At 36.9% G+C, this 72,089-nt stretch overlaps 1 protein-coding gene across 2 annotated transcripts; it reads right to left on the reverse strand.

Annotated features, from left to right (window-relative positions):
- Positions 1-5,084: 5,084 nt before the first annotated feature.
- LOC132111587 (5-hydroxytryptamine receptor 1D-like) lies at positions 5,085-42,696 on the reverse strand. 2 transcript variants are annotated; one of them, XM_059519024.1, is made up of 3 exons: positions 42,348-42,696; positions 17,556-17,621; positions 5,085-7,240 (listed from the first exon to the last, which is right to left on the reverse strand). In XM_059519024.1, exon 3 carries the CDS (start codon positions 6,609-6,611, stop codon positions 5,469-5,471), a length of 1,143 nt encoding a protein of 380 aa, XP_059375007.1. In that variant the 5' UTR covers positions 6,612-7,240; positions 17,556-17,621; positions 42,348-42,696; the 3' UTR covers positions 5,085-5,468. The 2 variants fall into 2 exon arrangements, with proteins under 2 accessions (XP_059375007.1, XP_059375005.1); XM_059519022.1 differs by lacking the exon at positions 17,556-17,621.
- Between the last annotated feature and the right edge of the window lie 29,393 nt (positions 42,697-72,089).

Here is a 72,089-nt window from a genome sequence, read left to right on the forward strand (position 1 = left end):
ACCATTTTAACCAATAGTAAATTTGTTTTATAGCATGTAAAAGCAGCAAAAATTTTGCCACAATTTCATGGAAGAAAGTCATGCAAGTTTGAAACAACATGAGAATGAGTTTTGATTGAACTATTCTTTTACAGAACATCCATTCTCACAATGGATGCTCTTTAAAGGAATAATAAAAGCAGGGGAAATGAAAGCGAATAAAGAATATTGAATAAGCACCAGCCGTATCCACATGAATCACGTCAAACTTTTTTCCTTATGGTAATAACTAATAACCTCCTCTTCCCAAGAGTGAATTGCCCTTTTCATGATGCAACAATGTGATAGTGATAGAAGCCTTTGTTAATATCAGACTTTCGTAACCTTTTGTTCTAAAATTATCATTATCTCTGAATCAGTGGCTACTGATCTTCATCAGGTTCTCCCACTCAATTCTGTGTGCTGGCGCAATATTTCTGCTCTCTTTTGAAACTCCTCTTTTATCTTTAACAGATTTGCTTTCTAGTCCAGTCATTTGTCAAGACAACACCACCCGGCTCATGTGGTGTCCCTTGATTGTTTGTAATAACTGGGAATGAGAGGGAGTCTTATTAGAAACAGCCCCAACTGAGAGCCTCCTGTCTGTTAGCAAACCTTCTTCAGCCAGATCACTCTGTGCTGTGATGGATTTCAGGCAATACCATCAACACTGATCATATCTGCTGTCATGCTTTATAATTAGCTGTTGTTTTTAGGAATGCTTTTTGGGAAAGGCTTTTCTTGTCTCAGTCAAAATCTTTTTCCACAAGTTGAATGAAAACAACGGGACTAGTAATCGTAATAAAGCTATGAATTTTTATATTATATTATATTATATTATATTATATTATATTATATTATATTATATTATATTATATTATATTATATTATATTATATTATATTATATACTGTTTAAAGCTTTAAAAAAAACTATTAGTTTTACATTTAAAATAAAAATTTAATTTCAAATATTTAATTAATGTTAAATATTATTTAGTAAGGATACATTCAATTGATCAGAAGTGATGGTAAAGTATTTATAATGTTATGAATTTATATATTGAAGAAATATTGTTAACAAATACAACAGTTTAAAATAAGTGTTTTCTGTTATCTTATTTGAAATTTGAAAATGTATTTCTCTTCTTCTGGTGTTCAGTTATTATTGGTGCTCAGTTATTAATAATGGCTATTATTATAAATATTTTTGTGGAAACTGTGAGTTTTTTTTCAGGATACTTTAATACAAAGTTCAAAGAACAGTATTTATATTTTAATTGCATTTTTCATTGAATAAATGCAACCTTGGTGAATTGTGAGCACAAGAGACTTCTTTCAAAAAGAAAAAAAAATTGTAGTAATTCAAAACTTTTGACCAGTAATGATATGCAGCATAATGCACACTTATTTAAATGTTACTGTATTTTTAAAACGTGCTTTTGCCAAGGTAAAAACGACTCCAAACAGAAGCAAAGTTTGCCAAAGTCTGTCAAATGGCAAAATTAAATAATAGGTTAATTAGAAAAATCTTCAATCACTGGGGACTTAGACACCAAAACCAATAAAATCAGTTCGAAAAAAGAAAAAGCGGGAACTCTTCTTTATTCATGTTCACGTCGTTCTCCAGCTGTAGTGCTTGTGTCTCAGATGTCTCATCTGTGCACTCAAAGGGCAAACTGTTTATTTTCTTGGCTGTCCTTTTTCCTTCTGTCTGTCTGTGTGTTTGTGTTCGATGCTCTCTGTGCAAAAAAGTGTTTGATAATGTTCAATGTTGTCCTCATTTAAACCTCATATCTCTATTCTGTGATTGTGTGCATTTTGTTTGTCCCTTATCTCTATCTCTCTCCATCTCTCTGTTTCCTCTAAGTGTGAACAGATAGACACCAGCCAGCAAGGTTAAATGCATGCTGACCCTCTCCATCCTGTTTCAGTGTAAACTTAAAGTTATCTAAAGCTCCTTACTTATTTTCCTTTTTAAAGTGAGGTGGCAGGCCATCTCTCCCCCCAACCATAATGCCTGTTTGTAATTTCCATTTCCATTTGTTTTAAATTGATTCAGTGATGCTGTCGATTTAAACGCTTCCTGAGGCTGAAATCAGGAGATATCTAGCTAATTTTTGTCTCTGTGCCACCTGTGATTACCTGTCACTTATCAAGTGCCCTCTCACGACACCCTGCTTCAGCTGAGAGAGAAAAGAAAAACCTGCTGAAAGCATGAAATAAAGAAAAGCTTTACACATGGTTTTTCATCTGCTCCCACTAGTAAACATTGTTTAGCAAATCAATAAACTCATTTGTTGTTGTGTCTAATAGGCTCTGTTTACTGATGCGGTTTTAAAATGCATCTTTCTTAATTTGTGCTGTCAATTACCTAATTAATCACACATTTTTTCCTTAAATTAATCATGATTAATCCTACCTAACATTAAAGTGTTTACCTGTACCCTTCAGTGAGTAGGAAATATACAGAAATTGATATAGATAAATCCTTAAAGCTACAAAATATAGATGAATCCTCAAAGCTACAAAAGTTATTGATTTCCTCTTTTTTTTTCTTTTGTTATTTGCTTAACAGATATCACAGCAGCTGGGTTTTTTTTTAGATATTTTTGGCTGCTATTACTTTAAGAGCTTCTGCTACAGCAGAACATGACGTGGATCTGACACGCTGACACAACTCTTTACCTTTTCTGACCCTCTTCAGCTCTAAAAGTCTCTATAAAGACCTGACGAGTTGAAGTTGACAGTACTGGGCTGCTCCAGGACAGTTTTGAAAACCTCTGCATTTCAGAGAAACGTTCTTAAATCTTACTCATATATAACAAATACTTCCATGCATGCACAGTTTTAAGGCAGCTTTAATCACCGTTTTGTTAACTTCATGAATTAACTGACGACATTACTACGACACTGCATAATGATTTAAGTACAAAAAACAGACGAATCCCTTTAAATATATCATCTGATCGATGTCTTGAGGTGTGGTAACCGTAGTATAAGCAGAATAATTGACCCCGGGCCGTTGAATTATTAGAAAATAAGACGCGAAGCGGAGCCAATTATTCCATATATATATATATATATATATATATATATAATTATTAAAAAAAAAATTTCAGGCTATACCTCTTCTACATCCCTCAAATCTATCCGTTTGATCTTCTAGCCATTCTCATGATGACCATATTCTGATAAACAGCCACACATCCCACATCGTACCTTCATGTACCAAACACATAATGGAATGCTGGTGAACGAGTGCATTCGTATTTAGATTTACTGATGGTTGTGAATGATAATGAGTCTCTAAAGGTCTATTTTATGGGGTGACCTCATCCTTGCTGTTAGGATGAGTGAGAGGGTGCTTTTTTCTGTTGATATACTGACTGTGAATAAACAGATCATCTATCTTGACCGAACAGCCAGCACAGCTTTACCCTGCACTCCTTAAATACTGTTTGAAAGCCTGCGGGTAGTACGTTCAGGGGATATGCCTCATTATTCCTGTGTGACTCAGGCCTACAGTCTCTTATTGCTGTGTTTTCTTATCAAAAAACCTTTTGAACCAACACAGCTGACCTTCATCATAAGAAAGAGTGATGGGAGGGCAAAGTTTGCCAATTTTCTGGATGCCATTATTCATACATGTACGACTGCAGTCAGAGGTGCTTCTCTTTCCACAAGCTGCGTTATTGGGATATTTGATGAAATAATGACCTTCACATCATAAAACTTTTTCAGCAGCACTATTGTTTTTCTAAAATGAGCTAAAGCTGCACCTTGTGTCAAAGCACATCATTCTCTCTCACCAGGTACCTCCATTTGAACTTTTGATCATTTTGATCACTTTTCTTCTGCTGCATCATGTCCTGAAATGAGCCATGCAGCCCAAAGCTTGTTTTTCATCCTCATGATCATAAAACTGCTCAAACTCTGACATCAAAATAAAAGAGGAAACTGATAACAAACTTCTTTCGCACAAAAATGCAAACCCACAAAACATAAAGCTTTGTTTAATCTTATATAATGAACGTTTTTATTTAGGGATTCTATATTAAAGTTTATGAACTTCAGCACTTTTCTCAGACGAGCCTGTCTGTGTTCCTATGGGAACAGCAACCTTAATGTTTTTGTGTTATTTTTAAATAAAGTGTCTTTCATATTAATATCAGTCCATTTCTGATAAAGGGGTGGTTGACTTTTTTTTCTAGACTTGATTGTGTTTAAGGGGTGCAGTCTAACATGTGTTCTTAGTTTAAAAAAAACGCATAATTTTTTTTACATAATTTACCTTTATTCCACACCGATCTGTCCCTTCTCTGACAGATGCCTCGATTATTTTCTGTTATATATACGTGATGGGCTGAGATTGGTCAGCTAGCTCAGTGTGTTGTGATTCGCTAAACCACCTCGAGCGCGTCTGAACATCCTACCCCTCAAGCTCAGAATGTGCTCTGGTTGTATTGTAAACAATGACATCCTCTATGTTGCTTATCAATTTGAGATGCAGAGAATATTAATGAAGAGGATCGCGCAGAACCTGTGCAAGCATGGCTCTTAATGGTATGCTTGTTTGTTGTTGTCTCATACTTTTAGATATGCTGTTGTTTGTAAATGCTACTGCTCCAGCTTTTAATATACGGTTTTATTCTGATTAAAGCTTAAATACAGCACAGCAACCATATGCACGTCCATGTATAACACTTCTCATTGCTATGTGAAAATAAGTGTATAAATGGAACAGTTTGTTGGAGCTGATCTGATGATCTGAATGAGAGAGGGAGAGATGCAGAGCAGGGCGACATGAGGGATAGGATTGAGAACTGCTGCTTTAGAACATTGGTTTTGAAACTTATGAAACCATTAGAATCGTTAGAAGACAGAATCGTGATTCATATAGTTCATACGAGTTCCTGCGGCTCAGTGGTAGAACATTGCGTTAGCAGCGCAAAAGGTTGTGGGTTTGATTCCCAGGGAACACACATACCGGTAAAAATATATATATGTGTAGCCTGAATTCACTGTTAAATATATGAATAGAGATTTACATGCACCCCTAGTTTATGTTCAAACAGCAACATTACACACTAACGTTAAAAAAGTGAAATTGCAATCAACCACCCCTTTAAATAAGGCAGTTTATAGACAGCTATTGATTACAGAGACAGTAAAACGTCACTCTCTAGTGAAGGATTCATAATCTTTGCATGCATTTGTAAACTACGAGGAAGCATCAACAATATTTTACAAGCTGTCTCATGAGAACAGTAATATTATACATCGACCAGACACTGTGTGCGCGTTTAGGAGCTCGCTAAAAAACAAACGGCAGGATACATTGTGTACTCCAAGCATATGAACAATGAATGTTCACATGGTTCAGATATTTTCCACAGATATCCACTAGTTATGTCATGAACATGTCGAAACACATGAGAGGCATGTAACATCAGTAGCATCTTTTAAACTTGATGAGTTTGTGGAAGGCTTGTTTGAAGTCATCATTGAAGACAGTGTAGATGACTGGATTGATGAGCGAGTTGAGATACCCCAGCCAGGTGAACACATCAAAGAGCACAGGATGAAACCAGCAGTTTTTACAGACCCCCATAACCAGCGTGAACACGAAGAATGGGAGCCAGCACACTATAAACGCACCCAGGATAATCCCAAGAGTTTTGGTGGCCTTCTTCTCGCGAGCAGCACAAATACGCTTTCTTTCCAACACGCTATCAGCAAGCTTCACTTTCACGCTGTTTGTGAAAAGAGGAGACCCTCCTCCCCCACCTCCTCCTCCTCCAGGATGAAGATGTCCCTCCTGATTAGAGGTGGAGTTCAGTGAGCAGAGCGAAGATCCCGCTGAGTTCTGAATGAGCTGAGCAGCGGTGAACCGTTTTCCGCTTGTCGCTGGTGTTTTGAAGATCCTGGAACGAGCCGCCACGTAGATACGCCCGTAGAGAATTATCAAGAGAACAGTGGGAACATAAAATGCACCAAATGTGGAATACAGCGTGTAGGAGATCTGGTCAGTGTTGACCATGCACTCTGTGAGCTCCTCGTGGGCCTTAGCCTGCCGCCAGAACAGAGGAGGCAAGGAGATGGAGATGGAGATCACCCACACTACACCAATCATCAGTGCCGCTCGCCGCATGGTTCGTCGCTTTGAGTATTCCAAGGCATCGGTAATGGCCCAGTATCTGTCGAGCGCGATCACGCACAGGTGCAGAATGGAAGCCGTGCAAAACGTTATGTCAGATGATAGCCAGATATCACACACGATCTGACCTAGAGTCCAAGTCTTACTGACTGTGTACACAATGCTGATGGGCATGACTAAAATGGACACCAGGAGGTCTGTTGCTGCGAGAGAGCCAATCAGGAAGTTGGCGGGGGTGTGAAGCTTGCGTGTGAGGAAAATGGTGGCGATCACGAAAGCGTTGGACAGAGCGGTGGCCAAAGTGACGATGGCTAACATGGCGGAGATGGAGATCTGAAGGCTGAGGAGTGTAGTGTCGTCCCAGGACTCCAGGGTTTTGGGACTGACTGTGGCATTGATGACGAAGAACTCATCTGAGCTGTTCACCAGATCCATGTTGCATGGTTCACTAGTGCTTCATATCATCTTTGCATGATTCTTAACATATAAAATCAATTAATCCATGAAAATATCTTGTGGTGAAAAAGTCATTTAGTTTGGTAGTTGCAGATATTGGTGATGCTTTGCCTTTGTGAAGGTCATGGCTGATAAATGTGAGCAGTAATTCATGGCTGAAGATTTTTTGTTTGTTTGTTTGTTTTTTGTGCAGTATATTGACGTGCACAGAAAGTTAAATGACACAGAATAAACAAGGAACAGGTATTAACCTTCACACCTGACTGAGTTCTAAAAATATTTCTTTAGCCCTTAAATCACTGCTCATTATTTTCTTTATGGTCACTTATTCTACCATGAGAACTGAAGATCCTTTAATTTTGGCTCTTTTGAACTGTTGGAAGACTTTTTAATTTATTCTCCTGTTGGTCTGCAAAAGCATTGCTGTTTCAGACTAATGGGAAAGAATATTACTCCATTCTGTGTAGATCCTCTGATGGCTGTAAATGGTTTATGGAAAGGTGATATTGCAGTTTCCCAGAACACCACAAGATGTACAAGTTCTCGTTTTGGGTATTGTCTTTGTGAAGGCGTTAGTCCAGATGACAGAACTAAATCCATGTGAAGATCTGGAAGAATGAAAAAGAAAGAGAATGAAAAATGAGAACTTCAGATTCAGATAAGAAAAAAAATCCTTGCAAAAGTGTCTCTTAATGTGAATTTATTTTTGTCTCAGAGTTTCATGTATAATTAAACTGACTGTATAATTTTTTTAATAAAAACTGCAAAAATGATATTTATATGTAAAATGTATAATACACAGTAATATATAAAAACATAGTAATACACATAAAAATTATATATTTAAAATTAGAAAAAGACCTTACTAGGAAAGCAGAAAGAACCCTCAGAATTAGAAATATATAGATTAGACAGTGTTGAACATTGTACTATTTATTTACTTTATTTAGTTATGTATTTGAATTAGTGAATTAGTTAGCTAGCAGCTGGGAACAGCTTTTTTTTTATCTGAATCTTTTTACACACTATTTTGCTGGATTACATGAGAAAGCCTGAAGTGCTTGAAAATATTAAAAAGTAATATTGAGATTTTTATTCTTGCACAAACCAACCCACCATGTTGTTTGCATGCACAAATCAAGATACTTGCTCGCAAATGGAATTCATTTTTTTCTGATGTCTTTATTAAAAACTTGTACATTTCTATAGTACATTTTGCCTCCATTGACATATTTCTTTACCCTTGGCTCTGCTTTCCAGACTCAAGCTTTGATTGATGAGTATCTAGAGTACAGTGCCTCGAGGGGAAACCTGTCACCATGGAGCTTCCAGAGCTTGTGTGTCTGACTAACAATGTGCCATGACACCTGCAAGCATTCTGGTTCTGGGCCGGTGGGAAAAAGATGCCAAACCGTGGAGCTCACTTTCCTGCCGTCAGGTCTCACACGTCATTCACATCACCTGCCAACATCTACACTTAAACATGCAGTTCCCAGTGTGCCTGCAGAGCACACTCACGTTTCCTTTTCTTTATAGTTAGATACATGTGCGTAGGGATATACATATCTGAATATTTATAGAAAAGCCTTTTGCAAATCATATCATGTCATGCCTCCGTACATGTCAAACTAAGTGAAAAAAAAATAATTGTAGTGCAAATTATATTCTATGTGATGCATTTTAATGCCAAGCATTCATATTTGAAATTGAAATTCTGCGAAGAAAACATGTCCACTGCCCTTCATGTATAAAACATGCAATCTCCGTACTTGTAATTGAAATCATAAAGGTCAAACATCCGAACAGGACCTGACACCTTTTCTGGTAGATGGTGCTGGGGCACCTAGAAGCCAGGATTAACACATAGAATCTCAACAACGGCACTGCAGGTTATCCCAATAAATAGCACAAAAAAATATGCATAAAGTGGCTATTCCAGGTTCAGCACAAATTAAGCTCAAATGACACAATATGTGGCATAACGTTGACTTCCACAGAAATTGATTTCCACTTGACTCTCACAATCTTTGAAAAAAAAATACAATAAAAGTTTTGTAAAAACAAAAAAAAAAAGTTTGGGATCTATAATACAACCCGAATTCCGGAAAAGTTGGGACGTTTTTTAAATTTTAATAAAATGAAAACTAAAGGAATTTCAAATCACATGAGCCAATATTTTATTCACAATAGAACATAGATAACGTAGCAAATGTTTAAACTGAGAAATTTTACACGTTTATCCACTTAATTAGCTCATTTAAAATTTAATGCCTGCTACAGGTCTCAAAAAAGTTGGCACGGGGGCAACAAATGGCTAAAAAAGCAAGCAGTTTTGAAAAGATTCAGCTGGGAGAACATCTAGTGATTAATTAAGTTAATTGATATCAGGTCTGTAACATGATTAGCTATAAAAGCTTTGTCTTAGAGAAGCAGAGTCTCTCAGAAGTAAAGATGGGCAGAGGCTCTCCAATCTGTGAAAGACTGCGTAAAAAAATTGTGGAAAACTTTAAAAACAATGTTCCTCAACGTCAAATTGCAAAGGCTTTGCAAATCTCATCATCTACAGTGCATAACATCATCAAAAGATTCAGAGAAACTGGAGAAATCTCTGTGCGTAAGGGACAAGGCCGGAGACCTTTATTGGATGCCCGTGGTCTTCGGGCTCTCAGACGACACTGCATCACTCATCGGCATGATTGTGTCAATGACATTACTAAATGGGCCCAGGAATACTTTCAGAAACCACTGTCGGTAAACACAATCCGCCGTGCCATCAGCAGATGCCAACTAAAGCTCTATCATGCAAAAAGGAAGCCATATGTGAACATGGTCCAGAAGCGCCGTCGTGTCCTGTGGGCCAAGGATCATTTAAAACGGACTAGTTCAAAGTGGAATAGTGTTTTATGGTCAGACGAGTCCAAATTTGACATTCTTGTTGGAAATCACGGACGCCGTGTCCTCCGGGCTAAAGAGGAGGGAGACCTTCCAGCATGTTATCAGCGTTCAGTTCAAAAGCCAGCATCTCTGATGGTATGGGGGTGCATAAGTGCATACGGTATGGGCAGCTTGCATGTTTTGGAAGGCTCTGTGAATGCTGAAAGGTATATAAAGGTTTTAGAGCAACATATGCTTCCCTCCAAACAACGTCTATTTCAGGGAAGGCCTTGTTTATCTCAGCAGGACAATGCAAAACCACATACTGCAGCTATAACAACAGCATGGCTTCGTCGTAGAAGAGTCCGGGTGCTAACCTGGCCTGCCTGCAGTCCAGATCTTTCACCTATAGAGAACATTTGGCGCATCATTAAACGAAAACTACGTCAAAGACGACCACGAACTCTTCAGCAGCTGGAAATCTATATAAGGCAAGAATGGGACCAAATTCCAACAGCAAAACTCCAGCAACTCATAGCCTCAATGCCCAGACGTCTTCAAACTGTTTTGAAAAGAAAAGGAGATGCTACACCATGGTAAACATGCCCCGTCCCAACTATTTTGAGACCTGTAGCAGAAATCAAAATTGAAATGAGCTCATTTTGTGCATAAAATTGTAAACTTTCTCAGTTTAAACATTTGCTATGTTATCTATGTTCTATTGTGAATAAAATATTGGCTCATGTGATTTGAAAGTCTTTTAGTTTTCATTTTATTAAAATTTAAAAAACGTCCCAACTTTTCCGGAATTCGGGTTGTATTATAGATCCATAATCGGGTTGTAGTATTTTTAAAATGTTACTGAAAGAAGTATCTTATGTTCACCAAGGATGCATTTATTTAATCAATATACAGTAAAAATCTATATAATGAACGATTATTAATCTTAAATGTAAAAATATAAAATGTTCTTTTGTAATATATATATATATATATATATATATATATATATATATATATATATATATATATATATGATCCTTCAGAAATTATTCTAATATGCCGATTTGGTGCTTAAGAGACATTTCTTATTATTATTCATTTTAAAACGTTGCTTGGTATTTTTGTGAAAATTATGAAACATTTTCCAGATTCTTCGAAATTCCAAAAGAACAGCATTTATTTGAAATAGAAAACTTTTGTAATCAATTTAATGCATCTTTGCTGAATAAAAGTATTATATATATATATATATATATACGTATGTATATATATGTATATATACGTATATATATATATGTGTGTGTGTGTGTGTGTGTGTGTGTGTGTTTGTATGTATGTATTGGGATCTTATAGATCCAAAGCTTTTAAAATAGTGTATACTAGTATAAAACTATATGAAATGCATGCAAGTGAGAACTGGGCAAAGACCTCTAAATTTGAGTTTTAGATGTACTTGTAAAAGGGGATTTAAAATCTACAAACTAAGGAATAGAACGTAGTGCTTTTGCTGTAGCTTGTATCTCTGTAAAAACAGTGTCATCATTAGCATATACTTCATGTGAGACGGCAGGACACAACAGCGGATTATCTCCAGACCAGCAGATCCAATGGCCTGCACGCTAATGAGGCCAACCCGGGGGTATTACCATGCTCCAAAAGTTGGCCCAACGTTTCCTCTACTTTTGTTTGGTTTTGTGTAATTGGTGAAAGTCAAAACAACAAAATTAAAAACCAGGGTCAATATATCAGTAAGGAAGGAGACTTTGAGACTGTTATGTTAATTTAACAAATGCTCAGACAGCACAAAATGTCTTTCCACCTATTATCGCCAGTACTGTCCAAATCCTCACTCACACTCAAATGCACATAACATTTTTAAAATGTTTTTGTACTTTGTAACTTTCAACTTGTTTTTGTCAATTTTCCATTTGGAGTTTTGTGCGTTTGACTTGACAGCACAAAAAAAAAGAAGAAGAAGAAGAAGAAAAAAAGAAATAGCTTAGTGCCAAACAGAATAAAAAGGTAAACACACATTCAGGTGCACATAGATCCATAAGCAAGTCAAAATAGAATGAAGATCTGCACACACAGGCCAAAAGCTCTTCTAAACTTAAATTTATTATATAAAGGCCACAAAAAAAAAAACCTAATGTGCGAAAGCTTAAAGTGCAGAAAAAAACTTTTTTGGGTTCAGCCCACTGTTTTACAGAACTAAACTTTGCACTTTTTGCACTTTCTGTGTTCGGATGTTAGTTCTTTAAAAAAAAAAAAAGATTTTGGCTGAACTGTCCCTTTAACAGTAAAAATAAAGAAAGCAGAGCTGATACTTCTGCACTGCAAGCATGTACAATGACAAGTCAAATAAAAGTTACATATTAAAGGAACACTCCACTATTTTTGAAAATAGGCTAATTTTTAAACAGTTGAGTTTTACCATTTTCAAATCCATTCAGCCGATCTTAACTTAGCATAGATAATTGAATCTGTTTAGATCGTTAGTATCTCACTCAAAAATAACCAAAGAGTTTCAATATTTTTCCTATTTAAAACTTGACTCTTCTGTAGTTACATCGTGTACTAAGACTGATGGAAAATGAAAAGTTGCGATTTTCAAGGCCCATATGGCTAGGAACTATACTCTCGTTCCGGCGTAATAATCAAGAAACTTTGCTGCCATACCACGGGTACAGCAGGCGCAATGATATTATGCAGTGCATGAAAATAGTCCCCAGCAACTCCACTATTGCTGCAACTACACAAATTAGCCCGGGACTATTTTCAGGTGCTGCATAATATCACTGCACCTGCTGTACCCGTGGTACGGCAGCAAAGTTTCTTGATTATTATGCCAGAATGAGAGTATAGTTCCTAGCCATAACGGCCTTGAAAATCGCAACTTTTCATTTTCTGTTGGTCTTAGTACACAGTGTAAATAGGAAAAATATCAAAACTTTTTGGTCATTTTTGAGTGGGATGCTTACAGCCTATTTTCAAAAATAGTGGAGTGTTGCTTTAAAAAAAAAAAACAGAACAAATACAGTTATAGCTCTACTTAATGGAGTAAGATAATTGTTTGTTCTGTGAGTGGAAAATGGTCAGGGATTTTGCCAGTGCTGCCAGTGGTTATAAAATGAAACAGACTGCTGCCATGGTAACAGAGCAGATCTGGATGTTATTAAAATGATGTCAGTCTTGTGTGTTTTTGAGATGCACGTCAGTGTTTGAGTGGCATATCCTTGTAATTCTGTGTCAGTAATTTGTGTAACAAATAACTCCACCCTGAACTCAAGCTCTGTTGATGGGTTACAATCTCTCACACAAAGTTTTCATATCCTCACTCAAATCTGAGTCTGGTTGGATTACAAGTCTTGCTTCCTAACTCCATCCGTAATAAGTTAAATCTAAGTCTTCCGATAATTTTTTTGTTGTGACAGACAGATGGACCCTTTAGTTAGCGTGACATATTGCTTCTAACAACTTTTTGTTTAGAAGGTTAAGGAGTGAAAGCTCTTTTCCACCCTTTTCAATTACAGCTGCAGATAGCAAGCCAACATGACTCAAACAACAGATCATCTATTGAAAAAGAGCAAATCCATCCACCAATCTGCTGAAAAAGGTTTAACAAGTAAAAAAAAAGTTGGAAATACATTTATAAAACAACATTTTTAGTAACATTTTCTGATCCTTCATAACACATCTCCAATTTGAATGACTTAATAAGACCCATGACCTCTGTATCAGCTTTCATATGCGAGCAGAACTGAGGTCTTGAAATCTCCTCAAAATGCATTTATATGGGGCATGATTTAGTGGAGGCAATGCGACTCTATAATGTATACATTACAAATGTTTTCTATTTTCTTAGCTCAGCTCAGATGTGTAGGAGGAACCCTTGTCCAGAGTTAACAAAAACCACTGTGCCTCTTCCACCACTGTAGATGATTCACCAGGTAAGTACCACAATTTCACACATTTTCTATTAAGAAGCACCTTTTGGGGCATGTGATAACAGAACTACTAGGTACCGTAGGAGGTTGTGATGTACTGGAAGGAAAATGCATTTAAAGTTGCTCTAAAGCTTTTGAATTTGGTGTTTGGTGTTTCTGTACCTTCTGTAGAGACACAGGTGATCTGATGGGATCAGAGGTGTCAAGTAACGAAGTACAAATACTTCGTTACATTACTTAAGTAGAAATTTGGGGTATCTATACTTTACTTGAGTAATTATTTTTTAGCCGACTTTTTACTTCTACTCCTTACATTTTCACGCAAGTATCTGTACTTTCTACTCCTTACATTTAAAAAATAGCTTCGTTACTGCTATTTCATTTCGGCTTGTTTTCATTCCGGCTTGTCATCATTCAAAAAAAAAAAAAAAACTATCCAGACAAATCGCGCCATCCGGATGGAGTGAATTTGATTGTGGTTGGATGAGAAGTATAAACAGATACCATTCCGACACTCTATTGGTTTGTACGCGATCCATCGCACCTGCACAAGACAAAAATCACATCACACTCCAGCCAGGACATAGCCAGTTTTAGGTTCGTTTATCAAAAAATATATTTCTTAAAAGTAAGGTTGGGTATGGAACCGGTATGCACCTAACTGAATAAGAGGAAGCAGATTTCGGTGCCTTTTAAATGCCTGAGTGATCGATTGAAATGTTTGTCCTGGTTCTCCGAAATGTACACAAGAAGCACGGGCATCGCTAGGCTTTTTTAGCGGGGCTGTAGCATTTAGTTCCATAAACCGTACACAAATTTGTGATCGCCTCAGAGTCATTCCCCTTAAGTTTCATATGAAACCGGCGTCAGACCGGTCTCCTCTCCGTCTTTCAGCGCGCTCTTCAATCCGCAGACCGCGGCGGAGCAGCGCGAGCGGAAACAAACACAGAGGACACAAGGTATGTGTTTCTCGAAATATTGTTAGAATATCCGTATCTGTGCAGTTCTTTGTCATAAATGCAGTTTACAAAAGGTCACGAGGGAGCAGTCGGTTTCTCATCTTCTGTAAAGTTTTCGCTGCGTTCCCCGCTCATCACTAAACAGCTGTTTCCTCCAGCAAAAATCTAGCCCTTAACACATATGAACAAACACTTAACACTTATTTAAATATAATTAATTTAATCATACGTACTTCATACATACACCAGCTACTGTGCAAAAGTCTTGGGCACGTTAGTATTTTCACTAAAGAATGGTGTTCGGCCAGTTATTTATATACTTTGCTGTTTCAGTATAAAATATCAGTTTACATTTCCAAACATTCATTTCGCCGTTATCAGACTGCTTGTGCATTCAAAATCTCACTAGATTATTAATAAAATTAATGGCAAACTGATATTTCCTTCTGACACACTACAGCAAAAGATATAAATAACTGGCTTAAAACCCTTTTTTGGGGGTGAAAATACTAATGTGCCTTAGACTTTTGCACAGTAGGCCTACCCTACTTTACAAACGACTGTTGCTACTTTATAAAGAATGAGCATACAGTCATTCACAGAATGGATTAAAGACAGTGACAGACAGCACTCTTCTTAACTAAATATCAGAGTGAGTGACAGAGATACAGTCGAAACATTATGTGTGGTTTTTGTATTAAGTAATGACCCAGATTATGAAATACATTTATTAGCCTTAGGCCTTAGATTGAGCACAACTTGGGAAATTAGAGCATCCAAGGTGAAAGCTATGTATTTATTTTAAATATTTGTAATGTCCTTTAATGTTATCCATAGTTTTTTTGTGGGTCTTTTTTTTAAAGTATCGGTTCAGGCACCGTTTAGGCGCCGGTACCGTTTTAAAAGTATCGAAATGGCACTGGATTATTTCTCTCTGGCTCATTTACCAAATGGGTGCTTTCTCTTCGTCCTCCACAAATTAAGCTACTGAAGGTAGTTCGGTAGCGAGACGTTTTAATAAATTATCGTTTGCGATTGACGACGCGATTGACAATGTTGTGATAAGTAGGCTATACCAACTTTGTAACTCGTTACCCCCCCCCCCCCCCCCCCCACACACACACACACTGGACATAGCAAATACAGGAAGCTATCAATCAAGAAGGTATCAGGATTATGAGTTATTTTTCATTTTTAGTTTTTGATTAATCAATTGGATTAATCATTAATTTTGACAGCACTATAATCTTTATTGTATATAGACAACCATACAAGGCTAATTGTTTTTTAGCCTCCACCAATGTTCTTGTCCATTGCCCTTGCAGATTCCTGCAGCTAAACTTGGATGTACATTTACATTCCATTAAAGGTTATTGATGACATGCCTCTGAAGTTTGACTTTTTGCACCATAACAATACTTATAGGCAACTATAGGGTGACCATATGAGCCATTTTCCCAGGACACGTCCTTACCAGGATTTTTATATTTCCTAAAATATCCAGATTTTGGCTGTTTGTGCTTTGCAGATCGATCATTGTATGGCATTCATAAGAGCTATAGAGAGCAGAGCAGACGGCTCCTTATGCATTAAAACCACTCTCTTGGTACTTTGGTGTCATACAATGATTGGTGCGCAGCGATGCTTCAAGTTGAATGAACGAACAAACACCTAACATGTACATGTATTTGCGTTACTCTGATCGTTCTCTGTAGATCTCACCTTATCACACGCCACGATTGGTTGATTATGTAACATACCTGCATGTTATTGGTCACTACTTTGGATGTTTTAGGCAATATAGAAATTCTTGCAAGGATGCGTCCTGGGAAAATGGCTCATATGGTCACCCTAGGCAACTAATCATCATATCTCTAGTTCTTTAATGTATTTGCATTGTACTAAAGTACATTCATTTTCAATGGGCATATATGCGGCTGAAACAGGTAGCCTAGTGCATCCCAAATTTTTCAACATGAACATTTTAATATAACATTATAGTCATTATGGCCTATGGCTTTTAGAATAATGTTTTTTTGAGGAGGTGGGGTAGTGCACAATAGGCCCCGTGGCACGGCCTAAGCTTTTGTTCTTAATGGCATTTTTTTCCCTTACATTACTTTTACTTTTATACTTTAAGTAGTTTTTTAAACCAGTACTTTTACACTTTTACTTGAGTAAAAAGCTTGAGTTGATACTTCAACTTCTACAAAAGTCTTTTTAAACCCTAGTATCTATACTTCTACTCAAGTAATGAATGTCAATACTTTTGACACCACTGGATGGGATTTTGTAATGTACATTATTGAGTTAATACATTCAGACACTTTCTAAACTTAAAAAAAAGTGTGTTCTTTTTGAAGATCACGTTGTTGTGGGCACAACTGAGGCCTGAGGGCGGAGGGACTGTCATTGTCAGTTTAATGAGGTAAGTTTGGAACATAGTGCAAAGGCTGCATAAAGAGTAATATCTCAGCAAGATTCCACTTCACAGGGTTCTGAACTGAACCTTCATGATTATATTAGCTATAAACTAGTCTCACGTAGCCAGACCTTCAGACTGATGGATGAAGGTTTGGAATACTTGGCAGCTTCCTTTGGCCAAGGCCCATCAATGAGGACATTTGACCAACATGTCAAACAACCAATCACAGTTCGTTTTGTTCAGCATCACGAACAAACGGGGCGTGGAAATGTTGCCACAATAACAGACCGGTGTGTAAAACTCTCGGACATATTATAAAGATTCTATGCCACAAATGTAAAATATTTTACATATACATTTGAAAATCCAGGGTTTAACGGATCCTGATAAGCGCTCATCATCACAGTAGTAATCACGATAGCTTTCTTTTGTGAGGGGGTTTGGCACCATGGTATCTTTGTTTCCAGGCAAAACTTTAAAGGTGTCATATCATGCGATTTCAAATTTTCCCTTTCTCTTTGTAGTGTTACAAGCTCTTGGTGAATAAAGAAGATCTGTAAAGTTGCAAAGACTAAAGTCTCAAATCCAAAGAGATATTCTTTATAAAAGTTAAGACTCACCCACACCCCCCTAAAATGGCTCGTTCTAACACGCCCCCACATCTCTATGTCACTATGTGGGAAGATTTGCATAATGCCAAAAAAAGAAGGCATACCTTTTATTCTCGTTGTAGTATTGTTGTTGCCGCCGTTGCCATGTCGTATAGACACTGTTTGTTTTACTGTGAAAGCAAAACTACTTTGTTTGGCCTTCCAAAAGAGGATAATATCCGCTTTGTCATGCCTGGAGCTGATCCATGCTGGTCGCTGAGAAAAATACATCAACTTAGCACTGTGGATCGATGGATTAGCTTTCACTGTGGATGAAGCGGAGTCCAGCCCGGGGACATCACATGTGGTTGCCACAAGCCCAATGGACGCTCCTTCGTAGAATCTGCTGGCTGCGCCGTTCTCAAGGCTGCGGTGTGTGATGCTGTTTTATTAAGAAAATGAAACCACTTTGTTTGGCCTTCCAAAAGAGGACATGACTAGAAAGATGTTTGACTAGATGTTTATATCATGTTTAGAATGGGTTTTATGTTTATGTCTCGTCGCTCGAGTGGGACAGGGCATCACATTTCTGTCACACGCTTGAGGTATTTGGCCAAACACAATGCACTGGATAGCTGGCCAATCAGAGCACACCTCGCTTCTCAGACCGATGAGCCTTGCAAAACAAATTTCATTACACCAAATAATGTTATTTTTAGCAGCATCATATGACCCCTTTAAAGAACGCCCCACAAACACATCTCCGGGAAATCCTGTATAATTCAACCAATCCGACGACTTCTTTGAAACTCCTGAAGTGCTTCCACTTTTGTGTGCCATATGCATCAAACATTCAGCCAACGGTCCGTGGCTGAGACTACCAATGAACTGACAAAACATTATAAAAAAAGAACTTGAGAGTCTTTTTTATGTTTCTGAAAGAAGTATCTTATGCTCACCAAAGCTTAATAAAAAAAATAAAAAGTAAATAAAAAAAAAATAATATTATTACAATTTAAAATGACTCTTTTCTATTTGATTTTTTTTAATGCAATTTATTCCTGTGATGGCAAAGCTGGATTTTCAGCAGCCATAACTATAGTCTTCTGTGTGAATAGCATTTCTTTTAAATATAATTAATTTCTGACTACAAACAAAGGGTATACTTAAAAAAATTAAATTTCACAAATAAAATAATTACAAACAAACAGAAGGCAACACATTGAATTAAATATGAAAAGTAAAAAGAGTTTTTTTTTGTTTTATAATCTTTTTTACAACTTAGTGTATATATAATATTGTATTGTTGAATGTAAACATTCCAATCATTCAAAGTTTTGTTACACAGATGTTGAAGGGTGTCTATATTCATTTAATGCAAAAGCAAATGTGTGGTCTGAATGTGGCACATTGGAAAATGGTTGCTCAAAGTGACTTTGTCCTGTATCCCCAAGATGACTAAACACATCAGTAGGTATTTCTGTGCTATACTTTTTCATTTCTTACAAGAAGTTATAATCAGGTCAGATCTTTACACTTCTGCAGGGACACGTGTCTTTTCTTCCTTTCTTGCACTTCTTTATTTATTATTGTATGTGTTTGTGTGTGTGTGTGTGTGTGTAAGAAACTACTTTAATAGTAGTTGCTTTTGAAAGCCTTGGCCTAGGACATAATTGTAAATTTTAAATGTAAATGTCTGTGTCCAACAAGTAGGTCAAAAAATGTAATATAAATCTACCCAGAGCACAACTGAGAGATTCTCTGACCTTTCTCCTCCCCTGTCAAGTCTGATAAGTGTCACATTTGCACCAAAAAATACTGAAAAAAAAAAAACTTGGTGCAAAGTATGCCGGCAGGCTTCACATGTCTCTTTGATACCGTTTGACCTCCTCCATTTCTGCCTTTCAACATCTCCTCCCACTCTTGACATTTGTTTTTTGTCTTTGGCTCTGAACTCGATGAAGCTCTGAACAGTGATGAGTGGACAATTGTTATTATTCAGGGTGCTGATGTGTGTAAAAGCCTACCAATGTAGAAATGTAGACTTGAATTAAACAGCTTCCTGTAAGTTACTATTAGACTCAACTCAAGTTAGTTTTTTATAATTTATGTGGTGTCATGATTTACTTTAATAAAACAAAGGTTTATTATTGTATGTTCGTTTGGCATTTCATTTATTGTATACACTTTAAATTCGCTGATTGAAAGAACAGCAGCAGCAGCAGCATGGAGTAACATTTATTTGAAACACATGTACAGTATTTGGTACTTGCAACCTTATATCTTTACTCTTTCCTTTCATTCTTTTCATGGCTTTGGAAAACTTGTCTCGGATGTTTCTCTGCATCCCCTTTTGCATAACTCCGGGTCATTGACACCAAGCTTTGTTGCTATTTCTTTCTAGGAAGTAATGCTTTCTCTGAATCTTTAAAGTCTCTCCACGAACAATCGTACAGGTGCGGATATATGTGCAGCTCAGCTATTCGACACTCCAGTGTATACATGTTGCTAGTGACTAGGCCGGAGACACAAAAAATAAATTAATCCCATGTCAAAGAAGGTGGAGTTTCAGAACACACCCACCGATTGCGTAACCACAACGGATCAATAGAAACTCAAAGGTGTTTAGGAGCCGAAACAAACTCCACCAAGTTTGCTTTGGTCAGCTGTTTCGAACTGCTGAAACAAACTCAAAACAAACTTCGTTTCAGCCAGATTTTCTTCGAAGTGATATCATATCAGTTTGTTCTTCGATTTCGTTTGAAGTATATCGGGGCCTTCAAAGTTACAAGGACAATGAGGTGGACCTCTACACAGTAAGATAATTATGGTTATTATATTGCACCAGTGTCACTAACAACTAGACTTTAAATATTTGTAGAAAATTGTTTGTACTATTTTGATACTGACTTAAAAAATGTAAAGGGATAAATTTTTTAAATCACAAATATAAAATTTTCTCATTATTTACTTCATATTCATAACACTTTGTAAATTGTACACATAAACAAAAATAAACAAACACACAAGCAAGGTTTTTTTTCTTTTTTTTCTTTGTGTTAATGTAAGGGTACATGAGTAAATGTTTCTCATGAAGAAATCTTAATTGTTTTCTTATCAAAGGTTAAATACAAAGATTTATTCTTTATTATATAAAATGATTTATTTATTTTCTGGGACACACAAATTGTTAACAAATAGTATTTCTGATTTAAAAATGCTAATTAAAAATATAAGGTAAGTGCAAATCTGAACCACCAAAAATATATATATTTTTTTCTGACACAATCGTTGCCTAAAATAAAGTCATTTCTAAATCAATAATATTATACTTTATAATATTATAACTTATACCTGAAAATATTGGCAGGGCAAGTGCAAATCTGCAGAAAGCATTATTGTTGATCCCTGTAAGGTAATGAATATGGGGAAAACACAAATCAAAAACAGCAGCAATCAAGTAGCGGTCTGGTATTGTAATTGACACAAGCACAGAGACTACACTGTCAAACAGCTCAGTGCATATCTGCATTTGTGTATGGAGCCAGTCAAATTGATTTTTCAGTTCTAGTTGTCTTCACTGAAGGATTACGATTCTAGCAAGCTCCAAAGACCAGTTCAATATTGGTGATCTTAATTTGTAGAGCTCTATGCAGTAATATTGATTTTCCAATGTCCAGGGTAAACTTCCATTCAGAAGTAAGGTATATGGTCACACAATTATATTCAAATAGAGTTTTAGAGAAGAGCCAAAAAAATACATGATGTAATATAATGAGTTATTTGATTAGTTTCTCTTCTCTTTTACATAGTGCAGAGGTTTTATGTCTGATAATGCAGGTCATGAACCTAGTTTGCTCCAGGGGACTGGCGCTATAATTACTGCACCATGAGTCAGATTGGGTTGAAAAGCATCTGGTAGATAACAACCGATTGAACTGATATAGAACTCTTTCCTAAGAAAACAACACTTCGACTATTACTGCAGTGTCATCACGTCCCTGTGGTCTTTCCGATCAAATAAGTGCTCAGCCCTGCAAACATATTTTCTTTCCCCTTCGACCTTTTCACTCTTGGTGTGACTGTCCTGTAGATACAATTCATCAGAGCTTTATGAACCCTGCCATTAACGGAGGACAAGAATGATAAGTGTGAAGGTGTTTTGTTGAGGCTGTTTGCTTTTCTGAATTAAATATTGAAGGCCAGGTGAAGTTTGTGGCTTGAGTTTGAAACCTGGGATTCAGTCCAAGCACCACAGACTCCGGGCAACGTGCACTGCATTTGAATTATAGATTCAAGAGCTTTATGATCACAGGTCAAATATCGTCAAAGTGACATGCAGAGTCTATGAATATCAATAAACAGAAGAGTTTAAACATACTTGCTCATTTGTGCTGATCAATGTATCTGGGATCAATCAATGTCAACTGATTTAGCTCTGTAACTTCACTCATTGAGTGGCTGCAATTGAATGGTTGTCCTATGAGTGATAGGAGCTTGCAGAAGAACAACCTTGCAATTACCTACATGAAAAGCAAATCAGATTTTACAAACGGAATGATCATGCGCAGTACAGAGTCTGTTCATCAAAAATATGCAAATAATGAAAGACATTTTCTTTTATAGTTAGAATGAATGTGTCAGATAAAATTAATGTACTCTGCTTTGATCTGTTCATGGAAACGACCTCAAAGCTGGAAACTTGCTGTGCTGAACAGAAGATGCTTGTCAACTATCTTTCTCTACGACTCCATAGAATCCAGAAAGGAATGAAGATCGACAAACATAAGGAAAAAAAGCGAAATTGAAAATATTTTAGTGCTGCAATGTTTTAAAATGTAGTTTGGCATCTAAGTTAATCCAGCTAAACCTGCAAAAGAGCCCAAGCCTCACAACGTTCGTCTGATTTTCATCTGTTGCCTTCTTAAACCTTCACTAATCATGTAAATCTCTGGTTGATTTACACTGCAGAACTCAGAATCCCAGGCTAAACAATTAGCACTCTTAAATAGCTCTAGCAGCTAAACCTTCAATGTTTCAATCATAAAATGACTTTTGGTTGTTTGAGGATAGCTTTGTAGAGAAGAAGTTTTGAAGTAGAGTTAAAAAACTTAAAGAAACAGTTCACCTGTCATCATTTAATCACCTTCATGTTGTTCCAAACCTCCATGACTTAATTACAGGCTTTAAGTTTTTCTCAAGCCATGCAATATATTTGTGTGAGGAATACACTGAAATTGAGGTCAATATTTACAATAATCAGCTGTGTCAGGTTTGATTGGTATTGTCAATAAGTCAATGACAACTTATATTTTGGTTTGTTTCTCCCACAAAGATATTGAATGGCTTTAAAAGATTTGGAATAATGCACAATTCAAATGGATTACCTTCTTAACACTAAGGGCTAAATAAATAAATAAAAATAATTAAATACTTTTAAATGCTAGCACCACATAGTGTCCAATCAGCTGTCCAATCCAATGTGGCTGGTCTATTGTTTGAAAAATTGGTATTCATATATTCAGATATTCATATATATATATATATATAAGAACAACTGTTGTTGTTCTTCTCCCAAGCACCAAAACTCTGGGTGAATCATGAAACTGCAGACCATAGGAACATAAGGTGAAGAGGTAATCTGTACCATCTCCGGTAAGAAAATTCAGAACAGAGATCATAACAAGGTAAGACTGACTGTACTTGTCAGATGAACTCATAGCATTTGTTTCTTTGAAGCATGTTTCAATGCCATGTTACAGTCTTCAAAGCACATGTGTGGGGAAGAGTCAACATTAAAAAAAAAAGGAAAACATGTTTTAGCCAAGGAGCTTTGACACACAGAGACAGCTCTGAATGCATTATGAACATGTTGAGTTCCTCCTTCACATCAGGCTCCACAGTCAGAACACATAGACTGCAGTGACATGATGAATTTTTAATAGTTCAGAAGAACAGCATTCAATTATCTCTGCTGAAAGCTTGGCCACCACTGAACCTCCTGAATCAGATAACAAGATCACCTGTCTTTTTTTTTTAAATGAATTCAACTGGACTTGACTTGAGTTTAAATTAAGCCACCTATGAAGGTCAAGACTTGTTCCAAACCGGAAGAGCTCAGATTGGTGAAGATACAGCGCTGTTGGATTGTCTCCTTAAAACTAACTCTTTCTGTATATAACAATCTGGGCCTTAGTGAGAAAAACCTTTTAGCTATTACTCATCCAAGATGTCCTATTATTGCTACCCTGCGAGGGAATGATGGACAGAAACTTTTAAATGTTAATAATTTTTTTTTTTAATCTTTTTTTATATATCACACACACACACACACACACACACACACACACACACACACACACACACACACACACACACGCAGATACATATTCAAATATCTCCTCAAAGAAATCCTTGTTATGCAAAGCATCTTGAAGTTACATCAGATGTGTTGAAAGAGGGCTAGAATTAAAAAAGACCTTGCGACAGCAGAAGTGTTATATATTTATGTAAGTGAACAGTAAAGTGGGACGATCGTTGATGCTCAACACTATGCACATGCCATCATGTATGTACTGTAAGTGAACATAAGATAGTAGTTCTTAGAAACAAATGACTGTGTTAAAAGCTCAGTGGAAGACTGAGAAAAGCCCTCAGAAGTCACCTGGCATGCTAGCCTCAGCATTGTACACATTATTCATTATTCACAGACTGTCCTTTATAAGCAACTTTGTGTATTATTGTGAATTTGAGCCCCCCACAGTGAAAAGAGTGGAATACACTCTTGTTAAGTATGAATGGCTGTTTGTGTGCATTTGTTGCCCTTTTATCTGCCATTTGCACAGAATTTCATACCACTCACCAAACTTACATATTCCTTGAACAGGAGGAATGTGAGAAAAAAAATAGAAGTCAATCATCTTATTAAAAGTCAGTGAATAACTCATACATACATACTGTAATACATACATCTAAAAATAAACTCACTATCACATACATTTACTAACAGTCAAAAGTCTGGACAGTCTGACTTCTTTATTAGTAGTATTTTCCACATTTATAATAATAAAGCCATCAAATCCATGGATAACAAAAATGGAAATCCAGCTTTGTACACTTGGCATTCTCTCATTAAATTCATCAGGTGCCACCTGGGCACTTGTTGGCTGCTTTTACTTCACTCTCTGGTCCAACTCATTCAATTTTCTTTCCAACACTAATTTCTCTAGTGCTTTTTAAGAAACCCTTCACAATGCACTCAAAACTAATTTCAGCAGAACACATCAAATAAACAGAGCTGTCAAGGCAGACTTTTAAAAAACTTTTTTTTTATGGCATATTTGCCTCATGGGTAGAAACTGACTGTTATGACTGGACAGAAATAGAACAGAGAGACAGTAAATGATGATGATCTGGAGGTAGTTATAGATATTATGTAATCATCCACTACAGAGTAATGAACTCAAGGACTGAGAAAAAAAAAAACAATAAAATAATATAGCTGACACAGAGAGAACACACCACATATGAGTTCTGAAGAGCAGAGGGTGAAAAATCTAAATGAGAGGACTTTAAAGTTGATAAAAAAATAAATAAAAAAATCAGCTGTAAGGCAACAGTGAAATATAAACTATTCAGAGGTTTGGTGTCAAACTAAAGAGCTTCAACTGACAAATATTATGAGCGAATATTGTATATGCCTCGCCAGTACATTGTTGCTTCACAAAATCCCAGATGAAGATGGTCTAAAAAATTTTTTTATTGTTTAATATGTAGAACTCCAGAATTACTTCAACTAATACACAAAAGCTTTGAGTTACACTGTTGATGAAATAATAATAATAAAGTTTAATTTGTCCAACATACACAAAATAAAGATGCATGAAATATAGTTGTTATTCCCTGCTCTATATGTGTCACGGCTTACGCTGCTGGAAGGAACACGGAGCCGAGGGATAAACGAAACAAGGATTTATTAACTCAAACATAGGCAAGGTAAGTAGCAAAATAACAGGTGGCAAATGGCAAGTGGCAAGTGGCAAGTGGCAAGTAACAGGTAACAGGTAACAAGTAACAAGTAGACAAGTTGACGAGTGACTAGTAACGAGTAGACTAGTAGACCCGACAAAACAGAACTGAAAGGACAAGGCTTTTATACAAAGGATAATTGGGAAAACACAGGTGGATGGCATGACTAAATTAACCGGGACATGGAACACATGGGGAAATAGAATAGACACACCTGGGAACTAATCAAACTGAACACGGAAGACAGAAACTGGGTCACAGGGGCAAAAACACACAAAATGAGTCCAGGTATGTGACAATATGTAGAGGATATTACATATCTATTAAAGTCAATATTTTAATATATGCAAATAAAATTCATCATACACACATAGACAGTTTATTCAGAGGTTTGGTAGCAAATATGCAAATCTCACATGCAAAATATATATATATATATATATATTTGCATGTAAAATGCATACATTTGCTGACTAAACATAACCTTGGTTATCAGATGTTCTCTGCGAACATCGTGCTAAGCTTTGACCTGCTGAAAGGGTGTGGTGCAAATCCAAAAATACTACTGACCTTAATGTGTATCATTCACTCCTCTCTTCCTTCTCTGCTAATGTCTCCACTGCTAAAAGGACATACTGCCATAACAAAATTAACAATTTAATTAACAATGTCTTTAAAACATATTCCTCGCTCCATTGTCCTCCGCCTCCCCCACTGCATCAACTCTAATAGCTGATGACTTTGCAGCGTTTTTCATTAATAAAATTAATAAAGTTAATACAATTAGTGCACAATTTTCCACACCACAATCTGTCAAGCACATCTTACCAGCAAACATACACTCATTCACATCCTTCTCTTCACTCCCTGAGGCAGAAGTCTTCATACTCTTCTTTTCTAATCATCCTACTACTTGTCCGCTTGATCCTATTCCATCTCATCTCCTTCAAGGCATTTCTCCTGCAGTTGTACACCTCCAATATCCCTCCACACTGGTGTTTTTCCATCAACATTAAGACAGGCTGGTATAACCGCACTACTAAAGAAACCCACCCTCACCCCATCCACTTTCCCTCTTTTTTTCACTGCAAAAATACTTGAACAAACTGTGTTCAGCCAACTCTCTGCCTTTCTCACACAGAACAACCTCCTTGACAGCAACCAATCTGGCTTCAAAAGTGGACATTCACCCAAAACTGCCTTACTCTCAATTGTTGAAGCCCTCAGACTGGCAAGAGCGGATTTCAAGTCATCAATACTTATCTTGCTTGATCTGTGCGCTGCTTTTGACATGGTTAACCACCAGATCTTCTTGTCAACCCTATTGGCAAAGGGCATCTCAAGAACCACACTCCAGTGGTTTGAGTCTTACCTATCAGATAGGTCCTTCAAAGTATCTTGGAGATGTGAGGTGTCCAAGTCACAACATCTAACTTCTGGGGTGCCTCAGGGCTCAGTTCTTGGACAACTTCTCTTCTCTGTCTACAATTCATCATTAGATTCTGTCATTCAGAAACATGGCTTTTCATACCACTGCTACTCGACCTCATTCCATCCTGATGATCTGACAGTAGCTGCTCGCATCTCAGCTTGTCTAACAGTCATTTCTTGCTGGATGATGGACCATCACCTTCAACTCAACCTTGCCAAGACAAAACTGCTTGTGATTCCAGCAAACCCATCGTTTCATCACAATTTCACCATCAAGTAAGGCACATCAACCATAACTCCTTCAAAAACAGCCAGAAGCCTTGGAGTTATGATTGATGATCAGCTGACTTTATCAGAAAACATTGCTAAAACTGTCTGGTCCTGCAGATTTGCTTTATTCAACATCAAGAAGATCAGGCCCTTTCTTTCGGAACATGCTGCACAACTCCTGGTCCAAGCTTTTGTTCTGTCTAGGCTGGAGTCCTGTCAAACCTTTACAATTAATCCAGAACGCAGCAGCAAGATTCATTTTTAGTGAGACAAAAATAATGCACGCCACCCCTCTGTTTATCAGTTTACACTGGCTACCAATAGCTGCTCACATAAAATTCAAGGCATTGATGTTTGCCTACAAAACCACCACTGGCTCTGCACCCTTTTACCTAAATTCATTACTTCAGACTTATATGCCCTCTAGAAGCTTGCTTTCTGCAAGTGAATGTCACTTGATGTGCCATCCCAAAGAAGCACAAAGTCACTTTCACAGACTATTCAATTAAATGTTCCCTCCTGACCTGCCCAACTCAATCCGAGCAGCTGAGTCCTTAGCCATCTTCAAGAATTGGCTAAAAACACATATCTTCCATATTTATTTGACTTTCTAACTCTAGCACTCTCTATTCTAATTCTAGTCTAGAAAAAAACACTTGTCCCTTTTAGACTTGCACTCTATTAATTTGCTGCTTGTTTTCTTAAAAAACAACAACAACTAGCTTTCTAATACATATTTTTTATTGAATTTTACAGCACATTTAACAAACAAATATAACAAAACATACATTTCAATTCAAACATACCTTATTCAGACCCCTCCCACTCCACTATAACCCTGGCAGTCTTTTAAATACATATGTACATATATACATTCGCACATACATACATAACAAAAAAAATATATATATTGTATACACTCCTAAATATATACTTCACACATCTATAGCCTCTTCAAGATCACCTCTTTTAACAAATTCCAATAATATCTCCCAAATATCATAAAATTCAGAAGACTTCCCCTTTATTACATATGTAAGCTTTTCAAGGGCCAAACTGGCTATTAAGTTTTTTAGCCAAAGCCCAAGGGATGGATGGCCAACACTCTTCCAACAAAGGGCAATCGAACGCCTTGCCTGTAGCAAACACAGATCCACCAGTTTTCTTTCTTTGGTGGGCAGAGAGCAACTATCCTCATACATACCCAATACACATATTAAAGGGTTTAAAGGAATAGGAGAGGAGGTAAATTGAGATATATACTGAATTACCTTACCCCAAAACATTTGCATCTCCTCACATTCCCACACACAATGAAAAAATGTACCCTGAAACTTCTTACATTTAAAACATAAGTCAGGAATACTGGGGTTAAATTTATTTAGTCTCACAGGAGTGATATAAGTTCTCATTATCCAATTATATTGTAAGAGTCTCAATCTAGTGTTTATAGTTTGGGTTTGCGCTTTCAAACATATTGTACCCCACTCATCCAATGAAAGGTCTTTATTTAAATCTTGCATCCATGCTTGCCTTTTGTTTTCAGTACTTTCTTTATAGTTCTGTGCCAGTATATTGTATAACTGAGTAATTCGCCCTTTACTGAAACAGTCATGTGTAGAAAGAGTTTCCAATTTGGATAATGAAGGGAGTCGTACAGAATTTTTTAACTTCGAAAAAATAAAACTTCTAAGCTGCAAGTATTTAAAAAAATGTTTGCGGGGTATATCGAACTTCGACACCAGATTGTCAAATGACATTAATATATTATCTTCATATAGATCCATCAATCTAACAATACCCTTATTTAACCATAATTTAAAACCAAAGTCATTTTTAGCTGGGCTGAAATATTCATTACCCCAAATTGGAGAAAAACATGACAACACTGGGGTCTCTCCAAGAAATTTATGAACTTCATACCATATCATAATGGTATTTTTAACAAATGGATTGTCGGTTTTCTTTTTTAGTTCCTTAAGGGGTGCTGAATATATAAAGCTGTCAAGTGTCATGCCTTTTGTGGTCAACTCTTCAACCTGTATCCAAGGTATATTCGGATCTTTTGAGAACCAGAACATTGCAGCCCTCATTTGAGCAGCCCAATAATACCATAATAAGTTTGGTAATTGTAACCCTCCCCTGTCATAAGGCAGGTACAAAAGAGAAAGTCGAAGCCTAGACTTCCTATTACTCCAGATAAAATTAGAAAGAAGCTTATTCACTTTTTGGAAAAAAGCAGGAGGAGGGGCAAGTGGTAACAACTGAAAGATATATAAAAATCTTGGCAATATGTTCATCTTAATCACATTTATTCTTCCGATTAAAGACAAGGGCAGTGTCATCCATCTAGTAGTTTCCTCAGACACCTTCAGCAATAAAGGTTCATAGTTAGCTGAACTAAGGGAACTTATTTTGGGGGTTATTTTAATTCCTAAATACTCAAAACCACTAACAGCATTAACAAATGGGTGTACTACTTTAGGGTTTATTCTCTCTTGTTCATTTAGGAACATAATTGATGACTTATCCTTATTAACCTTAAAACCAGAAAACTCCCCAAACAGGCCCATAAGCTTTAAAAGGGAAGGTATAGATTTTCCAAGCTCTGATAGAAATACAATAGTATCATCAGCATATAAAGCAATACGATGTTCTAAGGCCCCTGAATGAATACCACAAATTATTGGATGTGCTCTAATTGCTATTGCTAGTGGTTCCATGGATAAAACAAAGAGTAGAGGTGAGAGTGGTGAACCTTGTCGGGCTCCGCGACTTAATTTAAATGGTTGCGAGACATGGTTGTTAGTAAGTACCTCTGCAGTAGAATCAGCTAATATAATTTCCATCCATCTACGAAAATTTTCACCCAAACCAAATCGCGCAAGCACCTCCATCAAATATGGCCATTCAAGTCTGTCGAATGCCTTTTCGGCATCGAGCGACAAGATGGCCGTATCAGGGGTGTCATCCCCGGCGTGCACCAGATTGAGCACCCTTCTAACATTGTGGAACCCTTGACGGTTCTTAACAAAGCCATTTTGGTCCGAATGTACCAACAACGGAAGGACCTTTTCAAGTCTCATTGCCAAAGCTTTAGCAATAATTTTTGTATCTGTATTTAAAAGTGATATTGGCCTATATGAGCCAGATTCTTCTGGTGACTTTCCGGGTTTCAAGATGAGAGTGATTAGAGCACTTCTCAGCGAGGGAGGGAGACATCCTTGCCTAAAAGCTTCTATATACATATCTAGTAAGGGACCTATTAGTTTATCTTTAAATTGTTTATAAATATCAATTGGGAGCCCATCTGGACCCGCCGCTTTACCGCCCTTCATTTTAAGAATAGCCATAGAAACCTCTTCTAACTCCAGCGCCCGATCTAGTTCAAGCTTGTCCTCTACAGAAATAGAGGGGATATCCAGCCCATCCAAAAATTCATTTTGAGTGGAGGTGCTTATAGGAAATTCAGCTTGGTATAGAGATTTATAAAATGATACAAATGCAGCATTAATCTCAGCCGGATCTGTGGTGATCTCTCCCCTCCCATTCCTAATTTGATTAATAGCTCTTTCTGAAGTTAATTTCTTAAGTTGCCAAGCCAATAGTTTACTGGGTTTCTCACCCTGATCATAAAAGGTTTGTTTTAGTCTTAATATACTATTTTCAGCTTTTCGTGTGGAAAGTTCCTCGTATTCAGCTTTTAAGGCTAATAATTTTTGCTTACTTTGTACGGATTTATCTATGTTTATTATTTTCTCTAAATCTCTTATTTCAATATCTAATTCAAGCAACTTTTGTTTATCTTTATTACATTTGGAACTAGTATAACTAATCATTTGGCCCCTAATAAATGCCTTAAAGGCTTCCCACCTAATGGCTGCTGAAGTTTGATCTGTGTTTATGGTAAAATACAGGTCTATTTTTTCACCAACAAATTTGATGAATTCAGAATTCTGTAGCCATCTAGGCTGTAAGCGCCATCTAGGGGGACCTTTATTTGTTTGAGATTCTATATAAAGTAATGAAATGGGAGAATGATCAGACAGAACCGCACTATCATATGTACAACTTTCAATATCAGGTAGTAAAGAAACTGAAATTAAGAAATAATCTATACGAGAGGAGGTTTTAGATAAAGAAGAGAAACATGAGTATTCCCTTTTTAAAGGATTCAATGTTCTCCAAGGGTCACACAAATTCAAATCTTTTATAGCTTGTCTGATTTTTTTTCTACCTTGAGAGTGAGAGCTATCTAATCCTGAAGAGCGGTCAAGCTCAGGGTCAAGTGTGCAATTAAAATCACCTGCTACTATAACCGTTCCGGATAGTGAGGCAATCAATAAGAAAATATTTTCAAAAAATGCAGGATTATCCTCATTTGGGGCATAAATATTAACCAAATTAAAAATGTTGTTCATATAAGTTCCTTGTATTATCAAATATCTACCAGCCCTGTCTTTAATTTCCTTATTTACTTGAAAGGGTACGGATTTATGGACCAACACCATAACTCCCCTAGAGTGAGAAGAAAAACAAGAAGCCCAAACCTGGCCTGGCCATCTTCTTTGTATCTTTAGGAGCTCTTCTTTAAGCAGATGAGTCTCTTGAAGGAATACTATAGAGGATTCAAGCTGCTTAATCCTCGTCATTACTTGCTTAAGTTTAACTGTTTTAATCATACCCCTTACATTCCAAGAAGTAAATTTAAGCTTCTCTATCTGGAACATTTTTATTTCACCTTAAGAAAATTATTCCGCATAACAGTAGTCTATATAGGAAATAGTCACTCGATGTGTAAGTTAACAAAAAGATAATCCAGAATAAGGAGGTAGTATACAAAACATTAAAACAAATTAACAGCGCAACAGACTGCCCTGAACACCCCCCCTTAGCTGTTATCCCGAACTGAACAGCCTGACAACCCCCCCTCCCTCTTTTATCACCTTGGGATATAGTTATGTACCCGCACCGTTCCAATGTAAACAAGGGAACGGTTAAACCAAACCAAGTGCTTATATAAAAAATAATAATAAAAGAAACCATAAAACAATCAAAAATATGTGAATCCCCTGGCTTTTCGTGCGTCTTTTTACTCAAAAAATATAAATATATAAATAATAAATTAGTAAATAGGTTAGCGATCTCTTCAGATACATAAGAGTCCCCCATAATATGGCGTCGTTAGGAACACACCAAAACAATTAAATGGGGGATCAAATAAATAAAAAATAAAATCAAAACATCAGTGACGCCTCAACCACATACTAGAAATGCACTAGTAATAAAAGTGAGATCCGCCTACCCAGCTGAATTCTTGCACTAAAATTTAAGTATATAAATCTCAGTCACTTCTTGCTAGGACTCAAAATCTGTCAAGAGACATTTTAGGTTTTCTCCGCTTCACCTGAACTTTGTATTCCTTGTATAAACTTTTCAGCATCAACCGGGTCCTCGAATTCACGGGTCTGCCCATCAATTGTCAGGCGCAGCTTGGCTGGGTAGACAATTCCATAATTGAGGCTCAGGGATCTCAGCCGTTGTTTAACCCCGTCAAAACGCCGCCTTTGACGATGAAGCTCCGCGGACAAATCAGGGAAGAATCTGACCTCGATATCTCCAAACATGATCTTGCCTTTAATCCTGGCGGCTCGTATCACTCTGACTTTATCTTGAAAATTCAAAAACTTCACTATAAGCACTCTTGGAAGAGATGATCGACCGGGTTGTGAACGACCCGGTAATCTGTGTGCTCTCTCGATGACCGGCGGAGTGGAGAAGGACTCTGGGCCCAACACCTCAGGTAGCCATCTCTCCAAGAAGGCGACCGCATCAGGATTTTCCACTTTTTCAGGAAGATTAACCAGTCTTAGGTTCGATCTCCGAGAGCGGTTTTCAAGGTCATCTAGCTTGTGAGAAAGAAACGCCAGACGCTTAACTACCTCCTCCATCTTGCCTCTCTCCGTATTAACTGTATCTTCCACGTTGCTAATACGTTCTTCGGCCATATCCATGCGCCCCGAGAAGTCCCTTACATCCTTTTTAACATCATGAATAGCGTTAAGAACGCCATCAATTTTTGTAGCAAAGTCACTTCTCATCATGTCCAACTTTTGAATCACATCTAAATTCTGGCCAGTGTTGGTACAGATTTCCTCAGTTAGGGGAGCGCTGCAAGCGTTACCTGTTGAGCTAGCCACACTCCTAGCATCCCACTCGTCATCTTGTTCCCTCAGTGGCGAAGAGTCCGATTTGTGCTTTATTTTCGATTTCTTCGACGGCATTTCGATTCTTAGCTCCCCTTAGAGAGTTAGTGAGATGAATTAAACTTGTATAAACAAAAAGACGGATAATGTAAAGGATTTTAGCGAATAATGCCAGGAGCTCACAAAAAGACGTGCACTCAGCTCGAAGTCATAACCACGCCCCCACAACTAGCTTTCTAATCTTTTTGTATTCTACCTGTTTTCTTTTCATTTATTATACAATTAACAAAAGCAAAAAAGAACTCTAACATTAGCTTGCTCTTTTCTTTTTCTATTATATCTGTTTTCTTTTTATTTATTAAATTATTTAAAAAGCCCTTGCTATGTGTACTGCGTTAAGCTAACTGAGACTTGTTATAGCACTTGTATATCATTGCTCTTTTGTTGATTTTGATTGCTTCCATTGTGCTCATTTGTAAGTTGCTTTGGATAAAAGCATCTGCTAAATGACTAAATGTAAATGTTATCCCTGTCTAAATGGAATAAATAAGATGAAATGCTCTCCTAAACACAAATACAGATAAATACATATACAGTCATATATGCATCCTCTGAATCTGTATTGCTGACAGTGTCTTTTGCTAATTTACAGGATGAAGACAAGCTCAACCCCTCTATATGAAATCAAAGAATCATTGGGTTCAGTGTGGGACTGGCGACAGATGAATATCCCAATACCTTCTTCATGCCAAGTCAATTTCGTAATCTTACGAACATGTAATTGGAAACAAAATGACATACATTGTCACACACTGACAGCTAACAAAAAGGCCATGAAGTCCTGAAGCTCTGAAGTCCATTTAGCCCATCCTTTTTTTCTTAATGCATTAATACATTAATAAACATCCACTTAGACATTCAACATTATATCTTATAGCAAATGAAAAACTGTTTTAAAGAAAAAAATTATACTAGACTTGATTAAGCTGTACTGTATTTTATGAATCACCAAAACAAATGGTAAAATATATTATAAATATATTATCTTAAATTTACAGAAATTATGCTTACTACAAAACCCCAAAAATATAATTATGAAATGAAAAAAAAAAAACTATAAACCATAATAATTATGAAATTAAACTGTGTATATAAAATCCCCATCTACCTGCCATGAATTGATTTGATTCTCCAGAAATGTTGCCATGGTTACACAAATGCAACATTCCACCGTTTGTGAGCAGATACTGAAAGACACAAGGTGCGTCCCAAATCACGTACTTATGCACTATTCTACAACATTTTGTAGTATAAATTGTGTGAGTAGTGTGTTCACACTGAAAATTGCAAAAAGAAAAAGTGCACTTTAAACACCCGGATGATGCACTTAATAACCGAAAAAAATTGTGGAAAAAAAAAAAGTGTGGAATGTTGGACACTTCATGCACTCAACTGTCACAGCTTTAATTACCTAACAAATAGGCAGGGGCTATCAGACTCTGATTATGAATGACAAAATAACCTTATATAATTCATACACTACATGGTTGAGTATACGGTGCATAAGTACATAGTGTATGAGTGCATAGTGTATATTGCATCATTTGGGACACAGCTACACTTGTGTGTAAAAAAAAAAGGCCAGGCTCTCTCCTCCCTTCTCCAGTATTTCTCTGCTTTCTACATTTAATCTCAATTTATATCTTTCATTGATTTCATATAGCTATTCTTAAAGAATACCTATATGGAACATATGTGTGGAGGGGTCAGGTTTTATCCTCACTTTGAAAACCAAATGTCACTACAAGGACTGTTAAACCTAAAATCACTTTGAATATGGAGAGCAAAGGCATGCAAAGGAAAAAATGGCTTAATGCATAAACTAAATGATGTTTTAATATTAGTGCTGTCAAACTTAGCATGTTAATGCAGACAATAATTTCTCAATTTAACGCCTTAAAAATATTTAATATGATTGCTGCTTCGGTCTCTTTTTTCTTAACAAGAATTGTTTATTTAGACACAGAACATCTTTATGTAACGAAGAGGCTGAGGCAGAATGTGAATCCATTTGCAGGAGTTTATTAAAGGAAGATCGTACAATCAGAGTCGTGTTATCAGGCAATGTGTCAATACCGTAAGGGCAGTCCGATCTTTCAACATACACAGGGGTTATCCAGTAGGCAGAGACGAGTTGGCAGGCGAACAGGTCAAACACAAACAGTCCAATCAAGCAATATATCGAAAGGGGCAATCCAAGAGATGTGAACGAGATAACAGGCAGAATCGTGATCAAGCAGGCAGTCAGAATACTCACAAGGAAAACGCTCAGTAAGGCAGGTTAACTGGCAATACTTTGCAGTGAAGTGACATGCTAGCATATGTTAAATAGTCCCAAACAGGAAATGACTGTAGAAGCAGAGGGAGTGGTGAACAGTCAATACTCCGGTGAAGGCTCCCTCTGCTGGCGTAGCGTTACAGAATCCCCCTCCCTAGGAGTGCCTCCTGGCACTCGGCGCGGACATCCCCATGGTCGTGGCGCTGGTCGATCGGGTCTGGCTCAATGGAAGTCCTCCGTGAGAGACGGATCCAGAATGTTGCTGGCGGATACCCATGACCTATCCTCAGGTCCATAGCCCTCCCAGTCCACAAAGTATTGGAAAAAAAGTATCGCTGACCCCCTCTCCTTCTTGAGTCCAGTAATTCCTTGACCGTGTTGGCCGGTGCTCCATCAATGTCCAGTGGCGGTGGTGGCTCTTGAGCCTCATGATTGGGGTCAGCATCCGTGTGGACCAGTTTCAGCAGTGATACATGGAAGGAGGGAGAGATACGGTAATTAGCAGGAAGCTCTAATTGGTACGTGACTTCATTAATTCTTCTTAGAATTTTGAAAGGGCCAACGTACCTTGGGCTGAGCTTCCTGCTTGGTAGCCACAACTTGAGATCCCGTGTTGAGAGCCAGACCCGTTGTCCTGGTTGGTAGGATGGATGTGGTCGACGTCACTTGTTAGCCTGAAGTTCCTGTACTCTGACAGCTCGGGAACATAGAGGGCTGCAATAGGACCGTAGGTATATGCCTAGTTCCTGATTCAAGCGTTCCACCTGACCATTGGCTTGGGGATTATAACCAGAAGTGAGACTGACGTTGATATCCAGCTGTTTGCAGAATGCTCTCCATACTTGGGATGTAAACTGGGTAACTCTGTCACTGACTATATCCTCTGGGATTCCATAGTTCCTGAACACGTGGTGGAACATAGCCTGTGCCGTCTCCATGGCGGTGGGGAGTCCTTTCAAGGGGACTAACCAGCAGGACTTGGAGAATCTGTCAATAATTACAAGGATTGCCATAAAACCATGGGACAGCGGTAAGTCAGTAACAAAGTCTATTGAGAGATGAGACCAGGGACGTTGTGGAATGGGCAGAGGTTGCAGGAGTTCAGAGCTGACTGAGGAGTGGACCCACTGAATGACTCTGGGGCGCAGACTTTGTGGAATGTAATGGAGGTTAGGAGGGCAATTGGTAGGAGCCGGTTCTTGGATCTGTTCCCCTTGGATCTCCTCCATAATATCCCAAGTAATTGGGGCAATGATTACTGATGGAGGGAGAATGTATTCGGGGGTTTTGTTGTCCATGAGGAGATCATACTGCCTGGACAGAGCATCTGCCTTACTGTTTTTTATTCCTGGGGGATAAGTTACGGAGAATTGGAAGCGTGTGAAGAAGAGGGACCATCGAGCTTGGCGAGGGTTGAGTCGTTTGGCACTTTTAATGTACTCTAGGTTTTTTTGATCTGTAATCACCTGGAAGGGGTGGACTGCTCCCTCGAGACAGTGCCTCCATTGCTCTATTGCTGCTTGCATAGACAGGAGTTCCTTATTCCCCACATCATAGTTTTGTTCAGCTGCTGTTAACTTTATGGAAAAGAATGCACAAGGGTACAGTTTACCCGGTTGTCCATGGAGCTGGGAGAGTACGGCTCCAATGCCTGAGTCCGAGGCATCTACATCCAAGATTAATGGTAAGTTGGGGTCAGGGTGCTTGAGGATAGGAGCCGTGGTCAATTTATCTTTTAAGAGGTTGAATGGGTAGCATCCTCACTCCACCGAAGTTTGGAAGGTTTACCCTTGAGGAGTGATGTCAGTGGTGCTGCAACCATGCTGTAATTTCTAATGAACCTTCTGTAAAAGTTAGCAAATCCCAGGAATCTCTGAAGTTCCTTGATAGAGGAAGGTTGGGGCCATTCCGTTACTGCCTTGACCGTGGCTTCGTCCATCTTAACACCCTGATGACTAATGTGATAACCAAGGAATGATGTCTGCTTGACGTGAAACTCACATTTCTCTGCTTTGATGTACAGGTGATTCTTCAGAAGCCAAGTGAGGACGGTCTTGACATGGTCAACGTGTTCTGCTTCAGACTTGGAGTAGATGAGAATGTCATCAATGTAGGCAATTACATACTGGTTCAGCAAGTCATGGAAAATTTAAGTTATAAAGGACTGGAATACAGCGGGTGCGTTGGCAAGTACATACGGTATGACCTGATACTCATAGTGCCCCCTAGTGGTGAGGAAGGCAGTCTTCCACTCGTCGCCCTCTTTGATGCGAATAAGGTTGTATACACTTCGTAGGTCCAATTTGGTGTAAATCCTTGCTTCACGGAGTTGTTCCAGAGCTGAAGGGACCAATGGCAAAGGGTAGCGGAACTTTATCGTGACATCGTTTCATCCCCGATAATCAATACAGGGCCTGAGTCCTCCGTCCTTTTTCTCCACAAAGAAGAACCCTGCTGCAGCCGGAGAAGTGGAAGGTCGGATGAGTCCTGAACTCAGGGCCTCCTCAATATAATCCTCCATGGCTTGGGATTCTGTACGAGACAAAGGATACACACGACTCTTGGGGAGTAAATCAATACTACATTCCCATGGACGATGAGGTGGTAGCGGTGTTGCCTTAGTTTTGCTAAAGACCTCTGCCAGGTCATCATAACAGGGGGGAATGTTTACAGTCTTGGTACTCGAGGGACTTTCAACACTGGTGATACAGCAAGGTCGGGGAACTGACGAGAAACAGTGATTTTCACAAAAGAAAACATTCACTTTCAGAAAGTTTGGTATAGTTGACTTGCATGGGTTCTTCGGGCGTTATAGTTTTATTTACAGTCATGGTAACAGGCGGTATTTCCTTCATATACTTTCCGCTCGGAGTCTGTCTCATCAAATTATCCATCCTAATTGGAAGCGTGACGAAGTCAGTAAACTATGAATTTTCTCCTTTACATACAAGCTCTGCCTGGAGATCCGTGTTGAGGCTTCTCTGGAATACGGCTTTAAGGGAAACGTCATTCCACCCACTCTGAGCAGCGAGGGTGCAAAACAAGATGGCGTACTCGGCGGCTGTTCTGTTCCCTTGCGACATTTGTAGAAGTTGAGTTGATATATCCTTGCCCCCTGCAGGATATTCAAACACTTCTTGAAGTTGTTGCAGGAAATAGTCAAAGGATCGTCTGAATCTCATGTCAGTATCCCAAACAGCTGCAGCCCAGTCAATCGCCTTCCCAGATAACAAGGACATCATGACAGCACATTTCTTTTCGTCAGAATTAAACTTGTCCTCCTGATTGTTGAAATAAATCTTTACTTGACGAACAAAGCCTCGACATTTATCAGCAGACCCAACGAATTTATCTGGTAGTGCGAAACTCTAGGCGTGGTTGCTGGAAGCGACTGAATGTAGCTCGTCAAGTGCTCGTTGACTGCTTGAAGTTTACTCAACTGATCTTGGTACCCCTTTAAAACTTCACTTTGATAAGCGAACGCCGCTTGCATGTTAGAAACTTCCGCTGGATTCAGTTGAGGTGAAGTATTCTGTAACGAAGAGGCGGAGGCAGAATGTGAATCCATTTGCAGGAGTTTATTAAAGGAAGATCGTACAATCAGAGTCGTGTTATCAGGCAATGTGTCAATACCGTAAAGGCAGTCCAATCTTTCAACATACACAGGGGTTATCCAGTAGGAAGAGACGAGTAGGCAGGCGAACAGGTCAAACACAAACATCAGTCCAATCAAGCAATATATCCAAAGGGGCAATCCAAGAGATGTGAACGAGATAACAGGCAGAATCGTGATCAAACAGGCAGTCAGAATACTCACAAGGAAAACGCTCGGTAAGGCAGGTTAACTGGCAATACTTCGCAGTGAAGTGAGAAGCTAGCACATGTTAAATAGTCCCAAACAGGAAATGACTGTAGAAGCAGAGGGAGTGGTGAACAGTCAATAGTCCGGTGAAGGCTCCCTCTGCTGGCGTGGCGTTACACTTTACTATTCCATCAAACAAGAGACTTTTCATATAGGCACTCCAACTTAACCTCAGCACCATGTGCTAGTCAAACGAATGCAGAAAAGGTATAGGTGATGAGGGAGCTTAAGTAGAACAACAATGAACTGAGATGATGAGTTTTCTTGTTCTGTTAGCTATTATACTGTGCTCGTAGCATGTGCTCTACAATTGCACACACAAATGCGGCACGCACTGTATCATATTAAAGTGCAAAAGAAACTATGAGCATGCAGTATCTGTGTTATGTTGTCAGTTAAGTCATGAAGTTACCAAAAAGGCAATTAAAGCTGCCTTAAAAACTGTGCATGCATGAAAGTATTTGTTATATATGAGTCACATTTAAGAACATGTCCTGGAGCAGCCCAGCACTGTCTCCCTCATCTAACACAACCGATTCAACTCAACAGCTTTAAGACTTTAAGAGCTGAAGTTGGTCAGAAAAGGTAAGAGGTTGTGTCAGCGTGTCAGATCCGCGTCATGTTCAGTAGCAGCAGCTCTTAAAATAATAGCAGCCAAAAAAAAAAAAAACATCTAATAACACAGCTGCTGTGATATCTGTTAAACAAAGAAAAAAAAGAGGAAATCAATAACTTTTGTAGTTTTAAGTATTCATCTATATTTAATTTAGAATTTAGTTTTTGATAACTTTATTCATTTCTGTATATTTAATTTCAAAATATAGCAAAACATGCCATTTATTATAATAGGTTTATGTGAAGATTGCTGTTCACTTCAATTAGAAGTTATAATAAATGTTAGAAGTCTAATAAATGTTAAAATTGATAGCTCTCAATTATACTGTGATGTTAAATGGATATAGTCAATCGTTAAAAATTTTGGAGAGAAAAAAAATCTTACTAGAGACATCAGTAATTTTGGTATCAGTGATACTCACCTTCAGACATAAAAAATATGTAATTAAACAAATATAAAAAAATACTGTCGATTGTTATTTCTAAATTAATTTGAAGATTGAATGTGGAATTATTGCAATATAAAAGTATATTTAAAAACTTGAATGTTAGGTGGGATTCTTTTCAATTAATTTCAGAAAAAAAATATGCAATTAATTAATTATTTTCAGTTGACTGACAACACTAATTAATATAAACTATAACCATGTAACAAAGTTTGTTTGATAAACAGTTTCTATCCAAAAACATTTCTAAATTAAAGCAGAAATTTTGAAAGACAAACAAACATGGTAAATCTCAAAAGAATAGAGAAGAATATATTCCTCCCACATGCAAAACCTTTGCAACAGAAAAATTATCTTAGCATTGTGAAAATGAAAAAAGTAAAAATATACTTTAAATGTCACCAAATTAAACTTACTTGTCTGTGTATTTCCCACCGGATCAGGCCTACAAAGCATCATGTTTCAGAATGCCTATATGCAATAATTTCTCACATTTATACATCAGGTCTGGTCATTCGGCAGGTTTGGACAGCGGATTTGCTCAGAGAGGTCACAGCTATCTACTGACGATTCACGCTGAGCTTTCAAAGAGCCAACACATATGCTTCCCTTTCACACCAGCTACTGTATCTGTCCATCTCACACTGCAGTTGTGCTGTGTGTTGGCATGAGAGTCAGACAAGGGAGGGTGACAAAGCAGGAGGACGGAGGTAAGAGAAAGGCAAAAATGAGAGAGGAGAAAAGAGCAATTATGTATAAGTGATTGAATGACGTTGTGTTCTGTGAGTTACAGTGACCAGTTAGTGCTCTGCCTTTCATATATTATCACACCACTTGTGAAAGTTTATACATCTTGATAAACTGTACAACTCAAACACACATTGATGCTGATCATACCAATGACCTTTAACATTGGTCATCCATGCCTGGCTTGATGCTAGACAATTTAAAAACTCAGCCTGATGGACTGAGCATCACACTGCAAGGGTAATCAAGATGGTAAATTAATACCACAGTGGACTTCCTTTATTTAAAAAATATGATGGGGGGGTGTAAGGAAAGAAAACAGGAAAGGAAATATAGTCCGACTCTGTGTTATAAGTTATAACTATCAACCATGCTAAGAACAATTTAAACTGCCTGAAAATTAAATCTGCAAACACAATTAATCCAGCAAACCACTTTAAATTGTGTTTATCAGAAGATAATGTACCCATTACATTTTTTATGTTGCATTATGAGTTTCTCTTTCTGATGTTTTCTACCTGCTGTTTATCATAGGTTTGCTTTAATTTGTAATATAAATCATGATATGTTACCAGAGCAATTTTGTGCTGAAAATTTCATTTAAAGATGCTACCCGTGTTTTGAAACATGATACCTGTTTCTACCTGGTAACAAGCTCTTAGACAATCTCACAAAAAAAAAAAAAAAAAAAAACCGGGTTGTTCTGGACAGAGAGGAAACAGACATAATCTCACGTCATTCATTCACATTCATCTTTTACTCCAAAACAACAAGCTTTCAATTATAGTTTTTTTAACAAAATGAACGTAATAAAAATTAACGTTTTAACTGACTTAACACGCATAAATGTTGACTGAGATTTTAACGTTCAGAAATGAATCCCTATATATAGAGACACTGCATTTTGAACAAACATGGTAGACTATAAAGGATTCAGACTGAGTAAGATATCTTCAGGTGTTTTAAGAACTTACCGAGCTGAAGTTGCAGGTTTTCATCACGCGGGAGACTTCAATTCAAAGTCCATTTCAAGTCGAGTATCCAAAAGAACTTTTATTTTTAAATCGGTCAATTAAGCTTTGCATAGCCTACTGTGTGTTTTGCGCCTTTTCCGCCTCAGTGTATATAGTTAAAGATCTCGCATTGTTACATGAGAGTCCAAAGCTAGATGAGAACACACTTATAGCATGTATCACTTTAAAAAGCACGAAAGCTTTGATCAATGTGATCAGCACATGAGAATAATTATTTTATTTTGTTAGCTCGGAGCAAAGAGTAGGCTACGCAATATACACTGTCCCCTTTCGTGCGGCTGTCTTCTCTGCTCTCTCTTTCATCCTCTCTCTATATCTCTATCTCTTTCTCTTCCGTCTCTCTTTCTTTCTCTCTCTCTCTCTCTCTCTCTCTCTCTCTCTCTCTCTCTCTCACACACACACACACCCTCCCTCTTTCTCTGTCTCTGAAGTCCTGCCGCAGCGGTCCTTCTACGTTCTCTGAGGTCCGTCATTAAATGTCAACAAGTTTTTTGAATTTCTTTGAAAGCCTTTCTTTCTAACGCTCTAATTAAAGAATAGAATATTAAACGTTCGCGCTCTTTCCGCTGAGACGCGCAATGAGAGAACACTTGAATTAGTTTACTTAACCTGACAAAATGCGTTCATGAACCACATATAGTACTACAGCAATTTAAATATAATATAGGCTACTTGTGTAAATATATTGTTTTAAATCATTTAAACTGGAATACTTATTGGCCCAATCAAATGAATATATAACCGTCTTCCCACCGTTTCTCTAACGGTTCTAAGAACGGAATGGTTGCAGTTTAATTTCCACTTCATGGTGCGTCACAAACAGTTCTTGGCCAAGAATTCTCAGCACGGTTAGCTAACTGTGCTGAAAAGTGAATGTGTATAGTAACGTTTGTTACCTTATAGTTTCTCTCTGTAACTGAGCAAGTGTGCTATTTGACAAAAATATCTAATCATCCTCCATAAGGTCGCTCTATACAGTACATCTCATACTGTCTGTAAACACTTGCATTAACAAGGTAGTGACTGATGCATTATGAGTCGTTCTGAAGAGCTCAGTGAATTCAACATATGATGCCACCTTTACAATAAGTCAGTTTGTGGAAGCGTCTGGAACAGCATCCAATCAGCCATGAAGCAGAAGACTATGTAACATCACAGAGCGGGGTTACTGAGTGTTGCGGCCAATGCCTGGTCCGTAAAAGTCGCATGAATGGTTTTCCATGGCTGAGCAGCTGTGTGCAAGCTTCACATCACAAATGCAATGTCCCGTGTTATATGAAGTTGCCGGCACTGAACTCTGGAGTAGAGGAATTGTGTTCTATGGCATGACAGATCACACTTCTATGTTTAACAGTCTGATGGGCGGGTCTGGAGGATTACCTGCCTGCCTGGCTGTACTGGAGGATGGATAATTGTGTGAGGTCATTTTTCAGGGGTTGGGCTTAGCCCACTTACTTCCAGTGAAGAGAAATCTTTAGCAAACCAAAACATTTTGGACAATGCTATGCTTCCTCCACATTTAGAGGAAAGCCCTAATTCGTTGAGATAGTGAATTGGTGGGTTTTTCATCACAATTAAAAGAACCAAAGACTTAATCTGTTAAATGTCATGGGCCCACCTGTGGGCTATATATCATTGGAAAGCTTAAAGACTGTAGTTTTGACATTTGGTGACTGATTTTTTTTAAATATTTTAAAGCGCAACTGTAATTTATTAATATGCAAGAAGAGTACTCATCAGAGTCAGAGAGTGCATTATGACCTTTACTTTTACATAGTGATGCATAGATGAAATCATGGAAAACCAGTAAAAGTCTTTATTCATTTTCATGGAGAATGTTCAAAAGATAACATCCATTGTATTTTTTGAGAAGAAAATAGGTCTAAAAGTGTTTTGAATATATAGAAAAAACCATGTTTTGTAATATATATATATTTTATATAAAATATAAATATTTAAATTATTATATTTTATATTTTGATATTTTGAACTTAAACTTCCATAACTTTTTTGTTATATAACTGACAGTTACTGTACAGTAACTACTTTAGTCTGTGTGCACTGAATTTATTTAATACAGTTAATTCAACACAATTTAAGTTGAATTACTGAAATAAATGAACTTTTCCACAACATTCTAATTTATTGAGATGCATCTGTATATATAGATAGATAAATAGTGGTGTGAAGCAGGGCAAGGCAGGGCCAGTGAAGTGAATGTTAATGAGTGACTACTGCACTACAGACCAGTCTTGCGTCTCAGGGAGGAGATGCGGAAGAGTCAGGCTCTATTCCAGAATCAAATCACCTTAGAGTGCTTCTGAAATTAATGAAGGTGAGCATCTATTTTTGACATATATTTGGTCCAGTCAATTGTTATTTTTATCACTACGTCATATTGGTCCTGAAAAACAAACTTTTATTCGAATTCTGAATGGATTATATATAGCCAAGAAACCATATAAAGTGCACTCCCTTTATTATCACTGAAAAGCCGTGACTTGATCATTTCAGTTTATTGCAGTTTCAGAAAATTATAATCAACTAATCTCTCTACACTGCACAATTCACCTCTTATTTACATCTACATGTTGTTCATTATAATAAGAGGATATGTTAAGTTTACTGGTTCCCGCTTCCAAGTCCCTTGGTGTAATGGTCAGGTGTCCCAATACTTTGTCCATACAGTATAAATTTCAATGTCTGTGCGGATAAAAATCAATAGGTAAAATAATAAAGCTCAGTATGGCTGTACCTCCTGTCACACTGACATGTAGGCCATATAATAAGTTGAAGTCAGCAATTAAAGTGCTCAGAATTCCTTAGGTGATCATGCATACAAGGCTTATCACATTATTTAAAGATTATCCGAAAGTAAAGTATAAGGCATTCAAACCTTGTGCAGGACATTTAATTAAGATCTCTTATGTGATCAGTCAGTTCTAGCTACATGAATCAACAAGAAAACCTGACTCACCTCGGACAGGCTGTTTTGCTAAAGAATGATGAGCCACCTAAGAGTGGAAACCCACAAATTGGTTTTGGAAGGTGTCACACTGCAAGGAATCATTATCAATCCAATGATAACATAAACTCCACGTGATCTTATTTTCTCTGCAAAGAAAAGAAAGCTCTATGTGTTTGAGCGTGAGACACTGGTCTATAAATCAAACAGAGATGTGTGACAAAAACCCAGAACCGCTGTGTATAATGCCAAGCCTTGAGCGATTTAACACAACTCATTCTGAGAATAAATTGCCATTTATGTTACCGAATACTGAATACTGCATAGGAAAATCTGCTGAGCATCAACAAAGTTTGTTTGCGATATTTTGAAGTGGAAGACAGTAGCCTATACTGTCACACATTATAATAATCACAGACAGATCCTATTGTGATTTAATCATGTAGGGGGCTTGTATGCGAGTATGTGAATGAATAGGTGCTTGTATTAAGCTGAATTTTGATTGAATTGGACAGAAAAGTTGGAATCGTTCCACTCAATCTTTGCTGGCTGTCTGCACTATAGATATGTCTATGCTATTGAATCACCACACAATAACTTCTTTGCCAATTTTTATGTGTAATCTATGGGGTGTAGATTTGGGTAAAGGTTGAAGTCTACCAAAGTAAAAAAGAGTACTGAGTAATCACTTTTTCTTTTCTTTGAACAATTTTCAAACGACAGCTTAAACTCATCTCTTTCGAGACTAAAAGTAAATGTAAATGTAATCCCTACCAATATTTCTAGCTACAGTACTCAGATTGATTAAACACAATATAAGAAGTGACTGTTTCTGTGCCATGTTTCATTTGTAAAATGAAATAATTAGATTTCCTTTTATAAAAACACTTGTGCAGACACAAATTTCAAGTAAACTGATTTAGTGAGCTGTTCATGTACACTGTTCACACTTACATCGATGATGCAGGTCTTTTGTTTTGCTTTCTGCTCTCAAAACAATACTTAATGAAAGCGAGGAAAGGAATAAACTTGTGAATAAAACAAAGCTTACATTCAACATGAAAATACTATTTCATTTTTTTGTACTATTCTAATGTCTTGCATGTTTGCCAAATTTGCTAGTAATTGCTGTGGAAAAATAGTTTCTACATAAATTTTTTCCCCCCAGGATATTCCTGCAAGTGTTGTCTGATGTGACATAGTGATTAACAAGAAAAACTTAAAAGTGGCACATTTTGATATCAATTTGATATCAATCTAAATGGAATCATTTTTTGAATGTTAACAGACTGAGCAAGAATAGGTGTCATGATAATGCGTTAGTGTGCATGGAGCCTAAAATACAAAGCTGTTGTAAATCATTTTGTTATCTTGTCTGTCTCATGACACAAAGAAGAAAGCAGCTTGTTTGAATCAGTTGACTTCTTAAAAAGAGAATTTCTGAGAGATTCAGACACTCTCACAGTTCAGTTTCTCAGCTATTGTATTCAGTGACAACTCACATACAGTACAACACTTACTAGCTTTTCTCTGGCAAGGAAGTTTGAGATTTCCATGTGGATATTTATCCATATAATTTGGCTGATTTATACAAATTACAATTTTCAATAGGGATGCACTTAATTTAAAATTTTTAAATAATGACTGATATTAAGTTTCTAAAAATGTAAACTTAAAAAAACTAAAATCAGTAAAAAAAACAATATTACCTCACCTACACCCTTGGTCTAACCAAATAACTATTAACTTACCTATATGATGAGTTCTGACTAGTAGACCATTGCATTTTGAGCTATTGATTGGATTGGTTGTTGACAGATAATTACTTTCCTTGCAGAATGTAGTTTTATACACACAAACACACTTTTGCACAAAAACCCCTTCAGGTTAACAGGACAAGGCTAGAACCGCAAACATTTCTGAATGTACAGAAAACATATTCATCACAGATGCATAAGCATGTCCACAATTTTCCAGCAATGTTCCTAAGGCACTCAAGGAGAAATATATGTGGCTCTGTTTATGCTTTGCATGAGTACATCACCAAAATCACCAGACATCTCAGCTCGCCCCGTCTCACATCCTCTTGCATCACACACACACAACAACTGCACACACAATTCTTCATGCCATGGGTGTATCTCTCAGGCAATTTTATTCTAAGAAAGCAAGGCTCAGAGAGGATTCTCACCGACTAGGGTGCAGTGCTGTTAGAAACAGTGTATATGTGTGTGTGGAGGTGGGTGTTTGGACATTGTGATGTTGCTTAGTGGTATATAATTATATTTGGTCTTAAGTTTTGTCTTTCCTGTCCAATATTGCTTGGTTCTACAGTGTGCTAGTTACGGAAAACCCCCAAAACCTAGAGTTTACTCTAGAGGTTTAGCAGAAAATGATCTCATCAAAGTTATTGAGAAGATGACAAGCCACATTGCTCTTGTCTTTTTAATTATGGCTGTTTTACCACAAAACAAAAGAAAAATCAACACCTTTTAAAGCCGAGCAGCCGTTTATCAAGGCATCATTTGGAATGATCCACAAAGGAGAATGTGCTTGCTGATAATACAGCAAGTTAATTATATATCCTCCTAGGAAGCATCCCAAATCATATGTCAACTTTAATCCTAGGTGTCAGATTTTCTCTAAAAACCAAAAATGGCACAGAAATGAATAGAAATCTCGAAGGCTTTGGACATTTCTTTGTAAAATGAATCTTATTTAACTTACTAAATCTCATCAACGCCCGATGCACCAGATTGTATCCGATTTCAATACCATGGAGTGTTTAACTTTCATTTAAATGTTAGGCAGTCTCTGAGTTACTTACTCTATTTTTGCTCTTTCAGAGGAACTTGACAACACTGAGAGATTAATGATAGCATCTAAAAGGACAATGGACATCAAGCCTAAACATGACAGGCAGCCCACAGGGTAATCAGACCATCTCTGAGAATGTGAAGCCTCATTGATTTCCGTGTGATGTCTGGCTGCTTTATCCACTCATTCATTCCTCTTTCTATTCTCCCATGAGGCACTATTGTGGATCTCGCTGAGAGAGCAGAAGTGTAAGGCTGGTATAAGCTCAGAGTCCCTGCACTCCGCCGCCTTAAGGAACAGCAGTGGATGTCCACAGGGGTTTCTGTTTACAGTTGTTTCTTGTTGTTTTGTGCACCGCACCACTGAGATTATCATCAGTGGTTTATTTCATTCTGACCTTTAAAGGGCATCTATGAATATGAGTCAGTTAAAGACACAAGCAGGAAGGCGAAAGTCTGAATTACTCAGTATATAAAAGGTGTGTTTGTGCTGTTCCTGTCATGTTCTAACTTGAAGATAGTGAAAGTGAAGGACTAAAGCCAGAGGGGTATTATAGTGTTGAATTTCCAATTTCTATTTATGTTCAATTAGTTTTAGTCAATTTGGTTTTTATTTTTTCATATCATTGTTAATTTGATTTCATTTTTATTTGTTCAGTTTATTTATTTAGTTCTCATTTTATTGGGGTATTTTAAGTTAATGCATCAACATTGATATTAAAAATGTTCAACAGTGGGATATGAGAATTTTAAAGATTTTTAAATACACTTTCAAAAACTGAAACTAAAATCAGCTTTGGACATTTAAAAAATTAAATATATTTTTTTAATATATATTTGGAATTAAATAATAATAGTAAACAAATATTTATATTAATTAAATTTGAGTTTTTTATTTTATTATTATTATTTTTTCATTATCAAAAATGTTTTTATTAACAATAAGATAACTGACTTATCATGCCACAACAAATAATTTCCTTTCCTGGAAACTTCATAATGTTAAAGGCATATTCTTTTCAGTTCAGGTGAAACATCAACATCAGTTCAGGAATGAATAAATGTTTTCACCGCTGTAGAGAGCTTAGAGGAATAAATTTTCATTACCTCTACCTTTTACCTTTGTGGTTTCCCGTGTCCTTGGGTAATCAACAAGTCATCAGTTGCTTTATCTTTCTTTGGTGCACTTCATAAAATGAAATTGAGTCAATCAATTCAAGTTCAGTCAACTGTTGTTTGCTGTAAATTAAACAGCGTGTTAGTTTTCAGCAAAACAGAGAGCTGAATTAGAGATGCTCTCTCATGTAAATTCATGTGTGTAAACTCGAAAAGTGAATGAATCTGAGTTGAGTCATCACAAACCTTGCCGAATTTAAAGTGTCCCCAAAACAAACAGAACTGCCACATCTGTTTTTCATCATTTAAATTATACTCGGACAGAATATGATAAAAGTTATGCAGTAAGATGCCTTATTTTCTTGTAAAACTGCCTTTCGGATGACACCTATGGCTTCTTAAATAAGAGCTGGCATTTACATCTGGGAAAAAAAAGTTTATTTTACAAAAGCTTTTATAGATTTTACACACATGGTAACATTTCACTTCTACCAGAGAGTACGAGTCTACCCGGATGAAACAGAAGGCAAAAGAAGAAAAAAAAGAGACAATCAGCTCGTTCCACAAACCTTTGTTTGCACCAGCATACTCTTCTCACACACATGTAAAAGAGCGAGTACAAAACAGGTAATAAAACATTCTGGTAATGCAAAACAAACAAAAAAGAAAAGAACACAATAATTAATAAGACAAGACACAATAATCTGGGAGACAGAAGTACTGTACAGTTAACATCTCTCACTTCATTCTCAATTCTCACTGCCCTTACCAAAAAGTAGTATACTTCAAGTTTATTTTACTTAGTATACTAGTAAAGTAAAGTTCAAGTATATTTTTAAGTATACTTTATGTAGCAAGTATACAAATATCAGTATTCTAGCAGTATACTTAAAAAATAAAGAAAAAACATTTTGAACAAAAAGCTGAAAAAAGACTATGAATTTGATTCAGATAATGATATTCAAACCGTAGATGGAGTCGATCAACACCCCAAAGCTTGACTTAATTATTACCTCTTCATCAGTAGACATTCCATAACGTTACAGTTTTGATGCTGTTTCGTGTCAGATGATTTGTCTGTTGTTTCTTTTTTCTTCTTCACTTGTGTTTTTTTTTGGAAATTCTGTGCAGAAGATGTGTACTAGTGTCCTCTCCCGTATAATAATGAAAACACAGATTCTAGGAGTATAGCTCAAATATATTTCACATTTTTTTTAAGTATAAGTCAAGTATACTTAAATGCCATTTTAAGTATATTTCTGAGGAGTACATAAAGCCCATTTCTGAGAAGTACATAAAAAGTAAACTAAAAGCATACTTTCCTATTTTTAGTTTAAAAGAAGTATACTAATAGCACACTTGAATAAACTTATTTTTGTAAGGATAAGCTTGCGTGCTTACATCACAACAGCATGCCTCTGTATACCTTTACAGCTAACAGCAGAAGAAGGTGCATTGACATTGTGTTGTGAACACCATTTAACTTTAGATGGGCATTACAAATGTTGCTAGTGGAACATGTTCATGGCTCAGATGAAATTGCCTCTAACCGATATACAGATGAATTGTGGCTCTCTAGATGTTGTAGATAAGTAAATACTTAGCCAAACAAATGGATGAGACTCTGACAGTTCATAACCAGTTGCCATGGTTTTGCTTGTGGTAATCAGCTGCGTAAACGAAGGGCTCAAACAGCCTGAAATATTACCATGGCATATTTTATACATGGACAAAACAAGTACACTTGCATAAACACTCATCCAATTACAAACATATAATTTCATACAGAGAGAAATTTTTCTCTTATAGTTCATTTTAGTAATCTATCATCTGCTTGGTTTTCTTTCATCAAGTAATTTTTTTCTTTAATAATAAGGCACTTATGATTTTAACATAAGTACACTGCTGCAGAATCTGATAAGGGATCAAAGTGCCACTCACCAGGCTTTTTTTTCTTTTCTTCTTTTTTTTCAAGAACAATACCGCAAGTGTGTTCTTGAATTGCTGCACTTGTGAGGGACAATTTTCTGAAAATGTCCTCACAAATATTATAAAATCTCTCAGATATACTTGTGAGAATGAGCCTTTTTAGTAAAAAAAACTTTATAAATTAACAGAATAATGTATTATTTTGCATCTTTATATAACAAAAGTTTAGAATTTGAGCAGACAGGGAGTGAGTGAGTGAGTGAGTGACAGCCCTGACTGACCAAAACACAACCCTGTTTATATATATATATATATATATATATATATATATATATATATATATATATATATATATACACAGTTTATGTCAAAAGAGGGTTTTCTAATAATAAGCCTCTTATGATTTGAACATAAGTTCATTTCTGCAGAATCTGATAGGGGCATGAGGACGTGCCAAGAATTAGTGTGCGAGTGTGTACTTGATTTTCTACACTTGTGAAAGCCAATTTCCCGAAAATGGCTTCATAAAAAAAAAAGGAAAGTCTTTTTCTGCTAGTTTGGGGTTATGGGTTGTTTACACATGTAAGCCTATGTTTTGTCAGGTGTGTGTGTGTGTGTGTGTGCTTAAGTTTTGAAGGACACACTGTCATTCTCTCCACGGAGTCTTTAAACAGATTCAAGCGGTCACCCCAGATAATCACAGCTGACTACAGGTCCTTAGACAAGCTGGCGAACAGACTCTGCCTGTCAAAACACCCAACGATACACACAGATAGATGCTTATTGTATACAGGCTATTTAAATGCAAGCCCTTTGAGAAGCCTCTGTAAACTAACACTGTGTCCATGAAATATTTGTCTGTTTAAACCACTTTTTAGCTCTTAATATAGAGTTAATTCTGTCAGGATAGGCTTTTTAGGAGAAGCACTCAAATTACAGTCCTGAATGAAATGGAAATGATGTTGTACTTGTGAAAGCTTCTAGGGCAGCTGTTGTGATGGATACAATGCTGATGAAAGCGATCTGAGAGTTATCCAGAGAATATTAATGACCAGCACCTGTGGCAGCAGACACCTCGACAAAGCTCATTCTCGTGGGGAATAAGAGGAGGGTTGTAGATTATACTGTTTGTTTGGTGAATAGAGATGGGGGGATTTATGGGCATACTGTATGTGTAAAGGATGGAAGATATGTCAGGCTCACTGATCTATTCATGTTTTTATCAAAGTGTAATGTGACTAACACACTTGTAAAGTTACAGAACAATTCCAAATTCGAACTCATCGGTTTCGGCATTGTATATATGTAAGCCAATCGACTATTCAGTGAATTTAAGAAAGTTATTTCCAATTAGGTTAAAGCAATCAGGCCAGAATCTCCTGAATGCTTCTGCTTCATTAAAAACATATCACATTCCTCTGGAAAAGCAAACATACAGTAGCGCTGATTCCAGTCTGCCATTAAACGGTCAAAAGATCAAAGATGCAAAATAAGTACATTGTGATATGCTAGTGGAACTGTGCAGTAAATACGGCTTGATGAAATATTCAATTAGGCAAATTTCATAAGTGAAATTTCTTGCAAAGTGTATAATAGAACTCAGTATTATTCATATTGCAAGTCTACATCTTAGCATTTAAATCAAATACTATGCTGTGATTTGAATTTAAATGTTCTCAAGTTAATGTACCCTGTGCGGGGCCCGAGGGAAAGACCCTTCATTGTGTATTTTGGGACATGGAATCAGTAAGTGAACTTAAGCACTTGTGACCGACAGTTTTTGGGTTTACGTGCTTTAATTAATTCACTCAGTAGTTCCCTATATTTTTGCACACATGGGAGCTACTCTTCTGGTATGCTAACTTTGATTAACTCTATGTGATTTGAAATTAATTAATATTTGCGATAAAGAAATCTAGGTTAAATTACTCCTTATAATAACATCAAGTCACCAAATGCGGTTCCCCCCCATCAAACTCTTCAAATTGTTGTAACTCCATTTGCTCTCATTAAATTCCAGTTTGCTGTCTGGTCTTTCTCCAAGTGTTTCATAGAATATTCTCAGTGATTTTCACAGAGTTTCAGTCTTGCTCACCAGAAACTCATTCCAGCTATCATTTCTGCAGGAATCTATCCAGCTTTTCCGACATTAATTCATATTTAAGTTCCAAATCTTTTATTTTATACTTTATGAGAAGTATAACTGTGGTGAACACCTAAACAATTAAATAACCACATTTGTGCATTTTAGGCTTACAATTTTTAGTATTTGTAAAAAAATAAAAAAATAATAAGATTTAGTTAATGTTTGAAATAAATTAAAAATACATTAAACTGATTAAAAGTGAAGTCAGTAAAAACATTTATAATGTTACAAATGATTTTTATTATCAAAGAATTACATAAAAAATGTGTAATGGTTTTTATAAAAAAAATATTAAGCAGCACAACTGCTTTCAACATTGATAATATTAGGAAGTGCTTCTTGAAATCATATTAGAATTCAGCTTTTAAAAGTTTGAAATTCAGGAATAAATTACAATTAAAATATTTGTGAAGAAAACATAAAAAAAATTGTGATTACAGTAATATCACAATAGTACTGTTTTAAATTAATGCAGCCTTGGTGAGGATAAGAAACACATTCTAAAACATAGAATTTAACTATATTTTTTATATTTTTATAATTGTTATAGAAGATAAATAGTTTCTAATGCATGAATTATTTAATCACAAAGGGGCAACATCTTCTTTTACATTTACTTATCTTTATTTTTGATGTATTTTCAGAGAGCTGTCCATCCTTCTGCTGCAGTAGAAGATAATAGTAAATACTGAAGTGATGCTTTTGTCAGCCATGTTGAATTTATGTTGCAATTAAAACAAATTGAATGAAAACGCCCTCTCCAGCTAATGCCTAGGACTAACAATTGCACATAGCAAAGTAGAACATGAATTTGGTACTTTGCAAAATCTCTAAACTTCTGAGACTCTCTTTTACCTTATTGTCCTTCAGTTTGACACATGAGAGAGCTTCTTCTTCTTCTTCTTGCTTTATGGCGGATCCCAGACTTATAAGTGCATTACCGGCACCTATCTCTCAAGTGTACCAATGACACTTCTAATTGAGATTGTAGATAGAGTGTCCCCTTGAGAGATAGGTGGTGGTAATGCACTTATAAGTCTGCAATCCGCCATAAAGCAAGAAGAAGAAGCATCTTCAAGCACCTGCTTGAGAACGCACTCAGGAGGACGCGCTTATAGTTCTAACAGTTTGCACATTGCATGAACCAGAGGGGAAAAAAAACAATACAAATACTGTTCAGTTTCTTGCACAGACCGATCGTTTTGTGTCTTTACACATCAGTGTATCATCATGAGCCACAGGGTTTAATTTGGTTTTGTTTGTGTATGTTTTTATTTTTTTTATTTTTTTTTATTGTATGTTTTAGCCATGATTCCCATCCACTTACATTATAAGACTGATAGACTGCAAAGGTTTCAGTTAAAAATCTCAAAGTCACCTACATCTTGGATGCCCTGGGGGTAAGCAGATATACATCACATTTTCATGTTTGGGTGAACTATCCCTTTAACGGTCTCAGGAAAACACAGCATAAAAAAAATAATTGAATAGTTTTAACATTTATATTTGATCACACCATCAGAGTGGACTTAATGAGGTTTGATCACAAACTTGTGTGTGTGTGTGTGTGTGTGTGTGTGTGTGTGTAAGTATGAGGTGCTTATGTAAGTGCAAGTTGCACAAGCAGTTTTTAATCCTCTTCACAATCAGGAATCTGCCCCGTGGTGGTTTTCCTTCCACCTGTCTGATAATATTCATTCAGTGTGTTCACTCTTTTATGTATCTCTGTTTTTCTCATTTCCTCTGTTCTTTCTTCTTGTTTCTATGCTCTAGCTCTCTCTCTCTCTGACACACACACACACACACACACACACACACTTCTCTGTACTGGCACTGATGGAGTCATCTTCAGCCCTGCTGACAGGACGTCTGATGAAATGGATCAGGGTGCTGTCCAGCACCTCAGGGTTGTCAACTCCAATCCTGTATCTTAAACACATACAGAGACACAGAAGTACAGGTTGATATGAGAATGAATGTATATACAAACACACACACACACACACACACACACACACACACACACACACACACACACACACTGGCATCTTCTCAAGAAATTAATCCCACTGAGACAGTCAACAAAACTTAAGTTCAGCTCTGCATACAAGTGTGTTGGGCTTTTTACAGTGGCTATTGTAAAAGGAGTTAAATTTTTAACCCAACATGTCAGAGAACATTAAAGGGAATGTCTGAATTATGCATACTGGTCTCTTATTTCTATGCAGTTACAATGAATGGAGACTAGAGCTTTCAAGTTTAAAAAAGGACACTAAATCATTGAGTCAGTGAGCTGAAAACCCAATCAGGGGTGAGTTTCCCAAAAGCATTGTTAGCTAACTATGGTCACAAGTTTCACTGAGCTCTATTGGTAACAAATGAACTTGCAATCATATAGTTGCTTTTGCAAAACAGATTCAGACTCCGATTGTGAGTCCGACTCTCCACAACTTCCCTTAGACCACTAGTGTATAAAGCAACACGTTAGTTAATGTTGCAAAAAAAATAAAAATAACTGGTAGTACATTGTCTAAATTGTAAATTACTCAGTCTTATCTTGTGCTGCTATGCTCGTCTGTTTTTGGCTAGAAAATAATGCAGTTAAATGGAGCAAACTAATTCAAACAGTAAAGAAATGTGTAAGCTACTTCACATTCACAACCAAATGTATATCTGCAAACAACAATTCAATGTCTCAACCTATTATATATTCACAAAATATGATTTGCAAATGCCCAGCCAAACTTACATTCACAAAATATTATTCAAAAATGCAAAGCGCAGTTCATAAATACACAACTATGCACATTTCTGAATTTTTCTGTACAAATTGACTGTTGAATCTGCATTTGCAAATCACCAAAGTTATGTAAAGTTATGCATCTTGAAAACACATATGTAATCCACACACACAGTTTGTAAATGCAGGTTCACTAATCAATTTGTATACATAGAAACAGTCAGAAACGTGCAAACATTTGTATATTCATGAATTGAATTGTGCATTTGTAAATTGTATTTTGTGAACATGAATGAGGTAATAAAAATTGTGAACGGATGTTTGCAAATGTAACTTAATTTATGCATTTGTGAATCACATTTTGTAAATGAATTAATTAATGGAGCACTTGGAGGGAAGAGAAACTAATGTGTAAATGGATCCTCATTATCCACAGTCTAATTATTTTCTTGGTAGTGGAAAGTGTAGACATGTTCCATCTTTATGAGCCAGAGTGAAAGAAATTGTAGAGAAAATGAAGGCTCGTTTGCTGTTGCTGAAGCTGAAAAAAAAGGGGAAAAAAGTGTTTTAGTGCTGTCCGAGGATGCACTGAGGCCTTCATGATCTCATTCAGAATTTATGTCCACAGAGGCTGAGCTTCAGAATACCTGAAATTTGGCAGGAAAGGAGCCTTTCTGATTGTCCTGAAAATATGAATGTAGTCTCACAGTTATGAGTCCCACGAGTAAGGCATAGGCTACAATTACCTGTACCTTACAACAAACTCACTGATATCTCCTTTAAGTAATACAATTCACCCAAAAATTTAACTTTGCTGACTATTTTCTCACACTAAGGCCATCCAACATGAGTTTGTTTCCTCATTATAACAGATATGGAGAAATTTTGCATTACAATCTTTAAGTATTACATCAATGGATCTGCTGCAGTGCCGTCAGAATGAGAGTCAAAACAGCTGATAAAAAATATCACAGTAATCCACAAGTATTCCACATGAGTCCGTCAGTCAATAGATGTCATGTTAAAAGCTGTGTGTTTGTAATAACAAAGTGTTAATTAAGAAATGTATTTATGGACTGGAGTCATGTGGATTACTACACTGTGATGTTTTTATCAGCTGTTTAGACTCTAATTCTGACGGCACCCATCCATTGATGGACAAGTGATACTAAAGCCCCTTACTAGTCACCCCCCTTTTTTGGCATGGAGACAGAAATGACATACCCAAAATAAAACGGTTTCTGCTCATGATTCTTTCTGACTAGATATATAATCAACATTTTTTCACAAAGCTGACACTTCAAAGTTTACTGTTCAGGAATCAGAATCACTCAGACTGTTATGGTAATAGAGATATATAAGCTCAAACATAAAAACAAAAATAAAAATATTAAAAACATATTTTTTAAATGTATTTAAAAAATTGTTGATGTAAGATATGAGTTTAGAAATACAGTGTAGCTAAAGCCACAAGTCTTTCAAAACTTCATTAGAAATTTCACAATCTGATCTGTAAAACTGTGAATTTTATGAAATATTTTCTAAGGCCATGTCATGTGTGTTTTTAGAGAAGGCTAATCAGATTGATTTATGGCACTTGTCATCTCTGTAAGATCTCACATGTAAACTCTCATATGTGCTCTGACTGTGTTTTTGTCTGTGACAACTCCCGATTCATTGTTCTATTGTTCTCACCAAACGAGTCTTTCACACCTCCGCCAGGTATGACACATTATCCGCATTATTCTTTTATCATTATTCTTTTGTTTTTATTCCACCTTTATCAGCCTTTTTTGTGGAATTTCAATGTTTACAAAGCAACAAAGCAGCAATCTCACTTCAGTCTCTGTTTGCATTTAGCCCTTATTTATCAAAAGTCTTACTATAAAAATACAACAAAACATTTTCTAACGACCTTACGTGAATTATTGTGACAGAAATGCATTATGAAGAAGAAATGCACCTGCTATTAGTAGCATTAGAGCTAACGTTAGCATCAAGCTACATCAGACAATTTATTAAATTATTAGTACACTTTACTCAAAACTCACTTTGAACCCCGATCGAGTGTTTGTAATAACATCCTTTTGCGATCACAGGTGGAATTTGGTCGTTTACTATTGTAAAAATATGCTATTCGTAGCATTTTTCATCGCTGCACAGTTTAGCATTTCTGATGTACATTTTTTTATATTTTATAAAATGCCCCAGATCTCAAGAAAATCTCATAGCAAGCTTTTCTATCATAATCGCGGGTTTATTATTCGGATATTTCGTGTGTACAGAGGTGTCTCAGTTTCGTTGTGAGCAGATATGAACCAGGAACTGTTCACGAACCATGTGACACGATATGACGCTGTCCGGTTTTGAGACTGTCAGATTGACAAGCCGAACGTCCAATCATAGTCTGACTGGGTCACAGCTCGAGTACACGGAAGCAAACAGACAGAGACGGCACTGGGAGAGGCTATTTATCATCAGATCACGTAAATCAGTGGAAAATAAATAGAAATGACGATTCTGTCTGAAGAAATATGGAGTAAACATCAGTAAATATATCCATATATATCTCCGCAGATATGCATCTTTGGTCTATAAATCCTTATTGACGCTGTTCAGTGAGTCTATGTGAACACAAATAAACCGCTGCAGACGTGACTGAATATGAATGAGTGGTGAATTTCTATTCAAAATTTGGCACAATACGGATTTATTATTTTGCACTCCTGACATAAATTACTAAATAACTGTCACTGCAACAATGTTTTATCAAAATATTGGTCAAATATCGAAGCTAGAGTCTTCAGAATCAGAATCAGAATCAGAATGAGCTTTATTGCCAGGTATGTTTACACATACGAGGAATTTGTTTTCGTGACAGAAGCTCCGCAGTACAACAGAATGACAGCGACAGAACATAAAACACATAATAAAAGAATATAAAAATACAAAAAATACAAATAAGTAGATAAGGAATGACAATATACAAATTTACAATTGTAGGCAGGTATATTACAAAAATGCAGTTATGTATGTACATGTATATTATGTGCAAAATGTAAGTGTATACTAAGTATGTGTGTTAGATAAATTAAGTGTATGTGTATATAAATATAAAGTGTAGTGTGTTCAGTGTGTTCAGTGTGTATCAGCTGTTCATAAGATGGATTGCCTGAGGGAAGAAACTGTTCCTGTGTCTGGTCGTTCTGGTGCTCAGTGCTCTGTAGCGTCGACCAGATGGCAACAGTTCAAAGAGGGAGTGTGCTGGATGTGAGGAGTCCAGAGTGATTTTAACAGCCCTTTTGCTCACTCTGGATAAGTACAGTTCTTGAATAGATGGGAGAGTTGAACCGATGATTCGCTCAGCAGTCCAGACTACCCTCTGTAGTCTTCTGAGGTCAGATTTAGAAGCTGAGCTGAACCAGACAGTTACTGAAGTGCAGAGGATGGATTCGATGATGGTGGAGTAGAACTGTTTCAGCAGATCCTGTGGCAGGTTAAACTTCCTCAGCTGGCGAAGGAAGTACAACCTCTGCTGGGCCTTTTTCACAATGGAGTCAATGTGAATGTCCCACTTCAGGTCCTGAGAGATAGTGGTGCCCAGGAACCTGAACCTAAAAGCTTAATGACATGATTTATGCTTCATTTCTTTGGGCATCTACACCCAAAAATCAAGAGAGCATTCCAGAGCAATTTAGGGAATGGATGAAAAATGCTTGTTTTAAAATCGGATTCATTGCCTTTGAGTTGTAGATGCAGAAGAAAAAAAAATCTGAGAATTTACTTTAATTTACTTTAATTTAATTTACGTTTAATTTACTTTAAACTTTAAATTGATGCACAGTTTGTCCAGATCAAGTAAGAGAGTGATGTTTAACGTGCTGTGAAAGTGAAACAATAATAAACTGGGGCCGTCTGCGATGTTTGCAAGTAAAGGGGCTAAAAGTTTATAGTAAATTAGGAAAAAGTAAATTCTCAGATTTTTTTTTCTTCTGCATCTACAACTCAAAGGCAATGAATCCGATTTTAAAACAAGCATTTTTCATCCATTCCCTAAATTGCTCTGGAATGCTCTCTTGATTTTTGGGCGTAGATGCCCAAAGAAATGAAGCATAAATCATGTCATTAAGCTTTTAATTACACACTAATACTTGTGTTAATAGTCAGAAATGTTTTTTCTGGGTCTGCATGCCAAACCACACTAAATAAGGAATTTTCTTATAAATCAGCTGTTTGTGTGTGTGTGTGTGTGTGAGAGAGAGAGAGAGAGAGAGAGAGAGAATTATGCTAGCAAAAATCGATTATGGCATGTCAGATTGTCAGTGAACTGACTAAGACTGTGAGGAGCTTCAAGCCATCAGCCTCACCAGTTTTTCACACAAACGTCTTCCACACTTCATTTATTTCCACAAATGCAGTGACTTTTGCAGCACTTTGCATAAATGATTCCATGACTCATGACCGACACCTTTACACAAATTATTGTGTATCAGAACCTTAAACGCTGCTTTCTGTACAACCTTGATGCTAATAAGCTAAATGTTGCATACTCATCCTAGATGTAAGCAGGCATTGTCAAATTACAAATAATTATTCTATAAGCCTATCCAACAAATGAGCAAGGTTAATGTGTAATTTATTCCGTTGGCAGAGCAATTAACATTTAAAGCATACTTGGATATACATATAAATCCAATTTCTCGATGATCTGTTTGACATGAGCCATTAATTATACTCTAATAATTCATTTGTATTAGCATGTGCCTCTTCTGCAGTCCTGCAGTGTGTAGACAATATGTGTCTCGACCAACACTAACAAGTGTCTTCTATAATAAACCAAAATGAAGCTAACCTCTATTTGGTGGCTTGTTGATTAGCCAATGTTTTATGTCCAAGTCCATTGGATAGAGTAGAGTACATTATTTGGAAGGGCAGCCTCTTTAGAGATGGATAAAATACTATAGTCAATTGATTTTTGTTTTCTTTTTGGGGGGGGGTTAAAAGGGTGTGCTGTCCCAAGCAATATGCACAGTGTACTCTGCAGAGCAGTCTAGGTATCACATAAGTGAGAATCTTTGGGAAAAGCAAAAAGAAAGGTAAAAAGTTTATTTTGAAATGAAAGGAGGGTCCAAAACACACCACTCAGCCAATCAAAGTTGAGGACTGTAAATAACTGTATAGTGATTAATTAGGTAACTACAGAATATAAATACATACTGATATACTATATCACTTTTGTTTTTTTTAAAACCATTTTTAAGATAAAGAAGTGTTGCGCTGGGGCGGTGCCCTCACAAAAGGTACTAACTGACTACACTTTAGGCACAACAATGTACGTTTGAAGTATTAATATGTAACATTTAAGGATAAATAAGGTAATTTACCTTGTAGCTTTTGTATCTTAAGATACCACCCCCAACAGCTTTGTGTATTTTTTTTCTGAGTGTAAAGCTATTCTGTAGGCACAAAACTAATTAATTCATGTTAATTTTTTATTTTATTTAATTTTTAATATTCGTATACCAGGGAAATAGGAATCAGCACCCTTTTTTAATAAAGTTTAATCCATGAGATTATGGAGTTCCTTTATTAATGAATATATAATATGAAGTGATTTTTCCATCTAAATACCAGATAAGTAAATCACAGCTTCATTGTGAAAGTGAAGGTGCTGGCCTTCTCTACAGCAACACTTCATCAAGTACCATGGTTATTTCCTCATCAAACTCTTAACTGTGAATGTGAGGGAGAGGGGTGGTGGTGGTGGGGGGGGGGTGCAATCTAATTACCAGTGTGTGCAGTTGTGTTTGTGTCCATAAAATATGGCAAGTAACTCTTCAAGGGCAAGGCTCATTATCATGCATCCTATACATGTCTGTGCATTTACTGTATATCAGTTCAACTGACTGACAGTAATGTATCCTCTATAAATATATTTCCTCTGTAATAGCTTTGCAGTAGCGCGAAGACACTGCTTGTAAAGTTCAATGATGTTGTGCATCTGAAATGCATTATGAAATACAGGTTGAACCAGCCTGAATAAATGTCTCCAAGTAATTTTATTTAATTACACAACACTTTACTAAATAGTTGTAATAATGTTAATTATAAATTATATAAATATGAATTAAGTAGTAGCATGACGCTCCTTGTGCTTGACTATTTCCCATATTTTACATATTAATTCCAGTGTTACAGTCAGAAAAGGTGTAAGATATTAACAGGGCACAAATATTTTGAGGAATAGTAATGCTCAAATTAAATTCCTTCCCTATTTAAAGATTCTCAAGGAAATTTGAATGGATGGTTGGACATGTGGATGGATAGATAGATGCTTTATTTTTTTCTTGGTAAAGAAAAATAGATTTAGCTGCTGTTTCATTTTATGTGTTTATGATTAAACCGAAATATTATATATATTTTTTCTTTTATGATTCATGTCTGAGCTTCAACCTGGGTGATCAGCCTCACCGGTTTCATTAGAAGCTTTACGCAATCATGCTCTATTACATTCACTTCCAGTGAATGCAACATTATCTAAATATTGTGAACCGAAATCAATGCCCTTGTTCCGGGATTTTGCAAAACGTTAAAATATTTGTTAAAATATTTATTTAGTAATTTTTTTTTTAAGATAAGACAAACTTTTTTGTTATCAAATAAGTAGCCAAGCTTCTTATTAAACATAAAAAAAATCCACAATATCTACCTAACTGTGAGAACCTTGAACCATTACACCCGATAGATAGACATAAAAATAGATAGATGCTTTCTTCATGCTGTGTGCACTGCAAATATCTGATTCAATCCACATTTCAGTTCACTGCAGCTCTTTTCAGGGTTTGTGTTCAGAAGTGCAAAGGTGTTCAACTACATCATTGTTCTTACTAAGAGAAAAACAAAATCCTTTGTGTCTGACAGTTACACACTTCTCATTCAGATGGTTGTCAGGCTTGTAGTCAAGCTGTAGTTATAAAGGAAAATCCCACTGGGTGATTACAAGAATCATTTGTGTAATATTAGATCGGGCATTTGATGTATGCCATTGTTTGACATTGTCAGGGTTTGGGTAGAGGGATGAGGCGAGGACTCAATGATGCAGAGAGAAGGGTTCTTTAATAGTTGTAATAATAAAATAAACCAACAAAAACTACCCCGTAGGGGAAAACAGACTAAACATGACTGGCAAGGCAAGACACGATGTACACAGATAAATGTTTGACGACGAACTAGCAACCAGACTGCAAACACAAGGACAATAAATGGGGAGCTAATGAGGAGGATAACGAGGGAACACATGTGGGGAAACTTACATCAATAATCAGGTAACAAGATGGGTGGGGTCAAGACAATTGACGAGAGCACATGGCACATAGGAACTAAGACAAAAGCCATGTGCTCACACAAAACAAAACAAAAAAACACAAGCACATGGCCAGCAAACCAATCACTAGCCATGTGCTTAAATAGACACAAACACGCAGCTAATGAGCAAGCTCATAAACCGCGTGTTCACACGAGATGGCACGCAGCCAGTAAAAACTAAGCCGCGCACTCACATGAAAACAATGACATGAGGAGAGTATCAGGGCTCTGTCACAAAACCATGAATAACACTAGACTGGAGTGACAGAACCCTGACAGACATGATGTGAGCTGTTAGAAAACAAGTGTGTGAGAGTTTGTTTATTCCCCATAGATTTGAGGTTGAGAGCTGACACAGTTGTGAATACGAATAGAATCTAAATTTAATGGATGTAACACATGTGGACAGTAATTCAGTATGTGCAATATGAGAAGTAATACCAAATGTCTGTTTGTTTCTACAACCGCAGGCACGTTTATGATGCATGGGTTAATTTTAATCAGATGAATAGATTTCAACTTCCTTTTTGGAATATGAAATCATTTTTAAGCTGCCTTGTAAACATTTTATTTTACATAGACATTCACTTGCCTTATAACATGAAAAGCATTTTTAAAAGTTTAAATCAAGCAGGGTCAAAAGTGTCCAAGAATTTTGAAGAAATGCCACATTTTGTTTCAGTTGCACCTGTGTCTCCCTCATTACCCTCCTCATGTGTCCCCCTATTTAGTCCCCTTGTGTCTGCAGTCCTGTGCTGGTTCCTTGTTTATGTCTGAGAGTCATTATCATATGTATGTTCCTCTTGCTGTGTTGTGTTGTGTTTTTTCTCCATCTGGGTAGGTTTTTTTTTTTGTTATTAAATGAAGAGCCCAGTCTACCTGCAACTTGAGTCTTCACCTCATCTCTCTTCTGCCCCCCGACACATTTTATACACCCAGCATTTCCACCTCTGTTTCCTAGTTTCATCCGAGGGCTTGTATAATTGGTCTATGAATTAACTTATTCCATGTTTTCTGAGACAGAGAATAAGTGGTCGAATTTTGATGAACAGTGGACCCCTGACTCTATATTAAACCCAAGAGATTGCGCCTATCATTCCTATCCGCCTCATTAAGCTATGCATTTTTTAAATAGAACCAAAGGCCATAATTTTGCATTGCAGAAGCAGCATCATGAAGTGAATTCTAACATTGTACAAGTCAATACACTTATAATGCCAACAGGGACATTACTTAATAATCAATTAATTAGAGTTGTAGAGGTTAATCTAGTGAAGTTTTTATCTTTAAACTCATGTTAGAATGAGGTCAAACAGAAACTTTGGGCAAGTTTGTGTGAAATCAGAATAAAGGGAAACAGTGAAAGAATAACTAAAAGCAAAAGAGTATCATATGACATGTTGTTGATATTTTCTTATTAAAGTAAATTCAATGCAAAAGTTGTGCAAAACAACAAGCTGTCTTATCTTGAACAACAATGTCTTGTACCACACTGAAAAAGAAAATAAATGTATTCTTGTATGTTCCACAGAAATAAAAAAGACATACAGATTTGTAATGACATCAAGGTGAATATGGAATTTTAATTTCTGGTTCAAAAAAAAAACGAACACAAAAAACACACATTTCCCAATGATATCATACTGACCCCTAACCAGTGGCGCCCCCAGAAAATTTTAAGAGGGGTGGCCAGATGAGGCCACAGTAAATCTTGGGGTGGCACACCAAAATAAAGAGAAAATAATTAAGGGTTTCCATTATTGACAAAAAAATGGTATCCCTGGTATTTCTGGGATTTTATCGATAACGATAAATAGACAATAATGTCACTTTAATTGTGCTGATATCTTATTTCTAATTGTGCTGACAGATGACTCCTGAATTTTTTATTTTTACCTTTACGCCATTTTTTCTAGAAGTGTGCACCATATTTTAGGTCAAATACTTGCATTTGGGCTGTTACCAAGCAAATGCAATCAGTATCAACAAAAATGATCTTTGCAATGCAGAGAAAACAGAAGCTGCATCTGAAGTGCCATTGAGATGTTTGGTTTTTACACACTGTTTAATGCAGCTCTGTGGGACATGGTAACTTTAGCCTGCAGTTATAAATGAATAAATAATGTTCTGATATTTTAAAAATAAAACATTGAAAACTGATGTTCGAAATTATTTAAAAAATAAGAAAGTACCGTAAATGTGAAATCAAAACCAGCAGTAGGTGGCAGTGAGTCACTGTTAATAAGTGAGTCATTGCGATTGAACCGAATCATTTAAACGGTTGATTTATTCAGGAACGAATCACTGTCATGTTGCTCAGAGACGCAAAACAGTGGATGTGTTTGGAATGATTTTTGTTTGAACTGTTGTATAAAAGCGATGTCACACTTGTAATTATGCTGACTTTTAAAGAAAAATGTAACTCTTCGTGTGATAATAACTATATGAAATTATATAAACTATATAGATCTATACATTTTCTGCCCCATATCTTGAAAAATGTGAAAATTCTAAATTTCCAGTGAAAGAACGCACTACAAATGCGTATTCGAACCAGTCTAGACCATTTAGACGTATGTGCACACTGTGATTTGTTTGGACGGGGGAGGGCGAGGGAGAGAGGACTACTCCAGTGCTGCCAATCTGCGATCTTTTTTTGGTGGCTGCAGCATGTGCTGCATTTTTATTTATTTTTTCCCCCACTTCTTAAACTATTACGAATTTACATTCTGCATTTAAATTTATAGTAGGTTACACACTGAAAATCATCCTAGGGGTGGCCACCCCTGGCCACCCCTTGGGGGCACCCCTGCCCCTAACGCTTGAATGGTAGTGTATAAAAATGAAGAACAATTACTCAAGAATGTTGCACCCATTGTTCCACCAGTGTAATTTTGTAGATGGTAACTCATGCTGGAGGCACAGCAGCCCAGAGCAGCTTACAAGCCTGCTGTAGGGAATTACTGATGAAAGACTATGTGGTTAACCCTACACTGAGAGGTGCCTGTCTGTTTGTTTTGATGAGAGAGGCAATTTGTCCCTTTTTTATACTGTGATTGCCTAGTTCCAGAGTAAATCACTTTGCTGATTTATTCATTTCCATGAGGACAGGACATATCAGAAGTTTTGAAATAGCCAGAGGTAATGATGGTATCTTGACTGTAACTGAGCACAGTTTATCTTTTGAAAATCGCTCAGTGAAAAAAGAGAATTGCTTGCTGAGTGTTGTTTCTTTTAGTCATTGGTTTGTAAATGTCCCTGCCTTTGTAATGTACATAAAAATGTACTTTAATGTTACATAAAGAGCTAATAAAACTGTTTCTCTGTAACTGTGAATACTTCTGAGAACAGAGGAGATGCCCAAACTATCATCTTAATGACAAGAGAAAGCAATCAAGTCCATATGCGAGAGCGTGCGAGAGTGTCTACCACTGAATCAAACCACACTCCCTTTGGAGGAACATTTCAAAGCATTGAATGCTTTGGTGAGTTTGACCTGTTGTGTACTGCAGATACTTATTTGCATCCTTCCACCATAGAGCCCATATGTTAGGAAACTAGGCATCTGAAGAAAACAAGAATCAGTGATAAATGAATCATATGCCCACAATCTCAACATAGAATTGCAACATAGCTTTTGCATTGCAGAAAATCTGCTCCTGCATAATGCATAACAACAACACAAACTGAGACTTTAAATGTAGCAGATTTCTTGCTTCATATGTAAAGTCTATAACCGGCAGCCATATCACCCTGCAGCCCAAGACTGGTTGTCCACAGAAGCTAAGCAGGACTGAGCCTGGTCAGTACCTGGATGGGAGACCTCCTGGGAAAACTAGGTTGCTGCTGGAAGAGGTGTTAGTGAGGCCAGCAGGGGTGCTCACCCTGTGGTCTGTGTGGGTCCTAGCGCCCCAGTGTAGTGATGGGGACACTATACTGTCAACAAGCAACTGTTAAAATTACTATCACAATGAGATTGTTAGAGAGTGATAGTCTGTGTGTACTGTATATTGCACTTACAAACCTAATTATCATTCATATTTAAGTTAATGTTGATCTCCATGAGAGTTGGAAATTTTAGACAAAATCTAACAGGTTTAGTTCAATTGTAATACATATTTGCATTACAATTACACTAAACCTGTTAGATTTTAGTTGACTAAATATACTGGAGACTAAAATCTTATTATATTTAGTTGACTATAATAAGACTTTTGGCTTTACATTAAAATAAGACTAAAACTTAATAAGACCATGACTAAACTTAATCATAATTTGCGACCAAAATTAAGACTGTCTCATATATATAAATATATATTTAGTATTGAATATTCTGCCTTACAAAGTATGCAAATCACTTCTTTAATTATTAAAAACATTACTGTATCAAACAGTTTTAAATCTCAGTTCAGCAAATCAATTAAAATATATTTCATATATCTCATGCATCAGTGCATTAACATTTATGTTTCTATGTAACATTTATTGTATTTTGGTACTATTTAGTTTACTGCACAAACTCAGCTTATATTGTTGGCTAATGTTACAATAACAGAAAGAACTGCTTGTCTGAAAGAAACACAAAAAGGTGGTCCTACCCCAGTCTCAGACTTCTAGGAAATTTTTCTGAGCTCTAAATTATCTTCCACTTTATCTGTGCCTCCTGGCTCAAGCAGACAGACTCAAAGTAAAAACAGTAAGCCTTCTACCCAGCTATAGGCCTATCACCGCTTTGAGAGCGAGAGAGAGAAGAAAATACTGCAGTACATCAGCAGAGACTATCTCACTGAATAAAATTTCAATGTAACAAAAAGGAAATGGATGTAAATTAAAGAAGCTGTCTTAAGGGTACAACTCATATGACTTTAATATGGTGCCATCTCTCTCTAATTTCAATGAATGTGAAATGCACCAAAAAGATGAAGAGGAATGGATGACAGTTTCCTGTTAAATAAGGTCAAGTTTTTCAGGATGTTTCAGGTGTTCATTAATTTAACTCAAAAAATTGTGCGGAAGTGTTTGAAAGTCATCTGAGCATTCATGATTCCGATCACAAAAGAATGAAGCATAAAGCTTGATTTAGTACTTAGTGAGTCAGTAATTATTTGCTTACCAATTCAAATTAAATTCTTCATAATGGTAAATGTCTTTCCTTAATTGGCGAACTTAAAGTAAGACCAAAAGCTGTAATGAAGGAAAGTAAAACAGGAACGTAAAACAGAAATCATGTTACATTAATAATAACAGAGCACAAACTTTATTTTTGCCTTTACAGCATTCTGATTTCTTAATTCTTAAAATATTGAAGGAATTTTTCAGACTGAACTATACAATTTTGAAAATCTATACCTATCAATATTTTGGGGCCAGTAAGATCAAATTTCTACCAAAAACTAAATTACTGCTGATTTAGGGTCAGAAGATTTATAAAAAATAAAAATAAAAAGAATGAATTAAATTGATCAAAAGTGACAGTTTATGTTTCAATATATATATATATATATATACATATTCAAACGCTGTTTTTCGGAACTTCCAAGACTCCTAAATAATGTGACATGCTTCTGTGGCGGGAGGAGCAAACGAAAAATACAGTGGGTGTTGCGTCAGGCCTCAGAGAGGCTTTTATTAAAGTTTTTCTCAAATGCTAAAACATAAAAGCTAATCCTCTATACCAAATGACCAGTTGTCTAAACACATTTACTAAATCTAGCCATCATTTTCCAATATCATAAACACATTTCACATGAAGACACAATTCACAAAACACAATCCTCCGTTCTCATAAATCTTAACACATTTTTTTTTGCTAAAACACAAGTTGCAAAATAACTCTGCTCATATTCTCAAATGAAAGCTCATGTGCTGCAAAATGCTTGCCACAGTCAGCAATATGTGAACACAATGAACACACCTGGAGTCATTCATTACACACAATGACTCAAAATTAAAGACAATTGTTGCTAATGCTGTGACCACATGTATAAAAGCAAGTTCAGAGTGCACAGTTTGCTGAAGATTCCAAACAAACACAAATGGATGAAGGCAGAGTCAGGGGAAGAGGAATTCGAGTCAGAGGAGGGAGAAGAGCTGGCCATGGAAGAAGAGGAGCAGGCCAATGAGGAAGAGGAGAAGGTCCAGGAGGGAGAGCAAGACAACCTCGCACCATCATTACGGACGAGATGCGAGCAACAGTCATTGACCATGTCATTGTCCATGGCATGACAATGGCTGAAGCAGGACTACGAGTCCGTCCAAACCTGAGTAGGTTCACCGTTGCTTCCATTATCAGGGCATTCAGACAACACAACAGGTATTGTACTCTATTGGTTTCTTTGTCACAATACAATTTTACAAGCCTGTGAAAGTAGTCTATTGGTTTCAAATCAGTTGTTACTGTATTGTAAAACATGTCAATTGACAACACATGTTTCTTTCTTTAGAGTTGAAAGAATGCCACCGAGGTGGGAGGGTTGCCATATTTACAGCGGCACAAGAAACCCTCATTGTGGATACGGTTCGTGAGAACAACCTCATCAGACTCCGGGAGATCAGAGACAAAGTCATTGACGATAATGTCATCTTTGAGCGCATTGATGAAACTGGTATATAAGGTTCCCTTTGTGCGCAACACAAAGACCTACGTTATGAGCATGTGCAAGTAAGTATACATCCATGTTCACAGTACAGTTAGTGGACATACTGTGTTGCTCAGTGGCCTACATTACTTCTGGACAATACTGTGCTACCTGATTGACTGTTGTTCTGAACACCTGTGCACTTTCACATTTTCAGAGGATATTACAGTTGGACGTGATGGCCAGACCTCATGAGTACCTCTTCCTGGATGAGGCTGGCTTCAACCTGCAGAAACTATGGCAAAAAGGCTGTAACATCATTGGCCAAAGAGCCATCACTGAGGTTCCTGGCCAACGGAAGGGGTGGGGGGGGGCTTGTCAACCGGCATTCTGTCCTTGGGTCTTACAACACCCAACGTCTCCTCACCTTCCTAGAGGAGCTAAAAGACATCCTCCTGGACCGCCAACAACACCATCCTGGGCCCGCACATCACATTTATGTGATCATTTGGGACAATGTACGCTTCCACAAAACAAACCAAATCAGAGAGTGGTTCACCACCAACAGTAACCACTTTTTAAACGTCTGTCTGCCACCCTACTCCCCTTTCCTGAACCCTATAGAGGAGTTCTTCTCATCGTGGAGATGGAAGGTTTATAACAGACAACCATACACTAGAGAGAACCTCCTAAGGGCAATGGAGCTGGCCTGTGTTGACAGCCCAGTGGAGGCCCTCAAAGGATGGATTCGCCATTCCAGGGCGTTTTTCCCGCGGTGCCTGGCAAGAGACTATATAGCCTGCGATGTGGATGAGGTGATGTGGCCCGATGCAGCTCAGCCATATGATGCCGCACAGTGATTGTGGTGTGAATAAAGTAAATAAAAAAAAACTTCACACCCTGATCATGTTTTCAAGAGTACTGTTGTGTGCAATTGATTCTGTTTTTGCATTGAGTTGTGTTACAGTAGTGTACATGCAGAATTTACTATAGGTTTATACTCTTCATATGAAACTCACAAATCTAAATGCCTAATCCTCTGCAGAGATCTAAGAACATCCATTACTGTAAAGTTTCTAAAAATATGCATTGGCAGTTATGAAACCAAGAACCTTCTCACAAATTGAGCATTGTGTTTTCAATTGTTTTGCTATAGTGTGTAATGATGTGCATAGTGTTTACATTTTTGAAAGCTTCGAGCTGCTCTTTTGGTGTGAAAGTTTGAGTTTTGAAGTGAGAAGGTGTGGTTGTGTTTATGTAGCTTTAGAAAAGGGTGTTGTGTTTAGACATTGGGGAACATGGAGGAAACGTTTGTGAAAAGTGTTTTAGCATTTGAGAAACACTGTAACCGTAAAAAGCAGCCGACTCGTCACAGCTTTCAATAAAAATATTAACCGTTTTCAACACTGTCCAAATCAACATATTAAAAGAATTTCTGCATGAATCCTGAAAATTCAGGAATAAATTACTTTAAGTTACTATAAACCAGAATTTGGTCTCGAACTAGCCTACTGAGTGACCGCTTAATTTAGGCTAAATTAACCTCATATAAAAGGTTGACTGTCAACATTTTCAAGGTTAAGCGAGCTCCTCTTTTCACTGACCATTTACTGAATAAGAAAAATGTTTTAGGCCCCATGTGTACCCTATTTCAGAAATAGTGCATGTCACAAAATGTGCAAGACAAACCACTATAATATCCAGCTGCTCTGCAATTTCAAGTGAGAGGATTTCTGTGGAAGTCAATGTTTTTGTGTGTCAACACTCAAATGTTTGATAACATTTGGACAAAGAGAGCATAAATCTGCCCCAAGTGACCTCAATTTGTCTGCAGTGACAACATGAAGAAGGGTCTGTCCCTGTTCGCTGCACAGGTCAATCCACACAAGACCATCAAACAACTTACCAAAATATGAGAATGGGGAAAGCTCCCCAAAGAAAGAAATATTGACCACAGTGACCAAAGTCATGCCATTCTGCTTATACTGAACATGTGAGTGAGGAGGAATATTATTTTGAAATCAATA

Source organism: Carassius carassius, chromosome 31, assembly GCF_963082965.1.
Source record: "Carassius carassius chromosome 31, fCarCar2.1, whole genome shotgun sequence".
NCBI lineage: Eukaryota > Metazoa > Chordata > Actinopteri > Cypriniformes > Cyprinidae > Carassius > Carassius carassius.

What these genes read in the sequence shown, in the direction of transcription:
- LOC132111587 (XM_059519022.1), bottom strand. Translation starts at nt 6,611, where the DNA reads ATGGATCTGGTGAACAGCTCAGATGAGTTCTTCGTCATCAATGCCACA.